This window comes from Haliotis rubra, unplaced genomic scaffold (assembly GCF_003918875.1).
Source record: "Haliotis rubra isolate DU_JTF1 unplaced genomic scaffold, ASM391887v1 Scf350, whole genome shotgun sequence".
NCBI lineage: Eukaryota > Metazoa > Mollusca > Gastropoda > Lepetellida > Haliotidae > Haliotis > Haliotis rubra.
Window position 1 is genome coordinate 806,067 of NW_025767025.1, and position 55,915 is coordinate 861,981.

General features: G+C 41.2%; 1 protein-coding gene across 1 annotated transcript; it reads right to left on the reverse strand.

Moving 5' to 3' along the window:
* Nucleotides 1-24,106: 24,106 nt before the first annotated feature.
* Nucleotides 24,107-54,775, reverse strand: LOC124285035. The gene is made up of 12 exons (XM_046721173.1): nucleotides 54,664-54,775; nucleotides 52,518-52,746; nucleotides 51,271-51,400; nucleotides 43,007-43,064; nucleotides 42,282-42,331; nucleotides 35,441-35,595; nucleotides 31,890-32,007; nucleotides 26,418-28,310; nucleotides 26,190-26,369; nucleotides 25,747-25,920; nucleotides 25,685-25,711; nucleotides 24,107-25,637 (listed from the first exon to the last, which is right to left on the reverse strand). The coding sequence occupies exons 1-12, from the start codon at nucleotides 54,773-54,775 to the stop codon at nucleotides 25,308-25,310; spliced, it is 3,456 nt and encodes a 1,151-aa protein (XP_046577129.1). The 3' UTR covers nucleotides 24,107-25,307.
* Nucleotides 54,776-55,915: the final 1,140 nt, after the last annotated feature.

Sequence of the window (55,915 nt, forward strand, 5' to 3'; positions counted from 1 at the left end):
GTGAAACTGACCACCAGACCATATTAAACATTTGTAGGAGACCTACTTCCGGTATTCCCCATGTTGCCCTTTGTGTCGCTTTTCTTTTTCTTAACGCCGCACTCAGCCATATTCCAGCTATATGGCGGCTGTCTGTAAATAATCGGGTCTGGACAGGAAATCCTGTGATCAACAGCATGAGCATCGACCTGCGCAATGAAGATACGATGAAACGTGTAAACCAAGTCAGTAAGCCTGACCACCTAATCCCGTTAATCGCCTCTTACGACAAGCATGGGTTGCTGAAGACCAGTTCTAACCTAATTCTTCCCGTGTCCCTTGTTATACCGAAGTGACGGTTTGGAATAATGGTATGGCAGCTATTACGCCAACCTATGAATAATGCGGAAAGAGTTCAGGATGATCCGCACACCCTCAATTATCCAGAGTTTTATGTCTCCATTCTATTATTAACCATTACGAATATTATACACTGGATAATTGAAGATGTGTTATAGATTGTCTGTGCATATGCATGGTCTTCGAAATATCGCTGGTTCACGGACTACGTACGAGACCACGGTACTCTGCGACGTGTCTTTGAAAGGCCCCCGTACAATATCAGAAGTGCGTCTCGATTGACGTTTTAATCAAACTAGTTTAATACTACTAATAATGAGTTCATTTATGTTGCGCTAAATCCTCACCGACAGTATGCTCATAGCGCAGACAGTTCATTATTACCCCTGATAACCCAAGATGCCTGTGAGGCGCTAGAAGGTTATAGTCACATGACTTATCTCATGTACCTATTTTCTGCTGGGTGCACAGAGGCGATTTTGGACAAACTCACGTGTATCACATGTGCTTCGTTGTGGGGCAGGACTGAAGTCCTAAAACCTGTCAGGTGTCAAGCTGCCAAGCACGGTCACCCATCCAAGAATTCTCCGTGCCCAACGTTGCTTAACTTCGACTGATTTGTGACCTGAGCTGTATGCACAGGACACAGGACCACAGGACCACAGGACCACAGGACCACAGACCACCACCAGATTAACCAGACCTTCTGGTGGCTTAACAGTCTTCCATATATCGGCTACAAAATGCTGAACAGTATTTAGACATAGACGACCTTCCACAACATTTGAGAATCACCACGTTCTTTAAGAAGAAGTTGATTGAAATGTGCATGCTTAATTATGCCTGTGTATGTATTTAGCAAACTGCAAGTAGTTTTCCGACTTGTTTGTTTATTGTTTTACGCCGCACTCAGCAATATTCCAGCTACATGACGACGGTCTGTAGATAATCGAGTCTGTACCAGACATTCCAGTGATCAACAGCATGCGCATCGATCTGCGCAATTGGGAACCCAAGTCAGCGAGCCTGACCACCCGATCCCGTTAGTCGCCTCTTACGACAAGCATGGGTTACTAAAGATCAATATTCTAACCCGGACCTTCACGGGTCAACTGTTATGAAATAAACATATATTTAAGCTGGTTAGCTGACATCCATAACCACATCCCCCACCCCTCCCCAACGTGTAACTTGAGAGGTTATATGCTCAAGCATATAATTATTCTAATACAATAATGGACATAACATATATACTTGCTAGTTTAATAACTTCATTATTCACCGGACCCCGGACAGTTTGTAGAGTGTTGGGCTGTGTGGTAAAGGATGGGGTGGGGTAGGGTTGGGTTCTTTGTTTAAAGCACACTAAACATACATACGGAAATGTCATAGGCGATTGAAAGCAACAAATCACTGCACCAATGTGTCCTGCTCTTGGCTGTTGAAACCTCGCTTGTTCGCGTATTTAATTAAGAGACACTGTTTCCATATTCCAATCCTGAAGTATGTGAGTATTTAAGTAAATGACGTATATTTCATTTTGTTCATCGGTGTTACTTCCCCAGCCGTCCACCTACTGAACATTGTATGGTGAAAGAAATAAACTCGACGTAACGCGATCTAGACGTAAACTACTCGGTATTGTTAGGTACAAAAGTATACACTCTCAGTTGTTAAGAATATACATCCACAATAAGTTTAACCCAATAAGACAGTCTGTGACCGATGCTCCATACACTATTTATTTAAATATTAGTACTGGGACTGCGCAACAGACGTGTCTATGTGAAATAAGTCCAGGTTATTGGGACTATTTTATGGGACTACTTTATGACGCATACAGCGGATGTGTCCTAAAGTGTAGTGAGTTGTGTGTCTGGGTCAGCGAGACGGAAGTATTACTCTCGGATAGGACGTATTCCTCCACTTCGTTTCTTCAATCTCGTCGCTCTCTTTCATCAAATGTTAGCCCTGTCGTGACAGACCCGTTTCAGTTATGCTGCTTATTGCAATTTTACATGCCGATTTTTCATGCCAAGATTAGATCAGAACCGCCTTGTATGATCCCGAGCTTGAGGACCGTGACCCCGGGTCAAACGCAACTCGGCGGCCAATTAACTATCTCCTTGTTTTAAAGTAGTGTATCACATCTGCTGGCTTAATTTCAACGTTCAGATGAAAGCGTGCGAGCGCCCCGGGTTTAATTAAAGTTAGCGACCAACAAGAAAGCCGTAACGCGAACGGTAATGGCCAAGTTACAAAATACACTAGTCTCATATCAGATTTAATCACTGTGCGGACACATGAGGTAGTTTATTGAAGGCTGAGGGCAGCAGTTACTTTCGCCGACCCACTGCATGTGCATTTCAAATCTCTAATATCAAGCGAAGATCTCGTTTGGGAAATCTGGCGGTGCAATCTTTGAAAAATTATGGAATAGCTGTTACGCCAAATCGACTCTGTAATAGCATTTCCCATTATCACTTTTATCAAGTTAGTCATAGTTTTACACACCGTCGACAGATAAATACAGGAACACAACCTCAACGGCTTCTGTCCAGAGTTTTAAATACGTTTCTACGACTTTACTTTACCTGTCATTAACATTAATGACAGGCGTGCATAAGATATGTCTTTTCTGATTTAAAGGGGCACGGATCGTCTATTGATCTAAGGTTCTGAAATGTCGTGCGCAGTTGTCTCCCTTAGCTGTAAGAGGATATTCTACCGTCCGTTTTCAGTCCAATATTCGACTTGATTATGATTCTTTGTTTGTCAGAGCCATGCCCCTGAGTGTGGGTTTGGGAGCCTGCCTTATATCACTTTCAACTTCAAATAGTCCTATAGTACATTATGGAACCTTATAGAGCCAGTTGAGCACACATATGTATTCAGTTAATGTTGGCGCTTCATTTGCTGAACTACTAAGTATTATATTCCGCGTTACGGTTGATTGTTGTATACTGTCAGTGTAAACACTAGGTCTAGCCGTGGACGCTTACTACGATCCGGGGCGGTGGGGTAGCCCAGTGGTTAAAGTGTTCGCTCCACACGCCGAAGACCAGGGTTCGATTCCACACACGGGTACAATGTGTGAAGCCTATTTCTTGTTCCCCCGTCATGATATTGCTGGAATATTGCTAAAAGTGGCGTAAAACTAAACTCACTCACTTACTTTTTTTTAATTACATGGGACGTGCACCTGTGACGTAAATGTTAGAGGGCCGCCATGACCTTTCTCATGCACATAATATTTAAGTGAGTGATTTTTATTTGATTTGTTTGTTGTTTAACGCCGCACTCATCAGTATTCAACCTATGTGGCGGCGGTCTGTAAATAACCGCGTCTGGACCAGGCAATCCAGTGATCAACAGTATGGTATTGGATGTACGTAATTGTAATACGATCGCATGTGCCAACCAAGTCAGCGAGCCTGACCACCTGATCCCTTTAGTCGTCTCTTGCGACAAGCATGGGTTGATGAAGACCACTTCTATACCGGATCTTCACGGGTAAGTGAGTTAGTCGGGAAACATCACGGTGTGTCAGCCTTATGTGAGAGGGGAGCCTTTGAGTGAGTGAACATAGTTTTACGCCGCTTTTAGCAATATTCCAGCAATATCACAGCGGGGGACACCCGAAATGGGCTTCAAACATTGTACTCGTGTCTGGAATTGAACCCGGGTCTTCGGCTCGACCCCGGAGCGGATGTTTTACCACTAGGCTAGCCCACCGCCCCAGGGGAGCCTATGGAGAAACATACGAGCACAGGTATATGGTGCTGTGAATCTAGAAACTAGGGTGGAGCGAGAATAAAACAATCTGTCATAGGTTCCTGGTGTGCACAAGGAACATAACTCTAAGGATACGTTGGACGACTAGGACATCCGTGCCTCCGGATACACTGACGTAAAAAAGAAAGTATACTCTTTATGCTGTGGCATCTTCTAAAAAAATAAGAAACCTAAATACTTTGAAAACTGTTTTGAATGTGACTTAAAAGTCACAAACATTGGAAACAAAACATCATTATTCAACATGTACAGGACATTGAGAGTATCGTCAAGGATTAAGTGTATACCGCTTGTTTCAATGGCATTACACTTTAGGTATCTGAGAGTTACTTAGATACTGACTTTCACTTTGTGCCAGTTCTATCATAATTTTTATACCACTATTTCATACAATGAGAGATGGTTTTGACAGTTCCATTCAGGATGTGTGATAATGGATCCATACACTTATGAAGGCCAGTTTCGGTCATGTGACCAACCCCTCGTCCAATGGAAAAGCCGCACATCGTTAAACTTGACGTTATACATAACGTAATTCATCAGTCGGTTACGACACCTATCTGTGGGGACATTTCCATTGGAACGAGTGAATGAGTTTAGTTTTACGCCGCACTCAGCAATATTGCAGCTTTATGGTGGCGGTTTGTAAATAATCGAGTCTGGACCAGACAATACAGTGATCAACAGCATGAGCATCGATCTGCGCAACTGGGAACGGATGACATGTGTCAGCCAAGTCAGAGTGCCTGACCACCCGATCCCGTTAGCCGCCTCTTACGACAAGTATGGGTTACTGACCTTCACGGACCCGGACCTTCACGGGTCCATTTCCATTGGAGGTCGAGGCAGATGAACTTTCAGTCAGTCAGCGTTCAAGCTTTAACATTTACGGCACGAGTGAGCGAAGCATTGGAACAATCAGTACCCAACAACCATTCAAAGTGACTAGTTCAGAAAGTACAAAGTATATCGGCGACATTATATCGTCCCGTCGTTTCTGAGCGCCATGACACCTACACCCACAGGGAGTAACATGGAACTAACATTTGTGTTTAACGAAGGTTGATGAAAAACTTGTATAAATTGAGTAGTAGTGATATTTTTTGCTGGGGGGCGGTGGGGTAGCCTCGTGGTCAAAAAGTTCGCTCGTCACGCCGAAGACCCGGGTTCGATTCCACACATGGGTACAATGTGTGAAGCCCATTTCTGGTGTCCCCCGCCGTGATATTGCTGGAATATTGCTAAAAGTGGCATAAAAGTAAACTCACTCACTCACTCTTTTGCTGTGGCCGTTATAAGATGTGAAAGAGAAGCAGATCCATGACAGTTAGAGACAATTGTTTTGCCATGACAGGTCAGTAAAATAAGAAAGATGTGACCTTTTCGAAAATGAATATGGTGCAGTTATCAGGCATTGGAGGAAATACGGTATTAAATAAAATACGAGTGAGAGAAAAAACCGTCAATTAAGATATGAATAACATATCAGACACAAATGCCACAAAACTTAAAGGTCACATGCAACGTAAAACACAACTTTGCAGATTCTGATACCTTTCGGTATGGACTTACCGAAACAAATCATCAAAAATGCAAATTCAACTTATAAAGTTGAAAAATAACGCGATGAAAAAACCCGCGCGAAATCGGAGTTCAAACGATTCACTAATTTTCCAACGACTTTTCTGGGGAAAACTGGTTTCAACAGCTGGGCTGCGCTCATAGCACGTGCGCAGTGAAATAGGTTCGCGCAACTTGGAAGCGGGCTGTCCGGTGAATACTCGGTGAAGGCTTTGGTGTCAGCTATTTTCCTAATGTTTTGTTGATATCTCACAGGCGCGAGCTTTTTATATGTTATGACAGTATATAAACTGTTTATATAATTCCATTTGTCTATTTCACCACACGTTCTTCTTACCGTGTCACTTTCTCAGTTCGATACTTAAAAGCAATGTCAATATTTAGCGTTGACAGAATTTCTAACTGTGATATAGATATGTCGTTGTCACAGACAAAACTCAATGTCTTGTTTAAATGACACATGTGTGTCTGCCTGCCTGTCTGCTAATGACAATATTCAATACACAACTGCGATCACTGACCACATGCAATTTGAACTTAACACCAATCAGGCTATACACCATAAACAAAACGCATTGATTTATGGCCAGAGTTCGGTCTCTGTCACATTATGTAATTACACAGACAGGCAGGTGTGATACTTGAACACATGACATGTTATGATGTCTGTTGATTGCAAAATGTTATACACAAAAATGAGCATGTATTTACAAAACCCAACATCTCTATATACACACACACAATGAGCCGTGTGGGCATCTGCAAATGAACCAGCCGTTACACTTGAGTGCACACCCACCCGCTCTGACTGGGTTCGGTATCCCGGCTGCTTCGTTTCTTGGGAAGTAAACCCAAGTACACAATATTGCACTTTTGATTTGCGATTGTACGCTTATAATTTTGTTTATATGTTTTTTCATAACCAGCAATGTATATTATATGTCATGAATAAGTGATAATTGTGTTTTTATTATGTTTGATTTTTTGGTTGCATGTGACCTTTAAGCTAAACTAAACGAAGCGTGTTTTTAATGACGAATACGGCTTCCTGTGCTACTTACACAGAGCTTAAGGCAGGGAGAGCCTTTAGGGAGATCATTTAAGACGACCTCAAGCCTTGTCCCGTCACCAACATCAAGGATAATCCAGAAAATCTACATGCTGATGATGGCCAGAAGATGACTTACCGCCATAGTTCCCATGAAAGGCCACATTCCTCTACCACAAAAACGTAGGCGAAAGGGAAATCACAAGTGATCATAACCGTCATACTTAAACATGGACGTTACAAGCACAACGATCGCTTCCTGGTAGCTTGCCTCAAGTCTAATGACGATGAAGACTTACTACAGATTGCCTCAGCTCTGAAATTAAGCATTATTCTGGGTTCCACGAGGATTTGTTTGGAATTTGTTTTTTTGTTCCTATATCTTTTTACACAAGAGATATGTATTTCTGAGAATACATATCACTATAGCTTTGTGGGCTCGACTGACGATTTATTTCAGTGAGCTACGTTGCGCCCGACACCTGCACCAAGAACATGGGGTCATGGCTTTGAATCCAACTTTCGCTCCGATTTACATACCACTTAAGTAAAACCTAACGCTGCTGAACAGCGTATCCTCGTCGTCCTAATTTGCCGACAATCGTAGCTGATTCGTAGATAGTGCTTCCGCGTATGTTTGTGGTATTCGTGACAGATTCGCAGCCGATTCGTGGTCAAGCCACGAATTGACGAAACCACGAATGAGTTAAGAATACCTACGAGTTCCTACGAATCGATTACGATTCAGTTACGATGCCTAAGAATACGCTACGAATTTGTTACGAATGAACCACGATTTTTTTTAATTTGGAGTTCGTAGCTAAATTTTGGACAGTTCAAAACTTTTGCCACGAATTTCCGACTGCTCAAGAATTGCACGAACTGACTACGACTATACTACGAATTAGTTAAGACCTTCACGAACTGATTACGATTCAACTACGAATCCCCAAATTTGTCGGTTCGTGGCGTTTCTTGGGGTTCGTGGTCTGTGTGGAATAGGGGCAGAAGGGATGCAACTCTCCGCAGCTATTTCGCGATGTAATATACAATTGGTATCTCTTCTCATATCATTCGGCCCCAGGGCCGATCCAGTCAAAGTTATCTGTTTCCCCGTCGATATGTGAATGTAAACCAATATCGTTGACTTTGGAACTGGACTTGTAATGAAGGAGTTCTATAAGTACCATCAATATGTGTAAATGTTATTGAGAGAAGCAACACAACTATATAACGATCCTGCTACTTCTATATACTGTAGCCGATCCGGGTGGTTATTGTAAGTGACATGTTTACTTTCGTGACAAAATATATTGATTCCTGTAGAAATTACTACCCGAAATCCGTACGTGGCTGTGACCAGTTGACCGGTCCAGATTATCCAGCAAATTAAATCTCCATTCAATTCTACTGAATCGAGATATAATACCCCAGATTATTGCGGTTGCGTGCTGACCTGAAAACAATTAACCAGAAAAGATGCCCCTTGGCGTAATTATGGTAAAAATGGAATATCGACAGTGACCAGAGGTTATGGTAAGGTGTGATTATCTGCTCTTGAGGGAGGCCTGCACGGAGTGCGTTATTTATCGTGAGTTGGTTGGTTTGGTGAGTGAGTGAGTGAGTGGGTGGGTGAGTGAGTGAGTGGGTGAGTTGGTGGGTGGGTGAGTGAGTGAGAGTGAGTGAGTTGGTTGGTTTGGTGGGTGAGTGAGTGAGTAGGTTGGTTTGTTTGGTGAGTGGGAGTGAGTAGGTTGGTTGGTTTGGTGAGTGAGTGAGTAGATTGGTTGGTTGGTTTGGTGAGTAAGTGGGTGCGTGAGTGAGTGAATTGATGGATGGGTGGGTCCTTCTTTGAGTGAGTGAGTGAGTTGGCTTTAACGGCGCTTTAAACAGTTTTCTCCTTATATCACAATGTATCAGTTTCATTTAAGAAGAAATTCCAGTTCGATGTTGGTCTCAGAAGTGTGTAACTACAGTGTAATTCACAACTCGACAGTTACAGTCCGTGATTGGAACCAACGGGTATAAGATTCTGATCAAAGGAGCTCTGTTGTCAATTAACCCATGTAAGGTTTGTGCAATAAACGAGCAAAATTACCTTTTAGAATTTTAAGAATTGCATCGCGTGTTCGTTTGATACATTAATTTTCGAACCTTTACAAAAATATTTTATAATATTCTTTAGCTAAGATACGTTCTTTCTTTTTTTAAATTATGACGCGAACAGCCTTCCATAGGAGAGTTTCATAAGAATTATCCTCAATTTAGCTCGCATAAAAGCCTCTGTACATTAACTCAAGTGATAATTTAAAATTTTAATTTTAATTAAGTCGACAGTTAAGCTTTATAAATTAAGATTAAAAATTTAGGTTAAAAATTCACGATTGAACTCGAGATTATCCCATCTGCTACCCTGATCCATGACGAAAATTTAATTGACACTGGTTATCTGTTACCAAACACCGCGCTCTACCCTAAGCGTAGTCTCCATCAACCTCCATATCAACGCAGTTTAAGCAGAAAAGTGGGCACTGCCTCATTTAGCATCTTTGTCTCGATATTCATGACAGAGAACTATTCCCGACAATACATTCACCGTCCAGTCCCAGCCTGTCATCTGCCAGCCACTGATTACACAGGCAATCCGAACTCGGATTAACCACGGCCTAACTTTTTTACGCAACTTTGATTTTGATCCAGTTTTTCATTGCGTTGTTTTTTATCGATAATTTTCTTTCCTTTGGCCTTTGTTATTTTAATAATGTCTCTTAAGTGATGCTGGCATATATTGCCACACCCGAGTGAACTTAGTGCAGTGAAAATTGAAATATGGAAATAGTTAATAACACTTTTCATCCGGGGGTTTCGCTAAAAGAGTTTTGTGACCTTATCAGCGATTACGCGAAAAACGGAATACAGTTGCCCCATTTATTAAGGCATCTGGTTTTATTGTACTCGGCTTCTCTTCATCCGACAGTTTTTATTTGTCGCGTATCTAGATGTTGTTTAACATAAATCAAATTACAGATTTGGATTTTTCAGTCCAACTGTAATTCTTGCTGTTTTGTGTCGTTTGAAATCTGCAAAATGTTTCTCAAAAGTTACAGCCACTATAAATCTTTTAATTTTTTTAACATGGCCTGGAAATAATCTGGAACGTAACGTGAACAAAAAAATCACCTTTCCTTATCTGAATTTGTTTGAAGAAGTAAATATTCATCAATACAATCTATGAACTGTTTGAGAGGCATTCTAGGAGTTGTAAGTAACAGGAATGACAATCTGTCTTTAAAAAAACAACACTTTTTCTTGAATGCCCCAATTAGAAATCCATTTGAAATTTAGTGTGAATATATTAACAACAATTCATACTCACTGACATATGCTTTATACATTTAAACCACATACAAATTCTCCTGCACAAAACTATAAAGTATTAAAACACCAACATTGCGCTCCCTCCTTGAGAAGGTTAGAGGGTATTGGCAATATCCAAGGCTATATCACGTTGTGAGTGAGTGAGTGAGTGAGTTTAGTTTTACGCCGCACACAGCAATATTCCAGCTATATGGCGACGGTCTGTAAATAATTTAGTCTAGACCGCGAATCCAGTGATCAACCACATGAGCATCGATTTGCGCAATTGGGAACCGATGACATGTAGAATGGTATTCAAAGTATGAAAGATTTTATGATTGAAAAGATGTGACATGTACTTTTCGAAATAATTATATTAATAATAAAAAATAAATAAAAAAGTCATCGACTCTGACCACCCGATCCCGTTAGTCGCCTCATACGACAAGCATGGGTTACTGAAGATCAATATTCTAACCCGGACCTTCACGGGTATATCACGTTGTGAATACACAGTGCCATTTGGAAAGTGGTCAGATGTAACATATGTTACATACATACATACATACATACATACATACATACATACATACATACATACACATACATACATACATACATACATACATACATACATACATACATACATACATACATACATACATACATACATACATACATACATACATACATACATACATACATACATACATACATACATACATACATACAAATATTTATATAGCGCTAGTTTCTGGGTTTACACTTTCTTAGTATAGTACAGATCCTAATAATTCTTGATCATAAGGAATGGCCAAATGTTCAAACTCATGTACAAAGTGCTGGCTATACAATATAATGTAAATCGTTACAGTTTACAAATATTCAATTACTGATCAGGTTAATATTACCCGGATATGGCAACTTACCTTTGTGTAATTCTGTTATGACATCTGTCATGTTATGATTTATTCTTTAGTAAGAATATCTCATAATATCTGATTGACTCGATCGGAAATTCACAAGTTCCCTCGTGAACAATGAAATCACGAGAAACACGTGATTTCCGCGAAGTAAGGGATGTTTTGTAACCTGTTAACGTGCTAGAGTGATTTCCGCGAAGTAAAGAGTGTTTTGCAACCTGTTAACGCGCCAGAGTGATTTTCGCGAAGTAAGAGGTGTTTTGTAACCTGTTAACGCGCCAGTGATTTCCGCGAAGTAAGGAGTGTTTTGTAACCTGTTAACGTACCAGAGTGATTTCCGCGAAGTAAGGGATGTTTTGTAACCTGTTAACGCGACAGAGTGATTTCCGCAAAGTAAAGAGTGTTTTGTAACCTATCACAAACGGAAACCCCTCTGGTGCGTTTTGTCGACCAAAATCTCCTGAACACCTTTGTTAGGTTGAGTCCAATTCGGGACTCGAACCCAGACTCTCAGAGTATTTTGCTGTAAATGTTAACCCACATACAACATATGTTATATCACGTTTGCCTGTATAAGTTCGAGTCTGGATGAAGGAAACCAGAGGTTGATAGTATAGTTTATCAACGTTCCACGCCGTCGTGGTACAATGACAAAACCAGTTTAGTGACAGGGAATGACTACATAATATCATGAAGGTTAGAATTGGTCTTCAGAAACCCATGCTTGTCGTAAGAGGCGACTAACAGGATCGGGTGATCAGGCTCGCTGACTTGGTTGACACATGTCATCTTATCCCAAATGCGTTGATGGATGGGCATCCTGTTGATCACTGGATTGTCTGGTCCAGACTCGATTATTTATAGACCGACGCCATATAGCCGGAATATTGCTGAGTGCGGCGTTAAGCAACAAACAAACAAACAAACAAAATAAAACAAACAAATACCCACTCAGTCCATTCTTACGAGACAGTATAAAGTAAGGGACATATTGATACCTAAAATAAGTGACAAAACTTTTTTTTTTATTGCGGTCAAGTACAAGATCGAAACTTCAGTATTGTCTGGTTTTATATTCATTGCTCATATTGTCTTATACATGTGCTTGATAATTTCAACTGTATATAAAAACATGGGCGAGAAAATGCTACATCGGGGTTTGGCTGTACCCAACACGTTACAAGCAACGCGCTAACAATTGTTTAACAATCTAGCTTACAGTTGTAACATATGTAAATATTTGGGTTTACACTTTCATAGTAAGTTTTGAAAGGTTGTGATCTGCTCGTGGAATCTCAAGAAATTATGTTTTACAAAAATCACTATTGAGTGAGTGAGTTCATTTTTAACGCCGATTTGAATAATATTTCAGATATATGACAAGGGAGCAAAGGTTGAAGTGAGTGAGTGAGTTTAGTTTTACGCCGCTTTTAGCAACATTCCAGCAATATCAGAAATGAGCTTTACACATAGTACCCATGTGAGGAATCGAACCCGGGTCTTCGGCGTAACGAGCGAACGCTTTAACCACAAGGCTACCCAACCGCCCCTGTTCTGTGTGGAAATAGACGATGACATCATGACGCGTAGAAAACATAGCAAGTCGTGTCTATCCTGTGTTACATACTTTGTCATTAGACTTACACTTAGTCTCTTACAATTTTATATTTTTGATCGAAGCAAAGAACTGCATATATATTGGAAAGAAGCAAATGCGAGGTAGGAGATTCAGACCAGAATCTCGACTTGCTTCATTTAGGGCGTTTGCATCACAGTTTGGGCTGGGTGGAACTTTGGTTCACTATGTGTCAGGGTTGGGTGGTTGGTTTTTTAGTTAACCCCACACTCAAATATGGTTCAGGGACTAAGACGGACTGGTTGTAACATTAACTGGTAGGGCTGCGCAATATAACCGGTTTACCGGTATTTACCGGTTCAGACATGAAAACGATACGTATTGCGATACGCTGATCGAAAACCGGTATGTTGACATGCATTCGGAAAACTTCGTAACGCTCGGAAATCTTCGGATATTTCCGTTTTTTGAATTGTTCTTTTCCCTGTTTCATTAGTGCCAAATGTTACTTAAATTTTTATTTTGTCATGATTACAAGTTTTTATAAAAGGTTAATCAATCATAGTGATTTTGTTGTGTTTTTGCTTTATAATCAAGCATTAACTCGATCATAAATAGTTTTTGTTAAAAAACATAATCCTTGCAATATATTGCAATACATATCGCAATATATGCTTCCGCATCGCAATATATCGCAATATGAAAATTCTCTGCAATACCCACCCCTATTAACTGGTGTATACTGTGAAACAGTCGGAATCAGAATGCTAAAGCAGTGAAAGTCGTGTATTGGTGGTATGAGAGGTCGACTTCTGATAACAAGATTCCTGTCTGCGCCCAACACATTGACTTCACACAAGGCTTAACGATGTAAATACGAAACTGACTGTCTGAGTGATCAAGAGTGAGTTTGGTTTTATGCCGCTTTTAGCAATATCACGGCGGGGGACATCAGAAATGGGCTTCACACATTGTACCGATGTGGGGGAATCGTCTCCGCCCTATATTACGAAACAACATGCATGCAATCGTTTCAGGTAATGGTAACAGGACAACAATATGCTTGTTATTACTGCATATACAAATATGAATGAGAAAGAAGAAAATAACTTCTGCTCTGTAATATGTACCTGAACCTCAATCAGAATGTTTTGTTTGTGAAGCACGAAATACCCGTCAAATACAGCAGACAACAGAAATGCCAGAGCGATGAAAGAAGCCACAAAGAGTAGTCTCCCCTTGGACAGTATTTCCCCCTCGTATTTCCTACATACTTTCTGTTGTAACACTGTTTGAGAAAGTGCTAACCTGGCTTAGCTGCAAAAAAACAAAGCTCACGAATTTGATGAACAAACCAGTCGCCTGTATGTATTACTGACATACTCAAACTTGGGTAGTTAGATGGTTTTATACACGATAATTCCAGTGATAAAACACACGTACACACTATTTGTAGCCGATGATGTCACAAAGTGGACATCCAGTTAACCGAATTGAATAAAACAGCTCTCACGTGACTATGCCACTAGCCTCAACAAATATACAATGTTCAGTTCACCCAAAAGTAATACTGACATGACATTTTTCTCTTCACAACAGTATGACACTTCACCAAGAGACATGGAGGAGGATATTTGAATGATAGAGAGTACATCATCGACCGACATTATGGTGGCGACACTGCGTGTGTGAGTGCGCGCGCGTGAGTGCATGTATGTCTGACGTGTGCGTTTGTTGGTGGCAGTGGTGTGTGTGTGCGCGTGCGTGCGTGCGTGAATATGTCTGGTGTTGTTTGTTATGTGTGTGGTGGGGGCGGCGGCTGGGTTGTGGGAGTGCATGTGTGTGCATGTGTGTGCGTGTGCGCGCGCGCGTGCGTGCGTGCGTGCGTGCGTGCGTGCGTGTGTGCCTTAGGTTACAACGAAGTCCAGGTTCCGACTCTAGCATCTTGATAAGGCAAGTCTAGATTAGCTCAGTTCTAGTGCCTGAAATTAACCACTTTTCTCGTCTCCATTTGAATAATATGTTGAATTTTGTTGACACTAGAATATAACACACATTACTCATTATTAGTAAGTCTATTTCTGGGAGAAAGGTTAACCACGGGACAATTTGACTAAAATAATGTCAGTGGAGGCAGCTGTGACAGCGACGGTACCCGACTGAAACAGTTGACGTCGGTTCGCTTTTACCCAGTTATACGAACCACACAAGATATTGGTTACGGAAATACTATGCTGAAGAAGAATCGTGAAATATAATGCATTTTATCATATACCAGTGAACATTTCCGAGGTCTTAGTCGCGTTGGGTGTAGCTGTGTACGACAACTTCCAACAACCATATCTCCTATTGCGAACTATGAACTGTCGTGAGAAGTAACAACCCTATATTAAATAAATATAATAAATGACTCATGAAATGTGTTTCTTAGTTGGCAGCGACGGTTACATCAATATGTTGGGGTCCTTTGTGGGGAATTCTGCTCTTTGGAACCCCACCTGCAAACTTCACACTTTCATTAATCAACCCGTGGCAGTTAAGACCTTGTACAAACACTCTCAAACCTCCAGAAGATCCAGAAAGCATGTTCAAGGGTACAAAATGGTAGGTGGGCCTTGGGGTAGCTGAGAACAGTCCCATTTATCCTCGATTCTTCTCCACAAGATTTCGTGACTATGGTGGACACATGTGATAAAGCATGTCGTCTGCTACCCCGCCGGTTGATAACACCCCGATATCTTACCTACGGCACGCTCATGGGAATATTTCAAGTCGAGGGATTAACTTCATTCAATTGAGAGTCGTATGGCCCTACTTGCGCAAAAGTAACCCACTCGATGTCGTCTGCTCACCAGGTCCAGGATAGTTTCCCGCCATTAATTTTTATCCGTGTTTGAGATATCACCTGACCTCTGCCATCAAAATTATAGGAGGGAAATGAATCACGGGGACATGTTAACCCTACAGATTTCTCGGATTAGGAGTTGTACACTTAATTTAGAGCAATGTCGGATATCACGTAGAGAATTCTGATCTATTGTTACTTAGAAAATGTCAGTGTAGGCTTTTTGCATTATCTCCGCCTTTGTTTAAACTCGGCTACGTCGGTGACTGATTATTTCGTTGTCAAGCGATGGGAACAGAGCACGAGTGTGTTATGATTTTACGAAACGAGGGTCACAAGGCTTTATTGTTTGTTTGTTTTTAAAAATTATTATTTCGCAAGCGAGATAGAGAGACCACGGTGACTTGAAAACAAAGGTAGATTTTAATCAGTATAGATTTTATTCAGTATAAAGGCTACAAATCAACATACACTTAGTATGACGAAATATTCTGGGAACGTGACATGAGTGAGTTTGGTTTTACGCCGAGTTTAGCAATATTCCAGCAGTATCACGGCGGGGGACGCCAGAAATGGGCTTCACACATTGTACCTATGTGGGGAGTCGAACCCGGGTCTTCGGCGTGACGAACGAACGCTTTAACCACAAGGCTACCCCACCGCCCCAAACGTGAAATGAACATTTATTGTAAATTTAAACTTTGCAGCAAGTTCGGGTTTTGGAAACATGTTGTACATAATTACAATGAAAACAATGTTGATAACGATACCGCTACTGTTTATTTTATTGCATATACAAGTTATGTGTAATTAACAGGGGTGGGGTGTGGGGTGTGTGTGTGTGTGTTAGGGGTAGACAGGTAGACAAAAAAGAACTCTGATGATTCAGAATGCAATATAAACTACCATAAGGATTTCATGTCCAATGTACAAAGCATGTTTTTCAAATAGCCGTGCAACAAATTTTCTAAGAACAGTTGTTGTTACTCCTGTTAATCTGACGAGCTCTATACATAACGGGCGGTGGGGTAGCGTAGTGGTTAAAGCGTTGGCTCGTCACGCCGAAAACCCGGGTTCGAGTCCCCACATGGGTACAATGTGTGAAGCCCATTTCTGGTGTCCCCCGCCGTGATGTTGCTGGAATATTGCTAAAAGCGGCGTAAAATCAAACTCAGTCAGTCAGTAATAACATATTGTGAGAACTGACTTTCAGCAACCCATGCTTGTCGTAAGAGCTCCTTAACGGAATTGGTTGATCTGACTCGCTGACTCGGTTTACACGTTATCGTACCCCAAAACGATGCTCATGATGTCAATCACTGGACTCTGGTGCTGATTCGATTATTTGCACAACGCTGCCATAACAGCAGGATTAGTGTGTGCGGCGTTTAACATCAAACGAACAAACCTATATTTATGGGGCGCTTCATTCAGCAATGCAATCTTTTTCAATCTAAACGACAGGTCACTGCGGAACGGTTTGTTTTCCCCGTTACCTTTCACTTTCAAGTTGACCTCAATGGTTTTCGATGATCGATGACAATTTCGGTGTGCCCTTTCATTACCGATCAACATGTCTCTGTATATTCCCCAAACATGGCCTAGAAGCGTTGATTCAATGTGTACACTCACACACGCTTTAAAATAATGGGGGCGGTGGGGTAGCCTAATGGTTAAAGCGTTGGCTCGTCACGCCGAAGACTCGGGTTCGATTCCCCACATGGGCAAAATGAGTGGAGCCCATTTCTGGTGTCCCCGTCGTGATATTGCTGGAATATTGCTAAAAGCGACGTAAAACCCAACTCACTCACAAATAATGGATCCGGGTTGGAACTGATCTTCAGCAACCCATGCTTGTCGGGATCGGGAAGTCGGACTCGCTGACTTGGTTGACACGTCATCGTAACCCAGTTGGGTAGATTGATGCTTATGGTGTTGATCACTAGATTGTCTAGTCCAGAATCGATCAATTACAGACCGCAATATAGCTGGAATATTGCCGAGTGCGGCGTAAAACTTAAAATCCTCACTCATAAATAGCGTTTTCTCTATAGCTTTTCACAGTGTATAGAAGGGTGAATACCAGACCCTCGTGTTATAACCTGGATGTCCTCCTCGCCTTTCAAGACGATTTGCTTTCCAGTAGGAACCGACATGTTGTAGTTTGTTGTTAACGCCAAACTCAGCTGTATTAAAGTTAGATGATAGCGGGCTGCGAGTTGAGCGGATGATCCAGTGATTCACGCCTTCAGTATCCGTCTACACAATCATTCATCATCCAGTGAGCCTGACCACCCGATCTTGTTAGTTGGACAAGTGATGGTTGCCAAAGACCAATTCTAACCCGAATCTTCACTAGCAGAACTCACTATATATAACGGAATATAACGAGTTTTAGCTGTAAAATCATATGAGTTTAACGTTTAAAGATCGAAGTCGTGGTTTCACCAGATTCTGTCATCATTATATTCACTGACAGTAACGTACGTTCAGTAGAGGTAACATTGTACCACCAGAACGAGCTTGAAATGTGTCGCCCTTCCCACGCACATGTGATATTGGCCCATTCAGTGTGTACGACCACACTTTTTCTTAATTGACTTCCCTGAGAAGGGGCGGTGGGGTAGCCTAGTGGGTAAAGCGTTCGCTCGTCATGCCGAAGACCCGGGTTCCATTCCCACATGGTACAATGTGTGAAGCCTATGTCTGGTGTACCCGCCGTGATATTGGTACAAGCGGCGTAAAACCAAACTCACCCACTCCATGAGAACACGAGTTATGATCGGAGCCAATTCTGCTACACTGACATACAATGCACGTCGTAGACACTGATCACCTAATCTCCAATTAAGTTGCCTCTTATAACAAACACTATCAACTGAGACCTAAGAAGAGTGAGTGAGTGAGATTAATCTTTCGCTGTATTCAGCAATATGGCGGCGATCTGTAAAGAATCGAGTCTGGACCAGACAATCCAGTGATCAACAGCATGAGCATATTTCTACACAATTGGGGTGAGGTCAGATTAAATGGGGTTTAACGTCGTACTTAGGAATATTTCACTCATACCGTGACATGCTTGCGTGTGTATGTGTGGCTGCTTGTACAAGCTCAGACTTAAGGTGGTTTTATAATGCTAGCTTACTGAGATACCATGCCGCAGTGAAGCATGAATACCCCACTCAGACACATTATACTGACTCCGAGCCGACCAGTCCTTATTGTACCCATTAATGCCTAGCGCCAGGCAGGGACCAACAAGTACCATATTTTAACGTCTTTTGGTATGACGCGGCCGGGGATCGAGCCCGCGACCTTCCGCTCTCCGGGTCTACACAATTGGGATACGATGTCATGTGTCAACCAAGTCAGCGAGCCTGACCACCCAATCCCGTTAGTCGCCCCTGACGACAAGCATGAGGTACTGAAGACCAGTTCTAGACGAGAAATAGGAAGGTGATATGAAGTGGGTTTTAAAGTCGCATTCAAGATGATTGCACCCATAGAGTGATGTTCCTGAACGTGTCTTGCTTCTTGAAGTCGACTGTGACACCAGTTTGGTTTACGTCCTTGTACTATCCTCCTTAATGCTGGCTGATAGGCAGGGCAACAACAAGTACCATCTTTTAACCTCTTTGGCTGAAGTACGGGACCGATACAAGGACCTTATGCCCTCGGGAAAATACGCTATCCACTAGACCACGTGGAATAGCCAGTTTAAATGCAAGGGACGAATCACAACACCACGTTTTTTCAGGGTCAATATGTTACCGTTAACCACAACGAGGAAATTTATCCAAACCTCAGTTTAACTTCCTCTCAGGATAAAATGATCCTCAAGGAATAATTAAATGACAACTCTACACGCAAAAAGAACGAACAATTGTAGTTTATTCTGAAAAGCAAACATGGCAATACATCGTCACACTTTGGAGTACTGATGACTATGGTCGTGACGTTAATATGTGCATTTCTTCAAGATTCAGGGATACAATCCTCAAGAAATTACCTTAGTATCCGTATAGATAACCGTGCAATAAATGTCAATATCTGGTGTAACTTCCGTCAAATGCTATAACATCCCAGACCCTCCTCATCGAAAGATCGACAATGATGTCTTGGAGGTACATGTATATGATCTAATAATGCCATTACCTATTGATGAGTCTGTGAAGAAACCATGTTGGTTTGATGTTTAACGCCGCACTCAGCAATATTCCAACTATATGATGGCGGTCTGTAAATAATCGAGTCTGGACCAGACAATCAGGTGAGTGACAGCATGAGCATCGATCTACACAATTGGGATATGATGACATTGTCAACCAAGTCAGCGGGCCTGACCACCCGATCCCGTTAGTCACCTCTCATGGTTGCTGAACGTCAGTTCTCACCATAAATATATACAAGAACTCGTTGAACAAGGCATCAACTGAGAGGCAAGAAACAAACATGTGTTTATGATATGTACAACGTTACAATAAAATATGAACAATATCAACAATGATGTCGATACATTCTAAAAACAGTTTGTCCACACATCTGCATTCATCACATATATACATCTATGTACAGATGACAACAACTCAACTAGTGTCGAGCAACCAACGTTATTGATAAGACTTTCTCACGATGTGTACTCAGATGAAGCATTTTGCAGCAACTCAAGAAGCAAGGCTCCTCCCCTACCTACAAGACCTTGAAGCAGTTGCTGAAAACATCGCACTTGAAAAAACCAGTGAGGGGCGTCAAGCCAACTGAAAATGTCTTGACTATTTCTTGCCAAATTGTTGATTTGTACTGGATATTTGAACAATGTTTAGTACTGAATAAAGAATAATTATCTGTAATCAACATTGTTTTAATTTGTTGCACAATTACAGAAGATCAAAGGCATTATACAGAAAAAGAGTTTGACAAGTGTAAATGGCAGCCATGTTGGACAATGAACGTCTGTCTAATCCGGCATCCTGTCTAAACCGGCATTTTATTTGGGTCCCGTGGGATGCCGGTTTAGACAGGTTTCAATGTACATGGATAGAAGGAATGGTATTACAATGTCTGCAAACATTTCAGTTACAGTGGCCTGTGAACCTGAGGGAGAAAGTACTGCACTACCAACACTTTTTGCCAAATCACACACCCACACTGTTCGACCCCCAAGTGCTCTCTAAGGACGTGGATATGAATGCGGATCTAGTCTTGGGAATATTACTGCCTGTAGCTTCTGCTTCTAATTTTGCAAACCCTTGCCAAACAGAAATGATTTTAGTACTTAGAGCAAGGGGTTATGATTTCCCAAATATGGAGGCAGGGGTGACGGCTAGGTTTTAAATTACTGTTTCCCCACATTCCACAAAATGGATATAACAATCAAGGCCCACGTGGAATATCTAATAGGATTCCAACGACAGTGAAAACGGGACCAAATAACCACAATCTACTGAAAGTGCTAATATATTTTGGTTAATCATGGTTTTACTGTAATTACCCAAACAAATTCAGATCCAGACTTCTCCTCCTGGATGTCAACAAGCCACCACAACATACAATACAAACATTTGTCAATTTAAACCACTGATCGCGGAAAATTGCCTCGAATCTGATATTAACATTAAAATTGCACAACAAAACATATAATTCAACAATGAGCGAACAATCATGGTAAACTATTCCAGCAGTCATAGAATACATTACTGTAAGACTACCACAATTACTGTAGCACAAATTCAATGAGTATTCGTCGTATGTACTCAAAACTTAATATGTGAGTGAGTGAGTGAGTGAGTGAGTTTGATTTTACTCCGCTTTTAGCAATATATCCAGCAATATCACGGCGGGGGACACCAGAAATGGGCTTCACACATTTTACCCATATGGGGAATCGAACCCGGGCCTTCGGCGTGACGAGCGAACGCTTTACCCACTAGGCTACCCCACCGTCCTCTAAAACTTAATATGTAATAACTGCGAATGATTCGTAACATGCAAAAGATCTAAAATATACATGTCAAACAATTTACGTTATAATGGTTACATTCAGCAAGTACCTCATGGCCATGTCTGAACCACGTTCCACAAAGCGATCTCACCTCAGCAATTGCTGGATTGTTGTGTAACGTCGCGCTCAGCAATATTTCAGCAATGTGGCGGCGGTTGTAAATAATTGAGTCTGGACCAGACAATCCAATGATCAACAGTATCAGCATCGATCTACGTAATTAGGATATGATGACATGACTGAATCATCACCCAATCCCGTCAGTCGCCTCTGACAACAAGAATGGGTTGCTGAAGACCAATTCTAATCGGTATCGTCACGTGTAGCAATTCTTGTAAGTCAAAGTTAAAATGTTACATTCGTTTCAGCACTGGTGTGGTTTTCTGAAGCGGGTCCGCACAGCTTCAATTTTTATCTTCAACATTAAATATACTGATTTGATTTCTCACGTTCCACTTCCTAATGATGTGTAGTTGATAACATTCAGATATGTTCTCTTCATCACACATTTATAACTGGCTTATACCTCAAATGATTTCCACACACAAAAATATATCGCCATTAGTGAAGTAATTTTGATTTGCGTGGTTCCAAATCCACATGAAAAATGACACAACCGAAATGGAATGGCAACACTGCATCCTTTTCACTTGGCGTGCTTTATGTCTTGATATATATTTATTTCCCTGATATCCGATATGCAGATATCAAATATTAAATCGATTCTACTGCACTGAGTGAGTGTGTGAGTGAGTTTAGATTTACGCCGCTTTTAGCAATATTCCAGCAATATCATGGCGGGGGACACCAGAAATGGGCCTCACACATTGTACCGATGTGGGGAATCGAACCCGGGTCTTCGGCGTGACGAGCAAATGCTTTAAGCACTAGGCGACCCCATCGACCCTGAGTGACACCAGAAAGGGCTTCATTCATCGTACCCATGTGGGGAACCGAACCCGGGTTTTCGGCATGACGAGCGAACGCTTTAACCACTAGGCTACCCCACCGCCCCCCTCTACTGCACTGAATATATCACAAAGTGTCATCTGTGACAGCATTGTTACCCTATTCAGTACCTTAGATGCGACAAAACCCTTTCTGCGTCCCAAAGAAATCTCTGCTAAACGCAGGGTCCATTCTACAATTGTGACTATATCGTATGTGTTTGGTTCAGCAGCATTACAGCTGTATGTCATTTGTAAACAATCCAGTCTGGACCAGACAATCCACACTGTAAAATAGTACCGTTAAAATTACATCTATACGGTTTGTTACAGTTGCTCTCGAGCACGGTGCGTTACCATCAATAAACCACCACATACGGTACTGTCCGGTTAATTTAGTGTATTATGGAATATGATCCGGGCATTACAGTAGTATCGGCGCCATTTTCCGAAACATCTCTCCGTTGTAAGAAATGTTTTGTACCGAATAAGGCGCTGTGTGGTACTTAAAACGTGTGTATTTTGTAAGAAATTTAGGTGTTTTGTTGCTCAAAAAAGGTCTAGATTCATGCTGATATACAGTTACCTGTTTACATTAGCTACATTTCTGTGTATCGCACTTGCACGTGTACGGCCTATGGCTACGTATTGCTGTGATCTTTGCAACTTCAGTCTTCAGTTGCGATAGTCCTTTGAGATATGTTTCTCATTACAGATTTCATCGCAATATCCCAAATGTGTTATATCGCTGTTGTTTTCAAACTTGCGAAACCTTGTTTATCAAGTATTCAGCCTTTAAGTCACATGTAATAAGATCACATTACCAAAGGCCGATGGTGGTTGATCTAGATGTCCATGGTGCAACTAATAGTCGTTCAGCTGAGCCAAAAGATTTGATTTTAAAATGCATAATTTTGGATTGTCAATTTCCCAAGTTTAGTTGCTCATTTGAAAAGGCACAAATAATGAAAATGTTGTGTCCATTTGAATCGTGTCAGGGGAAGCCACCATTTAGTAAGAAATCAACTTTTTCTTCAGAACTTTCCAGAAAACCTTTACATGATGATTGTCAACAGTTATCATTTGAGTAATGTATGGTGTTTTCAGTGTGGTTTTGCTTCCAGGCATTATACGGTAACAACATCACGGTAATTTTTTTACAGTGCAGTGATAATGAAACTGGTGTTGTTGTGTCACGCGTTGCACAAGGAAAGCCAAAAACTTAACCTACAGTAATCAATGTACATGTATTTCCAAGGAGTATTGTATTAGAAGGCTTAATTTTCAGCACTGGTAAATATACTTACGTTGCTAATGTAACAGCGAGTTTCATAAATCTACTTACAAAGTCTACCTGTGACAAAACAGGAAACCTTACGAACGCCACCTTGTAACACCCACTCTGAAATTGCTTCTCAAACTTTTTTCGTTTCTTCTTTTCTTAAACTTGAAACACATGAGCTAAATAATATGTGGGAACCATTTGAGGTATAAAATAATTTCATTTGCAAACACGCCTGGGAAGAATACAGCTGCCAATCTTTTTATGTGTACATCACCAGTTCGTTTGTTGTACCCCTTCATCTGACCCCAGTTTGGTGTAACGGAGATGGTTGACTTCTTATTGGTCCGTTGAAAATTATAATGTAACAAAAGTTACGTCTGACAACGCAAGTCATCTTACAGAATTCTGTGTCTTCAAACTGACATAATATTATTTCAACTGTGAATGGGTATAGAATTCAAAGACCCACTTGGTACATGCTATAAATAGAGATCATTACATGAGCAAGTGTGTCATACGACTTACACGAAACGAGTGTGAAAATCTGTATTGTCCGAGCGAGAGACGTTTTTCCAGACGTATTTCTGTTATGACTCGTACTTTGTCCTCCACTCTTCTGGCTCTTCCTGTCTGTATCCAATATAACCAAGAATCATTGAAAACAGATCATACGTGAAGACTTCCACAGGACGGGGATCCACGAACCGTATACAAACACGACCAGGCTCCAAGAATCATTAGTGACATGTGAGACGAGGCTCCATGAATCTTCAATGACAGACATACATGACAAGACTCCAAGAATCTTCCAAGAGTGACAGTTTCAACTTGGCTCCAATAATCTCCAAAGATTGACACACTTGACAGGTTCCAAGAATCATTCAAACGTTGACAGACGAGTCTCTGAAGATCTCCAAATATTGACATAAAAGGGAACCCAGCACAGAGCTGTTGGATCTTTTCAAAATAAAAGACCCAATCTCACATAAAAAGTAACACAGTTTATGTCTGGTGGTCTAAAATGAAGGAACAACCTCCATATGAACATTTGGCACCTACATCTTCAACACCATCTTGCATGGACAAACCAGCACAAGGAAAACACTTGAGGCACTTTTCCCCATCTTCATCTCTGAGTTAGAAATGTTCATACTACACCATCTGACAACTTCAAGACCTCATCTTTATTTCCTGACGATGCCAATGACAAACTTCACTGCACAATGTTCCTGTGCATGACATTGATATACAACTCAAGAATGTCTGTACACATGTGCACTTACTATACATAAACACCCACGTCATAACGGTATGGTTCCACAGTAAACATAATATGTCTTCTCTAACATCAGGGCCATAATGTACATTCCTCTGGCCTATCTTTAAATGATAAGGATAAAAGACAACAAACGCGAACCACTCACAAACTTCAAATGTCAGTCAATGACACAACCAACACAATAATGTTTCTTGACCTCACTCTTCCTTGAAATTAATATGTACAGACTCCAAATGCATGACTGTTCAAACACAATACTGTCCCCACACATGAACCCTGCTTGGTTTCCAAGAAAACTGTTCCAATGTAACTTCTTCCAATAAGCATCTTTCTTCTAACTGCTGTTCTCCTCATCAAGCTCTTGGAGCTCACTGTTTCCCTCATGCTCCTGCATCTCACAGTTTTCCTCCTCAAGCTCTTGGAGCTCACTGTTCTCCTCAAGCTCTTGCAACTCACTGTTCTCCTCAAGATCCTGCAGCTCGCTGTTATCCTCATCAAGCACCTGCAGCTCACTGTTGTCCTCAAGTTCCTGCAGCTCGCTGTTCTCATCAAGGTCTTGGAGCTCACTGTTCTCCTCAAGGTCCTGCATCTCGCAGTTCTCAAGCTCTTGGAGCTCACTGTTCTCCTCATCAAGCTCTTGGATCTCACTGTTCTCCTCATCAACCTCCTGCAGCTCTCAACCTCCTGCAGCTCACTGTTCTCCTCATCAACCTCCTGCAGCTCACTGTTCTCATCAACCTCCTGCAGCTCACTGCTCACTCCTTCTCATCAACCTCCTGCAGCTCACTGTTCTCCTCATCAACCTCCTGCAGCTCACTGTTCTCCTCATCAACCTCCTGCAACTCACTGTTCTCCTCAACCTCCTGCAGCTCACTGTTCTCATCAACCTCCTGCAGCTCACTGTTCTCCTCATCAACCTCCTGCAGCTCACTGTTCTCCTCATCAACCTCCTGCAACTCATCAGCCTCCTGCAGCTCACTGTTCTGCAGCTCACTGTTCTCCTCAACCTCCTGCAGCTCACTGTTCTCCCTCATCAACCTCCTGCAGCTCACTGTTCTCTCATCAACCTCCTGCAGCTCCTGCAACTCACTGTTCTCCTCAAGCTCCTGCAGCCTCCTGCAGCTCACATCAACCTCCTGCAGCTCTCATCAACCTCCTGCAGCTCACTGTTCTCCTCATCAACCTCCTCCTGCAGCTCACTGTTCTCCTCCTCAACCTCCTGCAGCTCACTGTTCTCCTCATCAACCTCCTGCAGCTCACTGTTCTCCTCATCAACCTCCTGCAGCTCACTGTTCTCCTCATCAACCTCCTGCAGCTCACTGTTCTCCTCATCAACCTCCTGCAACTCACTGTTCTCCTCATCAACCTCCTGCAGCTCACTGTTCTCATCAACCTCCTGCAGCTCACTCACTGTTCTCCTCAACCTCCTGCAACTCACCTCCTCCTGCAGCTCACTGTTCTCCTCATCAACCTCCTGCAGCTCACTGTTCTCCTCATCAACCTCCTGCAGCTCACTGTTCTCCTCATCAACCTCCTGCAGCTCACTGTTCTCCTCATCAACCTCCTGCAGCTCACTGTTCTCCTCATCAACCTCCTCCTCCTGCAGCTCACTGTTCTCCTCATCAACCTCCTGCAGCTCACTGTTCTCCTCATCAACCTCCTGCAGCTCACTGTTCTCCTCATCAACCTCCTGCAGCTCACTGTTCTCCTCATCAACCTCCTGCAGCTCACTGTTCTCCTCATCAACCTCCTGCAACTCAGTGTTCTCCTCAAGCTCACTGTTGTCCTCCATGTTTTGGAGCTCACTGTTCTCAAGATCTTGGAGCTTGCTATTGTCCTCATCAAGTTCCTGGATCTCACTGTTCTCCGCAAGCTCCTGCAGCTTGATGTTCTCAAGGTCCAACATCTCAATGTTCTCCTCTTCATGCTTCTTCAGTGTAATGTTCTCTGCAACCTCCTGCAAATCACCCTTCTTCTCCAGCTCCTGTAGGTTGCTGTTCTCAAGCTCCTTCAGTTGGCTATTGTCATCAGGCTCCTCCAACTTGCTGTTATTTTCTTTAAGGTCATGCAGCTTGCTGTTCTCCTCACACTTTTTATGCTTACTGTTCTTCTCGTCATACTCTTGCAGCTTTTTCTGAGCTTTCTGATGAGCCATCTCTAGATTCTCCATCAGGCTGTCTGTCCATGCCAGGAATGTCTTGATGCTATCTGCCTTCTGTCCATTGTACTTCATCAGCAAATAGTCTGGAGGGTTATTGACAAATGACACTGCTTCTTTGGTGGTTTTCAAAGTGGTCTTCTTACTAGATTTTTTCTCTCTTAAATTTTCAGCTGCACTTTTAGACCTCGATGTTTTCTTCTGATCAAAAGATAGAGGTGGTTTTCGGACACAAATTTCAATCTTTGCTTCACGTTCAACATTACCTGGGTCCAAGAAATTGGGATTACGTCTTTCTTTTGCGAAAGTTCTGGTCAAGGCATCATCTAAAATTGGGTCGGTAATTTGCACCTTGTGTACCTTAACCATATGGTATCTAATCTGTGGCTGATTCCTGCATCCAACGCTACAGTATGGACATCTAAAGTAAGTTTGATTCAATACATGTCTTTCCTCCCAATGACGCCGGAAAGCCGATTTTGGACCATGGAAATCACATGCTGCTACTCTGCAAATATATTTGCCAGATAGCATTTTGAATTCTTCCTCATCTTCATCAGACCTGATTTTCTCAGCACCAGCAACTTCACTTCCAATCACATCATCGTAGGGATGAATTTTATGCTCAATCCTGAAATGTGCAATCAGTTTTGCTTTCTCGACAAAATGAACTGAGCAAACAGGGCATGTCAGGACACTGCTCGACTCCAGATGATTACAGTTCCAATGTCGTATGAAAGAATTCGCCAATGCAGCAAACACACATCCCGTTTCAGGACACTTGTACACTTTCACGGTTTTGTGACTTTTTTGTGCAGACCTAATCTTACTGTTGCCAATCTCCACCATTGCTTCTTTCTCACTACAACCAGGGTTGACATAAAACGGATTTCGCCTCAACTCCATCTTAACATTTCTTAGGACATTATCCAAGGTTCCACCCTCATTGGTGACACCATGCCCCTGCATCAAGTGAGATCTCATCGCACAGCGGTCTGCACAGCCAGTGTCACATACTGGGCAAATGAACAATTTGCCAAAACTGGAATGGATTTCCTTCCAGTGGTGATGGAATTTTTGTCGTCTTCCCTTGAATCCACAGCAATCCACCTGACATTTGAACATCGGACCAGAGTCCTCTTCATCCGAGCTGATGTCATCATAATTGGTTGATAATTTCTGAAATTACATTATACATTACACAGCACTGATCAGGATTATGTCCGATCCTTAAGTGGTTTGGACCATATCTGCAACAATCTACTCATGTAAATCATAACAGGAGCACAAAGATCGAAACTTTAACCAACACATGATAATCACAATGTTATGTGTGAAACTCATTTGTCTGCTGCAACAATGTGCAATAATACAAACATGGAGGGTAATGACAAAGACATAACATAACATACATTCCTTTGATTTTCCCACACAAATGAGTTTCTGATGCAACTTTCCTGTGAACCATGTTTTGGAACCCTGTCACTGTTTAACACATGATACAACTGGGATTACACTTTCTTTGTAAAGTACAAATTCTAGTACTTTAGGGGTCGAGTTCCATTTCTGATTCAAAACCACACTTTCTGTGTCTGGACCCGTATCACCAGCACACAAAGTTAGCGATCTGACTTGTTCACTGTGCCTTCCACAAGCCTGGAAGTCCAACAACTGGTAGGCCTAAGCATATACTTTGTGTACACATCTAACAGGAGAAAATGGTCTGTTCCCCATGGTTCACAGTACTGATACACCACCAATCAAAACACATTCATTGATGAATAAATACAAAGTCACTAATACCAGTTGCCCAGTGGGTGCAAGGGACCCGACCGTTCATAATTTATGTCTAGGGGTGATGATGATTTTAAGGGGGATCATCCATTTTGTTCTGGGGTCACTTACTTTGCATAGGCAGATCCAGAGGGGGGATGCAGGGAGCACGCATGCACACACACACCACCCCCCATTCTTTTTGTACTGAAAGTTTATTAAATGACCATTGAAACTCTCGAGAAAAAGGGTGAAAATGAACTGTGCAACCTCTTTCTGAACTGCACACTCCAGCTTTCTCAAAAAACAGTATCCGCACCTGCTTGTAGATAAATTTTAGGGGGTGTCGTTCACATTGTATATGTTTCTCCATAAAAATCATCATCAACCCCCCTAGCCATAAATTATGAATGTTCCTAAACTCAAAATATTGTCCACAACATGCAGATTCTCTGAAAGAACACTGGCAGACACACAACTGATCATCTTCAGTGTATTATGGTTATAATGAACTCAAAGAGGCCATAATTTTCGGCCACAGTTTGTTACAAACATTTCGACTAAAATTAACAGCAACAGGCAGTCACACCTGTCAGTTCATTATAAGCATGTTCGTTATAAACATAGTTCACTCTAGTTAATGTTGAGGAAGATCAGGATCACACTTCTCAAGGTCTGACATCCAAAACTCATCCAACAAATAACGAGGGATATATCCCAGAACACACGGATTCAGCGTCACAATGAATGGACATGTGATTGCAAATCTGTGTTTACAAGTACTGTGACAGAATCGTTGTATATCATTACCAGGGAACACATCAGTAGTAGCACTGTAGCCCTATCAGTGTCAGAGACTGAAGAATTAGGCAGATGCACTGAGGCCATAACATCACCTTGCCAGCACCATTAGTGTCAGCCAAACTGTTTCAGTTTTGATAAGAAACTCACATTTCGATGGAAGATCTGATTGTTTATTCAAGTTGGCGTTGAGTTGCACAAGACAACAGACTTTTGTTTATTAATCATATCTTAACCCATTTCATCTTCGTCTATTTCAACAGATGCACACAAATGTACATATTAGCTTTTAAAGAGGTGATCCTTAGCAGACTTTCAGTGGATGCATGTTAAGTGAGGTGAGACTTTAATAAAATATTTATCTGTCTATCTATCTGCTCAAGGCGCTGGAGTGTTTCTTTGTATTTTTTCTGGCATTCTTTTAACCAGCTCAACTCCCTGGGGAGTATTCAACTCATCAGATAAAGATGTAACATCAATGCCAGAGTCATCTGTCAAGATTATCTGCCATAAAGACTGCACAGAGCGCAAAAGGAAGAACAAAGGTGAAAATGATACGAATGCATCACTGAAACGAGTGACGACACCAGGTATTCCCAAGCCATGTCATTCTTCTTTCTCAGTCCTTCCCGTTACAACAATGTACACATCCAAAGATTTCAGTGGTGAAGGTGATATCAATCTTCAGACAAAGCCACTGCTGGATACATTGTCATTTCTCCAATGGAACACATCAAAAGTTTTATGTCTGAACAAGCTGGAAGAGGCTTATTAGATCATATACACAAAGAACTTAATAAAGCACCCCTGTGTTTTTGCGATGACAGGTTTTCAACACGCACATAAAACATGAGTTTTTCTGACCCGTATGATCCTTTGACTCATAAAAAAGAACAAAATGATTGGAATCTATGTTGATTTTATGATGATTATGGCTCATTTTAGAAACACACACTGATTTTCATACAAAACCATGTCTGTACAAGCCTGTATTGCCCTGGAATGTTAATGTTGAATTTATTGGTGAATGTGAATGTCATTTTGCGTGTCTTACACGATTCAAGGTCAATACCAACTGTAACCTCCATGTTACTGGATGGCAGCCAGCACCCTCCTCCTCATACCCCCTGTCAGCCTCCTGATCCTCTGAAGGGGCAGTCTAAGCCAATCCTCATGTAAAGCAGCTTCCAATTGGGCCAGGTTCTGTACAGGAGGGTCCCTTTGTTGCACACGACAACCAATCATGTCCAAGATATTCTCCAAAGGGTTAGGATCGGGGCTCATTTAATCGTAACATATGTCAGGGGCTGCTTTAACTAAGTTCTTTGTGTATATAATCTAGTGAGTAAGCCAACCATTAGAGCCTTCAAGGACTCAGTGTCTATAAAGGTTTCCCTAACTTCATGCTGTGTCTTCCATTAGTCAGTCACTACACACAGTGACCCAGCACAGTAAACCAAGCTAAGTCTCCCTCCAAATAACTGGGTTAGGTCTGCTAGGGGACAAATAACTATTTCACTTTCAATCTCTGTGAATATCTGTTCTTTAGCAACAATATCAGGGATTCATTCTAGAGGAAAATATTTGGCCAGAAGTCAGCAGCAAATAGAAAGAAAAAAATTCCAAATGCATCAAAATCTTTGAAATTCCAAATTTGAAAAAAAACACAACAAAACATAACCCAAACAATTAAAAAAAATAATAACATGCTTTTCTCAATTTTCGAATTCAAATTTTGTTTTGAATCCTCGATGTTCCTTGAAGACCATCACCAATTGGACAAACAAGGTCTCCTCCATTCTAGAACCTAATTGGTACCATCGTACTATGTTTCAAGTCATTCTTACGGAATAAGCATGGTTACTTACCTCTTTTTTCATCATATACCCACACACCTTGAAAACACATATTCAAGTTTTTGTAATATTTGGCAAAATGACCACTTGAATCAAATAAATAAGTTGTTCTGTATATTTAGAAAAATCAAACAACAATATCATCATCCATGTTTGAATCTTGTTTGGTGTTGTTTTGAGATGAACATGAGCACGTGAAATGCATCTCACGTCCTGTAAGTTCAAGGTGATAATGTGTTTTCATAGTGTATTGGTATGTATCAATCCAAAGCTGATACTTCAGACTATGCTGGGTGTATTGGCCACTTCGGAGGCCATGGTAACTCACCTCCGTAAACTTCACACGGCTACAATAAATAAAACTCCCTATCAGCCTGTAAGTCCTTGTGGCAGCGTAGGCGGCCTCGCTTTCCGTGTTGAAGGACACATAGCCGAAACCTTTCGACCTGATTCAATAGAACAATGTGACCTGAGTCATTCAGCTGAGAGTAAGTTCCATGCATTTAATTGACACATTTCTAAACAAACTCAAATGAAAAATTAAAAAGCAGCCTTAAATGACAGTGTGTAAATGGAAACAAATAGTGAAGGAGTGAGTTTTGGAAATTTTAACTATAAATTGTATATTTATATACTTATCCTATCTCTCGGTATGCACTTCTCTCTCTTTTTCAACACTGAGTGGAACGATGTAAACTTTTCTTCCAAGGCCTCTCTTGTCCATCCGCCCAAGCACTCCATGCTACCCTCATTATAAGACAGCTTCCTAGTTGTCATGCAAAGCATGCAGCACGTCACACTAACTACCCACGTGACTATCTCCAAATCATCATTCTCATTCTTGGAGCCACTGGAATATCAACCTTGGAGAATCTGCATAGCGGGGAGGATGGGCGGGAATCCGTCATGTGAGATAGGATAAGTATATAAATATACAATTTATATTTAAAATTTCCAAATTTTTAAAGTTATCCTATTTCATGGTATGTACTTATCCCATGGTGGGACGCAGATGCCCTAGGTCTTGACAGTGCGAACAGCAGGAACTGTGTAGACTGGTAACAACCGTAGATAGCGATGCACAAGGGAGGCCTGTTACGACTAGTGCAACTCATATGCTTGTGATGAGTTCTCCTGAACTCCTTGGCTTACTTAACTTAATTTGGTTCCGTAAATTAAAGTCTTTTGACAATAATTGGGCCAGCCCCCGGTTCGAGAAGACCTCCACAGACACCAACCAGAGGCGGGTGAAAGAGAAGTACAACTCAGCAACTCCAAGTTTTAACGTTCAGTTCCAGGACAGCATCAAATTGACCCTCACTCCTTTGCCTAAGCTTAGTCAAAGGATGTGCCCGGCAACTTTAGGAGGCAGAACGCAACGAAATCCACTGGAATTTGGGAGTGTCACACCTCACTGACATAATTGCTCTGTGGTGTAGGGGACAGTAAACATGAATGTTGAACACCTCTGCATCGTCATACTGATTGTGTCTCAGGTCCATCTACCTATTTCGATGCCTTGGTATGGAAGCCAAGTGAAGTAGTTCTTAAACCCATAAGATGAGAACAAAGATTGAGATTCTGTTCAACTTTGTTCCGTATATAGAAGGAAGCAGTAACACGCAAGCGGATCTGTCCCTCATCTACATTGGTGGCCGATGTAAGCTGCTGAGCCAGTGCAAGAGGTCCGAACTAGTGTAGTCCCACATAAAAGTGGGACTACATACAAAACACATCAAAAAGTCAAAAGGGCCGCATCAAAAAGTCAAAAGGGCCTGAGACCCTTAGTCAAAAGGGACCCATATAAATAAAATAACATCTTTTTTTAAAAGTATACAATGTACACTTTACACATACTAGTTCTGTTTCTAAAAAGATATTTATTCAACATTGGAAAGAAAATGATGACCACGAATAGATGCAAAGATGCCAACTCTATTTTGGAATACTGGAGGTCAAAAGTGTAATTTGGACCTAAAAAGTGTAATACTTAAAACACTTACTTAGTGAAAGGTGATAACTTTATAAAAATTACTTTTAAAAAGGTTTATTCACATGAATAGGAAAGATTCTAGACAGAAGTTCCATACATCAAAATGCATTTAACAATAGTACCACATTTTATTTTTCACTCTTTTTATAGGTAGCCCACACCTGTAAGAAACAAAATATTACACGAAAACACATACACAATATATCCCTTTGATGCCGTATTTGTTTTGACAATCGTGTAAGCTGTCACCAATCCCTGAGGTTTCTATGCTCTTCAGTGAATACTGTCAGAATATTTTAGAGTATTGTGTTCATTTAAGCAACAAAATCATTTCAGATTATGAGAATTTATGGCATATACTTCGGCAGAGAAATGCATTTAACAATAGTACCACATTGTATTTTTCACTCTTGACAGGTAGCCCATAATGCACTCAAATGTTTCCTGATAACCCTATCTTATTTACTGATATAATTAAACGTTTTCTATCAGTAGAGTCGAAGGCTTTACAGAAATCTATAAATGCTACATAGAATCTACTTTTCCGTTTAGACAAATGTGTTTGAATAAGAGCATTTAATACAAAAATATTGTATGCTGTTGAGTCACAACTGTTTTAAACAAATTCAAAATCACTGCTTCTACTGTCATCAAAATCAGGAATGCTCTCCTGTAAATTACCCGACCTTGCATTAAACTCACCACCAATCAATATAACTGGATCTGAAGTAAAACATTCAAGGTGTTCAACAGTTAGATGCTAAAGCTGAATTGTCCCATTATGTTCAATTACATTATCATAATATTTTGAATATTGTGAGGACATATACACAAAAATATAAGATATCATTGTCAATACCAAATATTTCTTGATTATGTTGAAGGAACATACCTATATGTGACATATTTAAGGGTGTTACACATTTATCAATAGAATTTCTAACTAAAGCCGTTATACCACCTGCATACCGACCATTCTGATTGCCGAAATTTTAATAACATCTTTAAATCTGTAAAATATGTTGACAAGTCAAATTGGTGAAGCCATGTCTTTGTTAGTCCTATTATATAATAAGATTTCCCATAATCAATAAAGTGAGGAAGAAAAAGCATGCCACCTAATTTTGGCATTTGCTGATAGAGACAGATAGATTGTTTATTTCTCTGCCAAAGTATTTGTCATAATCATAAATGATAAGTGTTTTGTTACTCAAATGAAATAATAACCATCACATACATCATTTTCTTTCAAATGTTGAAAAAACATCTTTTTAAAAACAGAACCAGTATGTATAAAGTATACATAGTATAGATACATAACCTTTTACTATAATACATTTAAAAAAAAAAGATAGTATTATTTTTTTGTATGGGGAACTTTTGACTAGGGGTCTGATGCCCTTTTGACTGTTTGATGCGGCCCTGTTGACTAGGGGTTTGCGGCATTTTTGATTTTCTTGCGGCCCTTTTGACTTTTCCGTTTTGGGGCCCTTTTGTCACGCGGCCCTTTTGACCTGTTCCCTTCCAGATCATGCCTTAAAACTGGTTTATTACAATGGAATGCATATGATGTAGTTGGTTAACTGGTGCCTTTCCCCTATTAAAAATTTTCAGAAAATATATCAGTTTGATGATGTAAACCGATAAGTGGAATTGAACCCCTGATGAACGTCTCGGGTCTGCTTAAGTGGACAGATCTCCCTCCAAGCCATATGAGTGAGTGAGTGACTGCGTGAGCAATATTGCTGATGGGTACACCAGAAATGGGCTTCACACTTTGTACCTATGTGGGGAATCGAACCCAGGCCTTTGGCTTGACGAACTAAAGCTTCAACCACTGGGCTACCCCACCGCCCCTCCAAGCCATATGACATCTCCAGACTTACCATTTAGTCGCTGGATCGATGACAATGTTGGCGTAGACAATCTTTCCACATTCACTAAACACGTTAAACATCTCCTCAGCTGACACAGACAAGGGTAAGTTGGACACACGGATTCTCTTCCTGACATTTTCATGGGTGTCCACGGGCTGGGTAGCCTATAATCAACATATTACATGAATATCATAATAAATGCATTCAGAAAAAGTGCATAAGTTTTCTTTGTCAACTACTTTGGTAAGGTGTTTAGTGAGTGAGTTTTATGGCACTTTTAGCAATATTCCAGCAATATCACAGCAGTGTAATAACATCGCGTGATGCCGGACTTATATCGTCATGATGGTTTACAGTTATGACGTCACAATGCTAATACCTCTGTCACAATGGTATTAGACTTTGCTTGTCTCACGGAAAGCTGAGAGTCATCACACTGTAGGCAGTTTCTATCAATTTATGTTGGAGGGTAATAAACAGAATACTAAACTCGCTTTCGTGAAATACCATTTTTAATAAAACTCATAAAAGATTTAGAACCACACTTGCTTTTGCTCGTTTGATACCAGATCATTAACTTGTTTATTAATGTAATTTTTATGATAAACCTGTAGAGGTTTCCAATTCTTTGAAGAGAATCGTCCTTACAGTACATATACTGAACAGCAAAAGAAATGCAAGTTTCGAAAAACTGAAATCTCATGTAGGTAAGCGGTCAGGTTTATGGAACGTTCATGGTAAAGTGACGTAATGATCCCAGATGAGATGATGTCATGCAATTTGATGTCCATTAGACCATTCATGCGCACATACACACCAACAGTGCAGCAAAACCATAATTTTAGCACATGCATCGATGGTTCTGGGTGGAAGGCATGCATTTCACTCTGAGGTATCCTTTATAAAGGTTTGTGTCAGAAAACAGTTCAGTATTGACGATAGGAGGTGTACACGCCACACAAACGATGCCTAGACTAACGACTGAGCAGAGGGGAATGGCCATTGGAAAGTTGCACGGAGGTAGCTCTGCAACTGCTGTAGCTAGACAATTGGGCTGTCATCTTACCACCATTACACAACTTGCTCAACGTCATCAGCAAACAGAGGTTGCAGGATGGATTTAGAGATATATGCCGTTTAAACGTTTATGCATTCAAATCACTAACCCAAATCAGAGGCAAGAATGGACTATTTGGCAAAAATGTGTACCAAATTTTAAGTCAAAACTACTGTTGGTTTGATGTTTGTAATAACATGTTCTCCCCCTTTTGATATAAGAGCAAGGGTGGGGAGGAAGTAGCCTTGCTAGGCCAGAATCTGCCCCTTTTGATATAAAAACAATGGTGGGGAAGAAGTAGCCTAGCTAGACCAGAATCTCCACCCTTTTCATAGAACACAGAACAACATATCCAAGTTTAAACAGGGGGGAAACTTTGGCCTAGGGGGGGAAACTTTAGTCTTGCCCAAACTTTCCCCGGGGTAAGAATATCCTAGGACAAAACTTCCCCGGGGAAAGTTTGGCCTAGGCCAGATTCTCCCCGGGGAAAGTTTAGACCAGGGAAGAAATGGCCTGCTACACCGGGTCACTCATCTAAGGAACCGAACCCAAGCAGCAACAGTAACAGCAGCCTTAGTTCATGGGTCAATGGGAGCAGTGCCAAGCGATACGATTAGGCGTCGTCTTCGGGCTGCTGGAATCCACTGCCAAAGGCCATGTCTGGGGCCAATTTTGGCAAGTCAACAACGCCATCGACGTTTGCAGCCCTCACACAGCAAGGGTGTCGATGAATACCCCAAGGACGATTCTCTTCAAAGAATTGGAAACATCTATAGGTTTATCTAATTCTTTTTCATAGAGATCGTCCTTGGGGTACATATATGCATTAACACAGACTCCCAAAGACCGGAGGCTAGGGAGGACGGAATTCTGTCACAGTACAAATAAATAGCGATCACGTAAACGAAAAGGTACTTACGCCATAACACTCACCTGTCACGTGTCCCGAAGCTTCCACGAGAGGCTTTATGGATGGTGACCCGACAGGGAGGAAATGTACTGAGGACCGACCTCAACATGTTAAGCAATAAAAACACATCACATAGGGTGTAATGAAAACCCCGCCCACTTAGTGAAATCTCTAGAGAGCACCGAAAGGGGGAAACCACAACTCACAACCGAATAACTCATCAGAGAAATTGAAAGTTGTCGTAGAATTCAACAACGGATATGTCAATTAACACAACAATTGAACTCAGCGTCACAAAAACCAAATAACCAAGATTCACTCGGTCAGGGTGGCAGGACACTGTCCACTGGAGAGAACAGATCGGCAAAAGCGCGCTCGATCATGGGAATGTGTATCAAGCTGATACTGTGAGACTAACTTAAGAATAATGCTGACCTGTCATTTGAACCCGTGAATCTGAATAGCGGTGCAGTCCATGTTACCATTAAGGGGCCGAGGGTATGTAAAGCGATAAACTGCTGTGAAGCGTGTCAGTCTACTCTCGCTCTTCTGGAACGGGTTCTATTTGCTATTTTGCGGTTGACTATTTCCATACACAACCCAATACAACACTCGAATTTTTTGTTTGTTTAACGATAAAAAAAAAATACCAATAGGTTAATGTCTGTCCTAGCCTAGGTTCTCTGTGTGTGAATATTTTATGGATAATACGTTTGTGCTGTCCTCGAGGGGAATGAAATAATGTTATGTAAATTCAACACGGGGTACTAATAAATAAAACAAACAAAACTTAGTAATTTGATCGCTCAGTGGTAGTTTATCTGCTATTTGCTACATGCAAGTCTCTTGAATCTGCTACTCGTCCTCAATATCACTGATATCAATGTCAACAGTATCGACGCCAAGTTCGATGACAAGTTTTTCGATTTCATCCTCTAGGGCAATTTCTCGATGCCAGTAACAATCCTCAATTTCCATCACATGTCTGAAACAATCTGACCATTCCTTCTGGCCAATAGATGACAATCATTCTTCGCAAGCCCTCTGTACAGAAGAAATTTTGAAATCTAAATTCTGGGACCCAATCCAATTTTTCAAATTCGCCCAAATTAATTCTATGGCATTGAAATCAGCGTGATAAGGAGGTAATCGGAGAACAGTATGCCCATGGGTTGTCAGAATTTCATCGACATGATAAACGGGGTCGCGCGGACATGATTTCACAAGTGCAAGCTATTCAGCCTTCAACATTGAATGTCTAAAAGGTATATCATGCCTTTGTATCCACGATTTGATTTCATCTTTCTGATTGGCAGTTGTTGGAGCTTTGTCTATTTGTTTGCTATGGTAAGGGGCATTGTCCATTATAACTACTGAGTTTGGGGGCAGAATTTTTCTTGCAACCACTTAGAGAAATTGTTGAAATTCATTTCGTCATGGTAATCACCACTCTTTTGTTTGGCTTTAAATATCAAAGAAGCATTAGGAATGAACCCCTCACATGTACCAGCATGGACTATAATTTATCTTGGACCTGTCCCCGATGGTACCCGAACACCGCCAACTGCTCCCCCCTCATCAGTTTGCCAACATTTTGATACTGTGTGATGGGCGTGTACCCATGTTTCGTCGATGTACACCATTGGACGGTTTTCTTTATGGTACTAGCGAATCATTCTGAGATATCTCAAACGCCATGCAGCAATGTCTTTTCGCTCCATTAGGACCTGTCTGTCTGAACAAGTTTTCTGCCATTTGAAACCAATTTTTCTTAAACATTTACGCATTGTTTCTTTACTCCCTGTATACCCCAAGTAATCAGTAGCCATTTTCATAATGCTTGTCAGTGTTGGCATTGTCTTGGTTACTGTGTAGCAGTGTTGAATGTACTGGCGAAATGCGCATTTATCAAAATCATCAAGTTCAATTTTCCCTTCGGTACGAGTACGCACTTTCCCTGGGTTTGTGAACTTACTGGTACCCATCGTGGGAACGCATTTACCTTCGTCATTTATTTTGCGCAAGGTACTGACAGATATACCAGAAGCATCGCTGGCTTTTTTGAGTGCACTATGTGTGCTGTTGGAAATAGGGGCATACTATACTCTTTTAACAGTCCACTTTACAAGATACTAGTATACAAAAGCTCGAGTAGAAACACGACGCTTCCGAATCATTGCGTAGAAAAGGATTACTGCAAGGATCACAAAAATCATGTGCGCGAAGTTTTCACACCTGTTCCCCCTTTGAGTGGGTAGTGGATCAGTTCACGGCACGCTCCCCACTCTCCTTTCACAAACGCGTCTTTCGCGCACCTCATTCTAATGTTGGTTGGACAGTAGTGCTCCGTATAAAAGTGCTCCTTAGCCTGATAAGCAGCACAAATGACCGACACATGCCAGCGAGAAGGTGTCTGTTTGCTGGCAGGAGTTCCAGCCTTCCCACCACCATAACAGCAGAACAGCTGGGTACCCGTACGGATACCTAGTGTTCGTTTGATATAGACCTTGAGTATTTTACGGATATCCAACGGTCGAGTGCTCGTTGCAGAGGCCCCCGATGTGGAAGGCTGGGTAAGAGTAGGAAGTTCGATAGGAGCTGTCACATGGAAAGCGTGATCGATCTTCGGACGTGTAACTGTCCGGGAGGCGAATGCTGACGTGATCTGGATGGAACACAGTCAGCGCCGGGACTGCAGACATGGCATGTAAATCACCAACCCTTATCCCAGATGTCACCGCCACCAGAAACATGGCCTTCCATGTTAACAGCTGAATGGAAATAGCCGATAGACATGAGAAAGTAGGACCGGACAGCCAATCTAGCACGATTGACAAATCCCAAGGTGGGCTGGTACGCCTGAGAGCAGGTCGAACTCGATCCACGCCAGCTAAGAAGCGCTGCATAAGAGGGTGTTGCCCCAGAAGAGCACCATCGACAGGGGTATGACAGGTGGTAACAGCGGTGGAGTAGCCACAAATGGTCAAAGCCGCCAAACCTTCTTCCAAACGAAACTGCAGAAACTCCAAAACTCGGACTAAATCCGCAGAAAAGGGATCTGCAATTCCCCTATCTGAACATCAGCGTGCATAGCGGGACCACCTATCCTCGTACTGAACGTTTGTTGAATCCCACCTCGATGCCTAGAATTGTGTCTGCAACTGCTGCAGGAATTCCGCGTACCTCGAGGCTAGACCTGACAGAGGCCAAGCCACCTACTGAATCCTTGGACTGGGGTGTGGTGAGCCGTTCTGAGTGAGAATGTCCGGTCTTAAGGGTAATAGAACAGGAGGCTGAGCCAGAAACCTGAGAATTACCGAAACCAGCTCTGTGACGGCCAAAGCGGTGCCAGAAGCACAAGTAGCCAAGCTGGCTATGTGGACAGCTGGGAGAGGACCCGGGGAATGAGAGGTAGTGGCGGAAAACGCCCACAGTACCTTGCCCGTCCAATCCAGCAGGAAGCCAACGCCCTCTGGTCCAGTATTCGAGAGCAGAACACGGATATCTGATTCGTCCCGCCGGATGCAAACAGATCCACCTGGAACGATCTGTACAACTGGGAGATAACTCCGAATATCTGCATATCTGCAGATCGAGCATTCACTCATGCGGGGCCAGGATCCGGTGAGAGAGCGTGTCTGCTCGCACGTTCTCTAGCACCGGGAGATATACAGGAATCACCTGACAGTCGCACTGGTCGCACAGGAGCAGAAATCAAAGTTCCGTAAGCATGAGTCAGGATAAGGAAAAATAAATGGTATTACATGGAAGAGCGTTTAGTATCCTCTATGTATCGTAAACAGATCTATGGTGAAAATAAAATTATGTCTCAGCTGAAGGTACCCATGTGAAGGTACCCTACGATGCCGTAGGGCAAAATATCACTTTGTCAAGGTGACGTGAAGTCATGAACAATGCTATGACATCACGTTTCTTCTGTGACGTTAAGTTCTAAATGTGGAGACAGCGTGTAGCCAGCCTATGTTTGAAAGTAGATATGGGTTTATTTTCCTCAATTTGACGACTTTGGTAATAAACAGAATATCATATTCGTGCCCATATCATACTATGTTTACGACACTCGTGCCTAAATATCAGTACATCCCTCGCTCTCGCTCGGGAGATACCACCATTTAGACACTTGTGTCGTAAATCACACAGTATGACATGAGCACTCATATAAATATCCTCTATATGTTTGTAAAAAATGGAGAAAGGACAGACCAGTGGGAATCATAAATACTGAAGTGGCTTTGAAAACAGACATATAAACATGAAACACCCTTCATTTGTTGTTTAAACACAATATTCCAGCAGAAAGACAGCCACCTAGAATGATGGTAATTAACTCAGAGGTGAGGTGAGGTGAAATTGGGTTTAACGTCGTGCTTGAGAATATTTTGCTCATATGACGACGTGCATGCGTGGGGTATGTGTATGTGCGGCTGCTTGTACTAGCCCAGACTGAAGCTGGTTTTATAGTGCTAGCTCACTGAGATACCATGCCGCAGTGAAGCATGAATACCCCACTCAGACACATTATACTGACTCCGAGCCGACCAGTCCTTGTTGTACCAATTATGTCCGAGTGCCAGGCAGGGACCAACAAGTACCATATTTTAACGTCTTTTGGTGTGACGTGATCAGGGATCGAACCCGCGACCTTCCGCTCTCCAGGCGGACGCTCTAACCACTACACCACGGGAGGCGGTGTAATTAACTCCGACATTTCAGTGACTACAGGTGGATATTGTGCACATCGATCTCCGTTAGGTATGATGTCACACTGGCAATCATCTTTGACCTCTGGATCCACTACGTAGCCTCTTAGAAGAAGCATACATTGCTGAGGATATATAGTCTGTTTTCTAACGCTTACTTACCCTAGGAGGATAAAACGTGCCCTTGTATGGGCCTGCTTCCGTTGTCTTGTCTGAAAAAAAGGAAAAGAAAAATAGTTTATTATCTAATATTTGGGTTGCAGAATTTAGCAACATGAGAAGTGGACACTGACACTATCATTGCTGCTCTCACAATAACAAAACACACAGTTTAAATATTGAATGAGTGAGTTGGGTTTTACTCAGCTTTTAGCAATATTCCAGCTATATCATGGCAGGGAAAACCAGGCCCTGATTTCTCATAGATTTTGGCAAACTGATACGATTTTTAGACACTTTAGAAATGGTTTAAAAAGGTTAATAAAATGACGGCACAAAAGCAGAAAATACCAAATTTTGGATTGCTTTACAGTACACCGAATCGAAGGCTAAATACTGCGGTATACCGTTTCACCCCTACTTCTAATTAATTGAGACTGGACCAGACAAACAACTGATTTAGATCATATCACAATCATCAAGCTGGCAGTGACATGCATCAACCAAATCAGCAGGCCGAACTATCCAATCAATTCTGTCGTCCTCTAACAACAAGCGTAGTTGCTGAAGACCAGGGCCTAGATTTTCGAAGCTCTCTTAGCACTAAGATAGTCGTAAGTGCCATACAATAACATTAACTTATGACTATCTTAGCGCTAAGAGAGCTTGAAAATCTAGGCCCAGTTCTATTCTGGCTTGTTACAGTGAGAATAAGAGTAGCAACTTACCTCTCGTTTTAAAACATCTGTAACACTGTACTCTGGCTTTATGGTTCTGCAATCCACACTGAAAACGTTCAGTCAAACAATAAATCAAAGATCAACAATTGTTTGTATTATTTCAGTGAACTCTCTAAGAATCTCCTTTTTTTGAAGCCACAATGAATGACGAAGACTTAAACCCAGTCTAAGTAAACTTATGCTCAGTATTATTCGTTACACTGCTATTCTGAGTCTAATATATCCCAGTAGAAGATCACATCAGCTAACCTTTGAGCAACCTATGACCGTCCAATCAAATGCGAGACGGCCAAACGGATTTAAAGGTCACATAAACCCTAGGGGGTAAAAATACATAAATCACTAACTGGCATCGTTATAAATGAAACCCCGTCATTAAAACTACTCATTTCGACCTTTAATTGACTTAAATCGACCTTTTTGACAACAGTGCACAATTCTCACCCGCGAACGAAATTTCAACCAATCAGAGCGGCGCGACTCTGTGACGTCATATGAGGAATAGCTTTGAGGGCTGATGCAGAATTCATCTACATTTTAGGGGGTAAATTATCTTGTTTACAGGCTTGTATAAACCTGAAATCGTGATAATTGTTGTGGAAAATGAAAGCTATATTCTGTCACAATTGATTGGTGTCGTTAGGCCCTATTTGTATAATGACTGATCCAAATTGATCCCATTTCTGTGTTTTTTTACCTCGATATTTAATGATGTCATGTAAAAATCTGTTTGTATTCTCAAAACAGTGTCGGCCCATAAGTTTTCACATGCAATACAGCAATTAATACTCCCTTGTTGTAACCCGTGTTAGGTGGTATGAACCTACACATGTTATTTGTCATCATTCACTTAATTCAGTTAATGAATTTATAACAGGTATAATTAGTGGTAAGACACTTAGATTACCCGACAAAGGTTCCCATTTGGCCATTCTTGTGTCTGGAGTAAATATTCAACATTATAAACATCGATCAAAGAAATAACCGATAACACGCTGATTGATTAATTACTTTTATCTTACACAGCGGAATTGTCAAAAGGTAGTGTTTATGTATGTAGATTTACTAATTTATACTGAATACACTCTGCCGTGTCGGTGTCTGCGTAAAAACAACGTCCTTCTTTCAAAGGATTAACCGGCAATACATTGATTGATTGCCCATTATTGGCTAACTAAATTACTGTTTTTAATGAAAGGCGGACATTATGCAATTAGTTGCCAGGTGTGCTATCTTGGGTGACCAATGAGACTATACACCAATACCTGAAAAGATTTATCACTTTTTCGTATATTAAACTGTTAAAAGACACATCATTTGGAACAGTTTTGTGGATATTAATGGACACATTCCTCAAACAAGGTAATGGCCTGATATTGTTCCTATAACTTTAATCTGTTTTAGTTTTAATATTTGCATTTTGTTTTTTATTCATTTGTCGTAGTATTCAACAGAATCATTGTTTTCGCCGTGAAGTGTAATGAGACAGACAACATACACTAGGGTGTGTGTGCGAATTATGATTCACACTGGCAAACTATAAAATGTCTAGATATTACAGTTCTGTTATAAATTCACTATAAGTATCAGCAGATCGTCAGCTTTTTATTTAGTTTCAAAATGCATAAAAGTATGATAATAAACTAATTAGGATTATAAGACCAAATATAAAGGCACATTGACTAGTATCTACATACTGGTGAGTGGACATTCACCATGTGAATGTAGCAAGAAATTTATCGGCGCAGTATTGTGACTTCGACCCCCACCTGGCTTCCGTGGAAGAAATCGTTATGTTATAAGTTGTGTCATGCAAAATCCTTTTGGTTATGATTCCAATACATATTTAACTCACAGTAGAAAGTAGTTTTGATTTTCTAACTTGATGAAAACAAACTATAATCTCATTAATTCTAACAGACTTTCACGATTTTCAAAATGAAGCCCTGTCGGGAACATCCAGCCAGTCTGTGGATAAATGCTATTTAGGTTTGTTTTCACCGAGTTCTAAAATCAAAACTACTTTCTACTGGTAGTAAAATATGTATTTTATTGATTGCCAATAGGATTTTGCATGACATAGTATAGAACATAACAATTTCTCTCCTGGCAGCGAGGTGGGTGTCAATATAATACTACTTACAATATTATTGTTAGCCGACCACAACCTCACTTCGAGGAAGAAATCGTTATGTTACAAGTTGTGTTATGGAAAATCTATATGGTCATCAATCATATACATATTTTACTATAACTAGTAAGTAGTTTTGATTCTTTAACTTCCGTGAAGCGATCTGAACACAAGTAAGATATCGTTTCAGGCTTCCACAACGCTTCGCCGCACTCACAAACATAACCCATTTAGCACGAACTCGCGGGGTCCTGTGGAAATCTGTGCATGGTGACACCATCGCCCGACCCTAGGAGCAATTGGCGACAAAGCAGCGATTCGGCATGTCGTCGTTGATGTTGAGAAATCATCAAAATGATGAGCGTGCTACACACTTTCTATACAACTAACTGAAAATCGTTCCTCATATGACGTCACTGCAGTGCTCTGGCGACAGAGTTACGTAACCTGTCTGTGGTTTCGTTGGCGGGCGAGAGGGAAGCAGAAGAAGCGACTTTTAATCGCTCGGTATTAATTAACCACAAGTTTTTAAAGAATAAATTTGGTGTTCCGCATAAGACTAACAACAAATCTTTCATATGTAATGGTTAAAAGAGTAACAAAAAACAAAGTTTAGTGGTTCTTTAACCAATCAGACAATGGCTACTGTTTGGCGGTTTGGCGGGACTTACAAAGTTCCCCAGTCACTGGCACTGATCTCTCAACAAACGAAAATCCGGATAAAACACAGATATTTGACCTGCAGTATATCCGCTAAGGGCTTTCTGATGACATGGTTACCATTAGCTAACATTTCCGCAAGCTGACATCCTTGAATATTGACAAAAACGATAATTTTCAGCGACTGTTTACTCACTGTTGTAGCATGCTCCATGTGCATCACTCGGAAGCGATATTACGAAAAATAGCATTCAGATTTGCTCGGGTACAAACTTTTTCGATGTAAAAGTTCAAAAGGTATGTGTGAATGTCAACTTTAGCGATTTGGTAAGCTGTGTTCTGATTGGTCAATGCAAAAGGTTAGCTGACTCAACCTTCTACTAGGGTTTGTTAGACTCTGTATAAGCAGTGTTACGAATAATACTGAGCCTAAGGTTTACTTAGACTGACTTAAACCAAAATGCTGATGTAATAAGTATTTTATTCACATCAATGGGTGCAAGCTCTCATGGAGAGAAGCTTTATGTGATACAGCCCTTAGTTGAAATCGTAGAAAAAGGTATTGACGAAATACACGTTACAATCTGTGCAAATCTGGTACTCAAACCAACAGTCAATAGCCTTCCTATTTGTCATTCCTGTACATCACTTCAAAGTTTGATAACAATGTTAGAGTCTACCCTGAAACGTTGCATTGACTGTAACAAAGTAGTTGCAAATACATAGAATTATCCCCTCTGTTTTACAAACCAACTTGTAACATTCGTAACTACTCGTGTCATTCCGGCAAGCCGGATTAGATGGCGTCTTGTACCCCTCTCGTGGCCATGTTTAGGACTAGGCCCAGTCTAAGTGCAAACAGGCATGGGGATGAAAATAGTCTAGTACTATTACCAAGGAAAGATAACTCTCAATTTTCAAACATGGCTCCTAGAATATCCTATATCTTGTGGGCAATACAGTAATTCCCTTTGTAAATATGTTTCAGTGTTTAAAGTTGCTGATCCTTTAGCTCAATGTCTATGTTTAAATTGTGCTTTGCATAGTTTAGCGAAGTTTCAAAGTTCAATGGTGCCCGCCATTTTCATGCCATTTTCAAAATGTGTTTTACTACGTGTGATTTGATTGGTTTGCCACGATTCTTGGCAATAATGGCGTACGATAGCGGTATGAGTCTTCTTGTGGGTTACAGAAAGAGGCGAGTAGTTACGAATGCAACTTGTAAATGTCATTCAAAAATACAACCTGACATACCCCAGTACATATCCATATGTCATCAAACAATGCACGTCCTCTGTCTGACTGGTCCCTGTCCCTGCTCTTGTGTCTGGGGCGGTGAGCTGTGAGGGCTTGAATACTTCCTAAACATTCTTGAAGATCGGCTCGGTTCTCTCAATCTTCTGCTGGGTGAACGTCTTTCATCTCTGCTCACCCTGATCGGAGAATGTCTGTCTCCTCGACAGCTGTCATGTGTCCTTCTGTCATCCAAAGAAATTCTATCAGGTGAAAAATCATCTCTAAAACTTCTATTAGGGGACTTTCTTGGCCTTTCACTTAAAAAGTCTTCATAGGGAGAGTGGCCCATATCTCGTCTATCTGGCCAGTCATCTCTGTAACCTCTAATTGGAGATTGTCTGTCATCTCTTCTGTCATATGATCTTCGACTGGGCGAAAATCTATCGTCTCTTCTGTCGTGTGATCTACGACTGGGTGACTGTCTACCCTCATATCTGTCGCGTGACCTTAAACTGGGTGAAAGTCTATCGTCTCTTCTGTCGTGTGATCCTCGACTGGGTGACTGTCTATTGTCCCTTCTGTCACGTGACCTTAAACTGGGTGAAAGTCTATCGTCTCTTCTGTCAAGTGATCTTTGACTGGGCGACTGTCTATTGTGTCTTCTGTCGGGTGATCTTAAACTGGGTGACTGTCTATCCTCATTTCTGTCACGTGATCTTCGACTGGACAACTGTCTATCCTCTCTTCTATCAAATGATCTGCAATTGGGTGACTGTCCATCATGTGATATCCAATCGGGTGACTGTATTTCATCTCCTCTGTCCTGAGATCTTCGACTGGGTGACTGTCTAGCCCCTCTTCTGTAACCTAATCCGCGACTGGGTGACAGTCTGCCATCTCTTCTGTTGGGTGATCTTCGACTGGGAGACAGTCTATCATTTCTTCTATCATGTGATCTCCAACTGGGTGAATGTCTTTCATGTGATCTCCAACTAGGTGACTGTATAGTGTCTCTTCTGTCTAGTGATCTTCGACTGGGTGACTGTCTATCATCCCTTCTGTTGAGTGATTCTCGCCTGGGTGACTGTCTATCATGTCTTCTGTCTAGTGATCGCCGAGTGGGTGACTGTCTATCATCTCTTCTGTCTAGTGATCTTCTCCTGGGTGACTGTCTATCATGTCTTCTGTCTAGTGATCGCCGAGTGGGTGACTGTCTATCATCTCTTCTGTCTAGTGATCTTCTACTGGGTGACTGTCTATCATCCCTTCTGTTGAGTGATTGTTGCCTGGGTGACTGTCTATCATGTCTACTGTCTAGTGATCTTCGACTGGGTGACTGTCTATCATCTCTTTTGTCTAGTGATCTTCGACTGGGTGACTGTCTATCATCCCTTCTGTTGAGTGATTCTCGCCTGGGTGACTGTCTATCATGTCTTCTGTCTGGTGATCTCCGACTGGGTGACTGTCTATCATCTCTTCTGTCTAGTGATCTCCGACTGGGTGACTGTCTATCATCCCTTCTGTTGAGTGATACTTGCCTGGGTGACTGTCTATCATGTCTTCTGTCTAGTGATCGCCGAGTGGGTGACTGTCTATCATCTCTTCTATCTAGTGATCGCCGAGTGGGTGACTGTCTATCATGTCTTCTGTCTAGTGATCTTCGACTGGGTGACTGTCTATCATCTATTTTGTCTAGTGATCTTCGACTGGGTGACTGTCTATTATCAGTTCTGTCTAGTGATCTTCGATTGGGTGACACTCTATCATCTCTTCTGTCAAGTGATCTTCGACTGGGTGACTGTCTATCATATCTTCTATCTAGTGATCTTCGACTGGGTGACTGTCTGCTATTCCACCCGCCAGGTGAGCTCCTCTCGTCCCTGTAACTCCCAACAAACAACTCTCTTTCATCTAGATTACCCCTGTCGGGAGTGTACAAGTATGAATCTCTCTGATTGTCACTCATTGGTGTCCAATTATCTTCTCTACAAAAATGAGACTGATGATCAGGTGACCTTCCAAATGAAGATCTCCCCTCCACAGACCTCAGAGGAGATTGCCTTTCTGAATACGGAAATGATCTAAGCCTACAGTCCTCGTCTTGAGTTGATGTAGGAGCAAGTCTATCTCTTTGAGTGTTCTCTGGCGTGTTTCCCTGGCATGAGGGGCCAAATACTTGAGCTGCATGTGTTATACGGGTGTCATCATGTCTTCCATCTTCCCTACTCTTCTCTTCCCTACCCCAGTCTTCACTCTTGTTCTTGCTTTTTTTCAAGATGGAACGTATCACAACACCACTCCCAGCATTTTGAGGTGTCACACTAAGAAATCTGAAAAAGTGTAGATTTGAAAAATTTCTAATTCAAACAATTCAGAGAATCATTCCGTGACTGCAATCCCATTCAAATTAGATTTACAAATTACCTTTGCTCAATACTATACCCACATGGGCACTATGTGTGAAGCCCATTTGTGGTGTCCCCCGCCGTGATATTGCTGGAATATTGCTAAAAGTGGCGTAAAACTAAACTCACTAGCTCAATATCAGTGATTTTGTCAAATGAATCAAGACTGCCAAATCTAAATGAAATATGTGACTGTCTTTCAGCCATAAAACATCTTTTGAAAACAACTCCTCCTCATTTCCTTACAACTTTGACTAACAAATTTGTATTTGTACAATAAAAAGCAAATCAGAACAGAACACACTATAGGTGGTATGTTTGGTATGGTATCTATCCAGGATTTGTCAGATCTTCAAGTAGAGAGGGGTCACATCAAGAGTTTAAGGTCGGATTTTAGCTTTGTTGGTATTTTAGTTTGCTTGAGTTTAACACGAGACTCAACAATATCCCTGAAAAATAATGGTGGTCTGTAATGAACTAAATTTGGACCAGACAATCATGTGATTGATATCATAAACATAGGTCTAGGTATTTGCTATAGTCTGGCAGAAAATTCTTCGTGACGGTGTTTGGTCACTTTACAATCGTTTTTTAACTTTGCATGATACATTATAATTGTTCTACCATTGTGAATTTTGAATTTCATGAATTATGATTTAATAATAAAAAAGTTGTTCAACAAACTATCATTAAAATATTGACTCAATCAGAGCTCCAGATAAGCTGCGTATTTGCGTATATAACGCTGTAGAAAAGTTGAAATACGCAAGAAAAATAAATGCCAGCGTATGAAAAAACACTAAATATTTACGTTTACGCTATGTCAAAATAACAATGCATATTTACCCAATACATCAAAATCATGTTGCGTATCGTATCAATTCAAGCCAATTGAAACAAACCTAAAGTTTTTCCATCTCCAAATTTTCGTGATTAAAAGAATCTTGAATAATTGAAAAGGCATTTAAGATGCGCAACACAGCTAGAATACCAGTCGTGGTTTGTTAACCTTTACTGATTGGGCCCATCTATAAATAGTGACCAATCAAATAGCTGTTGTCTTTCTACATGTAATGTAAACAATTGATAATGTCGAGCAAGCCTGGTTGAAAGTTTAAACACACACAAAATAAAATATCTAGTTTTTTATGCTACAAACAGAAAACTATTTCATTAGAGGGCTGCTAGATGAATTAATAGGCCAGTGCTGTGTTTCACAATCAGATTCAATTGACGGTGATATCTTAAATGAACTTGTAACATTAGCTATTCGCGGCACCAAAACAGAAGTAGACTAAGGCACATAATATTTCTTATTTGTTATTCACCTTTAACCTGGAGGATCTTGTATTATCTATATTATCGAATGAAAAAATGTTGCACCTCTTAAACTTGTTATTTGAAATAAATACCCCGATTATAAAAATATGGTGGGTATCAAAAAGTATAGATACCCACTTGAAATTGGAAATACCCACTTAGTTTCACAAGTATGGGTATCATACCCACATGGCCAAAAGCTTATCTGGAGCTCTGTCAATTCAGTATTTGTTACGAGGGAGGCATGCAGAGGGAGGCATGCAGAGAGAGAAACAACCCAGTGTGTGAAAAAGTCTTAGCACAGGTAACTGAATCAATAGCACACCTAGCTGTTCCTCTCTCTGCATGCCTCCCTCGTAACAAATACTGAACTGAGTCAATATTTTACTTAGAAAACCATTGTACTTTAGTTTTTGAGTAAAGTGACCAAACACCGTCACAAAACATTTTCTGCCAGACAATACATGTTGAGACGAATCCACCTAGTCAGTGAGCCTGACCACTTGATCCTGTTTGTTATTTCTTATGACCAGCATGGGTTGCTGAAGTCCAATTCTAGCCTGGACCTTCATTGGCCTAATTTTAGCAAGATTGTTCATCCCAGCCAGGATCTTGATACAAAATGGAAAACTGGAGCAAATAAACCAGTATATTGAGGATAACAACACAAAAACCTTACATACAAGCGATGATAAGCTTACTTGAACATTTGGTCCAGATGAGCATAAATTTATAAGTCACCCAAGGATAGAAAAATATTTGTTTTTCGGAAGGTGCCATAGAGCACCAGACATAATTTAGGTGTGCCCTTGTGAATATAACTGTTCCCCTACTTTTTGATGATATAATTAAACTCAAAACAGTTATACAGCACCAAGAGCAACCAAATGCAGAGATGCCAAACCCAAAGTGTTGCAAATAGTAGTTTCAAGGATCAAAAATAGTATTTTGACCACAAAATTAGTAGTCAACTAAATACTTAATATCATGATGGTCTCTGAGAAAAATAATATGACACTAATCAAGAGTGAAGCTTTCATTTCACATACCATCACCAGCAGATTTCCAAATTATCAGTATCATAATTCTTCTTGTCTCTTTTTGGCGAAAATGTATTTAATCGACGAAAATATATGTTTTTGTCTATATATCCAAATTTCAATGAATTTTCTTCAGATTTCATAGAAATTCTAGTGCAATCGTCCTGGCATAAATTGAGGCTAAAATTCGTGGCGACTACGATAAAGTTGCAGAGGTTGGCATCTATGCAAATGTTGATCATTTACCATGTGTATTTCCAGCTTACTAGTTTCATTTCAACACCCCCCTGATCAGTTTGAGTACTTTCAGTAATGTGACCAGGTTAATCATCACTGCAACTGGGTGTAAACAGCCTAATATGGTTCTCTTCTGTGACACTGACATGGCTTGACAGATCAAAAATGTAATTTCATATCATGCCTGCTGGCATTCAAAATGGCCATGACTATGTTAAGCTGTGAGATTGGGAGTGACAGCGATAAATAAATTGATGGATGGTAAAAATAGGTTTTGAATCATTTGAATTGCTCAAATGATTTATATTTACCATTAAAAGAATCATTGTGAGTATTTATTTGTAAAACTTCAGGAATGCCATTACGGCTCTGTGAAATAGTTAATCTGTGTTATTTCAATAATTCCTGTACCATGGCATGCAATTTAGCACTGTCGATAACTTTCACCATAAGTGATTTTGTCTTCATACCTGTTTGGCATATTTCGTTCAATTCCATATGCAGCTTGACCAATATCTTCGTTGTAACGCATCTTTTTACAAGGCCCACTGTCAATTATATCTCGGACATCATGTGGACTATATCTCTTGTCCACTCTCTCCACTATGTCCATGGAGTCCTCTCTCGTTTTATGTTGGTAATCAATTACAGATACATTCAACTGCCCAACTGGCTGTTTCTCGAGCATGGGGCCTCTCTCTGAAACAAAATAACACACTGTGATACCGAGAATAACTCTATAACAAGAAAATCCATAACACTTATCAGTGTTTAAATCTAAGGGAGATGTGTGTGAGTGTGTGTGTGCGCGCCCCAGTGACAAAAACGCTTGCTCGTCACACTGAAGGCTCAGGTTCAATTACCAGCATGGATTCAATGTGTGACACCCACTTCTGGTGTCCCCGCCATGATATTGCTGGAATATTGCTGAAAGCGACGAACAACAAAACTCACTCGATCAAATCTAAGGGAACATGGGGCGAGCTGGCTAAGGTGCCAGGCTAGTGATCCAGCGAGGTTGAGGTGTCGGGATTGAGCCCACCTGTGACCGGGTGTAAAAACCTTGGAGTCAACTTTGTGTGCAGACTCTTTCAGTGTTGTCACAATGCCTGCACTTAAAAGAACCCACAAATACGTTGGTATTTGACCAGATGGTGACAACATGAATACGTGCAAACACCTACTTGCGGGTAAAGCAACGTGCAGTGAACATGGACAAAGTACTGTGACTACTAGTATGTGTCCCAGTCAACCCAGCTGTGAATGGGTACCTGGTTAGGATGAGAAAGCCACAATAACATGGTGCGCCTAGTGGCTGCAAGAGTTGTATACTCCCCAGGAAGTTGAGATTGATAATGCGATGTGCCGTTGAGATTGACATCCAATGATCAAGGGAAAAATACCAGCGCCTTGAGCATGCACTAGTGGGTTGATATGTGGGCTATATAAATATCCTATAATAATAATGATAACATCATGCAGGTCTAAGGACTGTATAATGTTTTGCTTACACAACTGTATTTTCCTGCCTTCATCAGCCAAATACATGCTATATCCAAGACCAAAAAATATTTCAAAAGACTCTGGCTCTCGACTAGTGGCCAACATTGCTTACTGACATTGTAATAAGCTACCAGAGCAGAGGTGTATATCCGCATCATGTGTTACTAGAACGAGTATCAGCTTTTTAAACAACAAATGTCACACTGCGATAGTTCATGACGTCATAGCATTGTCAGGGCATTGCACAAAATTTACTGTCAAAACGATATCTCCTACAGAGAATACTACACTCGGTCTCATTACATACGAATTATCTGAACGAAAAGCGGCGAGTCAGATACCATAGGAAGGTCACGAGTTTCGTATAATTCGTATGTAATGAGACCGAGTGTGGTATTTTATTTATTACCCACGTCTTACATGCACTAAATTGACAAAATAGCGTATTTTTGTTATTTTTATGGTTTCAAACATAAACCGGTTTCATAAATAGGTTGCGGAAGAGTTTTGTACTGTAGTACACTATTTGCTGACGTCACTACCTTGGTAACCGACGTCACGATGCATGTCAGTTATCATCGCCTCGTACAGACTCCTACAGTAAACAACTCCGTAGCACCCCGTTTCTTGGTTTGCAGTTGCTTCACTCGGCTAACATCACTGGTGGAAACATTGCATTTATGTTTTTCGACAGATATAATGTCTCAGTTCGACAATTAAACAATGACACAGCAACATTCGCAATGTTTACATTCCCATAATGCATATAAGTTGTAGAATGAATGAATTCACGTTTATGTTATGAATGAAAAAATAGTTACGTCAGAACGTGAACTTATTGAGAGGTCATCAGTTATCCAATCAAATCGTTAGAATCTCAGGTCAACGCGATACGACCCTCGTGTGACGTACGAGATTAGTAGGCAATACGTTGACCACGTGGGGAATAAAGGATATATATCTCATACAAGCAGTATCTCCTGTGGAACACAGTTTTGGATGATAAACTGAAATATCGCTCTATGTAATAAAGAAGTTGTTATCCATAAATTCGTATTCTCTATCATTGACTTTACAACTTCTACTAAGTTCTAGAATACCGATACAACTCACCAAAGCTCCTCTCAAGTGGCATCCTGTCGAAATGTGGATTTCTATCATGAGACAATCTGTCTTCTCCCTTCCAGTACCCAGGATCTTTATCCATGCTGCTGTTCAGGTTCATATGGTCTTGTTTTATCATTGGCACTCGATTCCCCGGCAAAGATCTATTTGGGGGTTCACCCATTTCAGGAAACATACTGCCCCTAGCCACTGGCATGGAAGCTGGAGCAGGAGCCATTACAAAGTTTACATAATCCTCTCGGCCTGGACACCATTTATGTGCCATATTTTCTGAAAATAACCGAAACTTTGTTGTTCTCGTGGTTACTGATCAAGATCATTGTGCGCAAACAAATATCATTAATAAGCGAATATGTCCCTCTGACATGAATCCTCCCGGCATCTAGTCCAGCATATAACTTGACGACTTTGCACTAGAGGTGTGCTCGACGTCGATGTAGGCCTTGGCTGGAATACGAGTTTATTTATATGGACAGAAGAACAGCCTGTGGACACTGTGTAAGAAAATGAGACCTGATTCAACGCCTGATATTCTGTTTGGTTCAATTAGTGCTGAGTAAAAGATCAAGTTCACACACCATTGCTGGAATCTGCCCTTTAATGAATAATTTTGGTTTACCAAGGTAACCCAATGACAAGCACCAGAATGGAAGTTAGACCTATTTAAAGTAATTTCAGCTGATCATCTCAACTCCACTCTCCTACCCAGAGACGAAGCGCTTCCGTTGACACCGGAAATAACAAATACACGGAGCTCCCAATATTACATTCAGAACCGGACCACGTCGTAATAAAACATACATAAACTGTTATAAATAACACTGTTAGGATGACGCTGTGCACGTTCCTGACACGGGAATTCGACGTTGGAGAGTTTAGCAACATATATTCGTATAATAAAATGTGTGTGTGTGTGTGTGTGTGTGTGTGTGTGTGTGTGTGTGTGTGTGTTCACCGAGGCTTGTGGTAAGAGGCGACTAACGGTATCAGGTGGTACTTTCATACATTGGTGCTCATGCTGTTGATCACTGGATTGTTCTGTCCAGACACTATTATTTACAGGCAGTCATCAAATAATCGGGAATGTTACTGACTGACTGACTGACTGACTGACTGACTGAGTTTAGTTTTACGCCGCTTTTAGCAATATTCCAGCAATATCACGGCGGGGGACACCAGAATTTGGCTTAACACATTGTGCCCATGTGGGGAATCGAACCCGGGCCTTCGGCGTGACGAG

Bases quoted from the DNA above. Each gene is read 5' to 3' on its own strand.
- LOC124285035 (XM_046721173.1), bottom strand. From the start codon at position 54,775: ATGAACCTGAACAGCAGCATGGATAAAGATCCTGGGTACTGGAAGGGA. The intron at 51,401-52,517 runs GTATGAAGACAA...TATTTGCTCCAG, and splicing joins GAACGAAATATGCCAAACAG to TTTTCCATTTTGTATCAAGA. The intron at 26,370-26,417 runs GAGGAGGTGAGT...AGTGAGCTGCAG, and splicing joins AGGAGAACAGTGAGCTGCAG to GAGGTTGATGAGAACAGTGA.